This window comes from Amborella trichopoda, chromosome 5, assembly GCF_054954075.1.
Source record: "Amborella trichopoda isolate Santa Cruz 75 chromosome 5, AtrichopodaSantaCruz75HAP2 v2.0, whole genome shotgun sequence".
Lineage (NCBI taxonomy): Eukaryota > Viridiplantae > Streptophyta > Magnoliopsida > Amborellales > Amborellaceae > Amborella > Amborella trichopoda.
This window is the reverse complement of record NC_142340.1, coordinates 22,082,009-22,152,500: the sequence shown is the minus strand read 5'-3', so window position 1 is coordinate 22,152,500 and position 70,492 is coordinate 22,082,009. Positions and strand designations below refer to the sequence as shown.

At 34.3% G+C, this 70,492-nt stretch overlaps 3 protein-coding genes, 1 long non-coding RNA gene and 1 pseudogene across 6 annotated transcripts; 2 read left to right on the top strand and 3 right to left on the bottom strand.

The window, feature by feature from the left end:
- Positions 1–10,781: 10,781 nt before the first annotated feature.
- LOC18444716 (sister chromatid cohesion 1 protein 3) lies at positions 10,782–21,041 on the bottom strand. Its single transcript, XM_088866359.1, has 17 exons — positions 20,887–21,041; positions 19,973–20,063; positions 17,998–18,088; positions 16,839–17,094; positions 16,570–16,616; positions 16,405–16,454; positions 15,815–15,879; positions 15,181–15,485; positions 14,710–14,754; positions 14,224–14,323; positions 13,873–14,009; positions 13,172–13,686; positions 12,425–12,456; positions 11,962–12,007; positions 11,744–11,876; positions 11,287–11,517; positions 10,782–11,113 (listed from the first exon to the last, which is right to left on the bottom strand). Exons 2-14 carry the CDS (start codon positions 20,036–20,038, stop codon positions 11,998–12,000), a joined length of 1,719 nt encoding a protein of 572 aa, XP_088722485.1. The 5' UTR covers positions 20,039–20,063; positions 20,887–21,041; the 3' UTR covers positions 10,782–11,113; positions 11,287–11,517; positions 11,744–11,876; positions 11,962–11,997.
- Positions 21,042–24,955: 3,914 nt separating this feature from the next.
- Positions 24,956–27,445, bottom strand: PSRP2 (RNA-binding (RRM/RBD/RNP motifs) family protein). The gene is given in 4 exon segments (XM_011628969.3): positions 24,956–25,228; positions 25,401–25,668; positions 25,670–25,686; positions 27,236–27,445. Coding segments are annotated over 4 exon segments (504 nt in total). The 5' UTR covers positions 27,410–27,445; the 3' UTR covers positions 24,956–25,183.
- A 4,063-nt stretch (positions 27,446–31,508) lies between these two features.
- Positions 31,509–57,874, top strand: LOC105421483 (DNA topoisomerase 6 subunit B-like; annotated as a pseudogene). The gene is made up of 18 exons (XR_016055216.1): positions 31,509–31,584; positions 31,710–31,969; positions 32,084–32,308; positions 33,007–33,104; positions 34,039–34,144; positions 34,993–35,124; positions 48,511–48,562; positions 48,613–48,650; positions 49,458–49,564; positions 49,743–49,845; positions 50,293–50,406; positions 50,467–50,709; positions 50,948–51,063; positions 51,139–51,224; positions 51,493–51,568; positions 56,039–56,128; positions 56,192–56,332; positions 56,438–57,874. The product of XR_016055216.1 is annotated as a DNA topoisomerase 6 subunit B-like (transcript).
- On the top strand, positions 38,248–42,209 carry LOC110008156 (uncharacterized). Of its 2 annotated transcripts, XM_020673838.2 has the most exons (4): positions 38,277–38,670; positions 40,988–41,030; positions 41,412–41,499; positions 41,572–42,209. In XM_020673838.2, the coding sequence occupies exons 1-4, from the start codon at positions 38,653–38,655 to the stop codon at positions 41,777–41,779; spliced, it is 357 nt and encodes a 118-aa protein (XP_020529497.1). In that variant the 5' UTR covers positions 38,277–38,652; the 3' UTR covers positions 41,780–42,209. The 2 variants fall into 2 exon arrangements, 1 of the variants encoding a protein (XP_020529497.1); XR_016055257.1 differs by adding an exon at positions 38,787–38,833 and having other exon boundaries at positions 38,248–38,670; positions 40,988–42,209.
- On the bottom strand, positions 42,554–44,983 carry LOC148782018 (uncharacterized). Its single transcript, XR_016056317.1, has 2 exons — positions 44,754–44,983; positions 42,554–43,687 (listed from the first exon to the last, which is right to left on the bottom strand). It is a non-coding gene; the product is annotated as an uncharacterized LOC148782018 (long non-coding RNA).
- Positions 57,875–70,492: the final 12,618 nt, after the last annotated feature.

Below are 70,492 nucleotides of genomic sequence, written 5' to 3'. Positions count from 1 at the left end.
GAGCCAAATGGCTCAGATTGAATTAGGCCGATCTGACTATCACAGATGTCCGGTAGTGTTTGAATTTTATTTTTTTAAAAAAAAATTCAAACCACTTAAAATTTTAGTTGTATGTTCTTCTCATCAAGGCGCACTTAATAAAAATAAAAATAAAAATTATTTGTAAAAACTAAAATGACCAAAATAACCCCTGAAGCATTTTATGGGTATTTTGGTCAATTTATTTTATGTAAACTATTTTTTTGATATTTTTTGAAGATTTAATTATTTTTTATGAAACATACGCCTAAAATTTCAAGTGATTTGGATTTGTAGAAAAAAAACTAAAATTCAAACACTACTGGACATCCGCGGTCGTCAGATTGGTCCAGATTCAATTTGGAACGTTGGGTTTATATGTTCATATGAGCTAGTGGGCTAATCCTATCTTTTCCCTATATATATATATATATATATATATATATATATATATATATATATATATATATATATATATATATTTGCACCATCCATTTAAATGGACGAGACGAGTCACTTTAAAAATAATAAATAAATGGGAAGCTGTAGAAGTAGAGTTCCCTTTTAGCCCAACATATTAACTTTTCCCTTCCTCTGCACCCGTTTGAAATTATTTGTTAAAATGGTTGGACACTCTGATGACCCTGAGGGGACGGATCACCAATCTGGGCAATATGGATCGTCTATTTGGATCGGGATTATCCACCCAAGGATCCAATTTTTACCATCTATTTAAACGGTAAATACAAGATATTTTATAAAATAGAAAAAAGGGATTTTCCTTTCTAGTTTTTATAATTTTAGACTATCCCCTGCCCTTAAAATCACTTTTAGAATGGTTGGACATTCTAACCAGCCTAAAGAGACGGATCACCAATTTCGCCAATCGCTGATTCAAATTGGAGTTAGTGGGTGGATCAATCCACTCTACCAATCCATTTCTTAAAATCTCAGCAAAATGAAGGTACAACACAAGGAATCAAATCCCCAATGCTTGGGCCACTATAGCCAACGCAACAATTTCAACTAACTAATTATGTATGGAAAAAAGTTTATTTAAGGTTGCAACCTTATATAATTAAAGATGCACTTCAAAAATCCATCGGAAAAGATTATTTTAACGTTGAAAAATCCTCTAATTGATCATCTCAACATCGAGATGAATGAATATGAAAAAAAGATTAAAAAAAAAAAATTTTGAGTCCCAAAAATAGTGTATCTTGCAACACATTATCTAAACCGTCCATTTTCAAGATTTTCATATGTTTATTAATCTACTTGGTTTTAATCATTTTTAGAGTTTAAAATTTTATAATTAGATATGAAATTAGATTTTGAGATAATATTAAGAATATTTTACACAAAATTATAAAATCTAGAAGTGTGCCTTAATTGGATTGTTTAAGGTTGCATAAAAACCACACCCCGTATGTATATGTTTTAATTCTAGTGGGAGCATGAACATCAGATTAAGTCCTCTGATACAACAGGGCATGCTCATGCTTAGCAAGAAGCATGTACTAAAAGTATTTCTCAAAGAAGTGCAAAAGATATTTCTAGTATACATGTGGTGTGCATCACAAGAGAATGAAGAGTATAGAATGCTTAAATCAAGAGATTATGTGCTCCTGCATTGGGGTATAACCCTTATTAAAAAGTATCTTTTAGGACCCCAAATTTCAGAGATGGAGCCTAGCAACCAAGCTTAGAAGGATCACAATATTATTTAAGTTTTATATGCATGAAAAAATAACATCAGATTTATGAACTGTCCAATTTTTTGGACAGTTAGATGTAAGTGTTTAGACATTCAAATTTAAATTAATTTATTGTTTCTTAAATACTCATCTGGTGATTTTAAAGTGGATACCAAAATTTTAAATTGGAAAAATGCTCCATTGGTCTTTTCCCCGCGGGAATATGTGTACCTTGCGTTCTCATGGGAGCATGATATGATTGAAAGAAAGACCTATGTGATCTTTTATCGGGGAATACATTTTTTTTTTTTTTTTTCTTCACCCCCTTCATTTGGCAAAAGTTCACTTACATGTGGTCTTTATTATAATAAGATAAATTTCAAAATAAAATCAACATAACAATAAAACCAAGATCTTAACAACTTGATGCTATTGAAATAACTATGCACTATGCTTGAGAATGAAAGATAATATTGCAAGAAATAAAATGAAGATAGCTAGAGATTACCTCAACCGGGCTTATTACACCCCACACCGAGTCACCACCATCCGATGGCACGAGATCAACAGTCTAGCTTTAATCTTGAACAGGGAAAGCAAATTTCGGTGAAGCCACACCAATGGAACATGAACCCTTTTGATCACAAACTCAAACCGTAAATGAATTCTCGTAGCAGCCTAGTTTGAAAGAGATGGATTCTCTTTTTGTTAAACCCTAAAACCCTTAGCCATAAATCTATATTTGAGAGATAGGAGAGAAGAACTCCATAACCTAAACTCTTAGGTTCTTTTACAATGTAGGAGAGAGAGTTCAAACACGAGAGAGAGAAACTTTCTTAAGAGAGACAAATAGAAAAATAAGGTGTAGAGATTTTGGATAGAGACAATCTCTTTTTATAGGCTTTGAATAAGATTAGGGTTTCTTATGGGTTTTTTTTTTTTTTACTTACCTCTTCTTGTGAGATTAAACATAAACCGTCGATCAAGGGTGATTTATGGGGTGAGAGATCTGAGTCATCCATTCCATAGATTGGCCATCAACATTATGAAAATTTCATGAACCATTATCCCCATTTCCTAAACCATTTTCTCATCAATAAAAATTAAATAAATTAAATCTAATCAAAATATTGTGCATACCATAAAATAGCACAAGTCTACTCAATCTTTCTACAAAATCTTTTAAAGATATATCAAGTCAATATCTTCTAACCATATAGTCACATGCCATAGCACCAAAAAATAGGAAAGAGCATAAGGTTGGTGTGTGCCATCCCAAGGGAGGCACTCATGGGGCTCACCGTCTAAAAATATGGCGGGCCCGTGTACACAATAGGCCTCCATGATATTTTTATATATTTAAAATTAATAAAAGGATTTTAGAATATTATTTGAAAATTTAAACAATTGTAAAATCAATATCTTTAATTTTATAAATCCAAAAATTATAAATAAAATATCCAAGGGTTCATAAAAATTCAAATAAGAATCTTAAAATAATTTCCATCATAAAACAAAAAAAATTAAATTAACTTGATGGGGAAAAGATCTATATGGTTTAGTAATCAACAATCATGAGGCACTCCACCTTCAATTGTAGACTACAGACCACATTTGCTTTATCAGACCGACCCAGTGTTTCCCATGACCCACAGTCCAAGCAGTGGCTCATTAGCCGATGAGTCAAGGGAATGCAATCCTAATCTAAAGATTTCAGGTCCTACCCTAGAGACGAGTCAAGGTCACCTAGACCTGATGCAACCATAGCTCCTATGATGCATATTGGTATATCTCGCACATGCATACGTTTCACCCTAAAAGGTGGAATACTGGCTTTTCCGAACAATCTATCAATATGCATGTCGTGTGATGGTACATAGATGAGGTTTTAGCCCATGTTTCTATAGGCCACCATCACTCACAAGGGTCATACAGTCTCTCGGCTCACTCATCCGGGCATGTTCTCTGACCTCATCAAGGGCTAACCCATAAACCCTCATCGGTTTGTTCTTCATGCCCAAGTAACATAGGTTTTTTCCAACCGACTGGCCTAGATCATTAAGCACAGAACGGTATCAGCAATCCATCGTTTGCTTAGTATGGTCTACGAGGGACCACACTTCCACTGAGTTCATATTCTACTATATCATTTCATTTTACAAGCACTCATAAGGCCTTTAAAGGCCACATAAACCCAGCATCTCCCACTTGGCCTTTGAATGTCTTACATTATCTCTTTCTCACTTTCTTTTATTCCCATCTCTTTCTCCCAATTACAATCTCTCTCAAGCATTTTTACTTATTCTCTCAATACATTAATTATGGTTTTCACCATCAATCCTTTCACAAAAGGATTTATAGAGGCAACACGTTTTTCTCTTTGCTGCTCGGATCTCATCCCAAAAATGGTCATAGCTCATCTTTCACATCGCAGCGTGAATCATGGACTTGTTTTCACAAAAGACCATCACGTACCCTCATCTCATGGGGTCGTATATTTATAGGCTCAAAAGAGTGCTTCAAATAAGCTACTCCATTTTTGTAGCCATACAACCAGCACCAAACATTTGGGTTCCATGGGTGAACAACATTATAGCTTGTTGTTCTATTTAGAATGTCAAATACTAGCAGGTGCTCTCACTGGAATAGTTATTTTATCTAGATCTCGATCTTTCTCAATCTCACATCATTCCTCAAGTGATAAAAACATGGTTTTATATGCTTAGAGTTCTTATGGAATCGTGGTTCCTTTGACACGCATATCATCACCGTGCTGACACAAAAATTTCTTACTGCCTCACAATGCACGAGGTGAAAGTTAAGTCAATTAAGAAATTCTTAATCTATACGGCCTTCTCGATCACCAAATAGCACGCCACGTATTCTGCCTTTATGGTGGGCAATTTCGTCACATCATGTTTCTTTGATTTCCAAAAAACTGTACCCCCTCCAAGCATAAACATATATCCAGATGTAGACTTCGTATCATCTGGATCTGTGAAATAGCTTGCACCTGTATATCTAAATATCCAAGCAGCTAAAAAAAACATGGGACTGTAGCAGCTCCCACTCAATTATTACATATATAATACATACATTCTCAACATTCTTATGCACATATCATGAGGTAGCATATCAAGTCTCATGCAATATGTAATTCAATACCCGTTGGTTTCACAATATGCAAAAACCTTCATGAACCACAAAGGTTCAACCACACTAGACATCTTGGTAGTAAATTCATACAAACCAAGTTATCTAATCAACACAATATGTGTTAGAGAAGCCCAGCATGATGGCATTCCTACAATATTCCGTATAGTTCAAAGTCTTAGGTAATCGAAGATTCTAAATAACTATAAACATAGGTCAAGGCATATAAGTATTTAAAAAAAAAATAATGCATGATAGTCTTTCTCCCACTTTTATAAATACCTTCAAAACATAATGTTTTTCTTTTTAATAAAAAAAAAATTGACTTGGTATATATATATGCATTCATAAGCAATAGTTATATAATAGTATGACAGTTTAAAATGATTTTCATAAAAACTTAATGGACCTTGCAATATTATGTGGTTTTCTCAAAACCATATCCATAGACTTAAGTTTTTCTCAAATCATCCAATTTAATTATAAAATACATGGTTAGTCTTCATAAATCAATTTACGTCAGTCACCTTTAATTTCTTACCAACTCAAGTTCATGGCCATAAAAACAAATCATATATACCATCTTATAATTTTATCCAAAATAACGCACAACTAAATAATGTCTATTAAAGCCTTGACAAAATACTTCATTTTTTACAATTATGGAGAATTTATCAAGAGATCATTAGCACATGCAACACATCATATTATAGATATTATTGAGAGGATGGTCACCAAGACCAAGTTCCATCAGAACACTTCCTTTGTGCTTACATATTTGAATGAGCTACACCCATCTCTTGTGTTTCATCCTTAGGGCTCAAAGCCCTTGATCAAATCACATCTCCATGTGTATCACTACCTTAAGTAGTTCATATTCAAGCACAAGGAAGCACAAAAACACAAGGTATTCAAAACTCGCACTTTCAAATTTGTTAGCACTTATCACTTAATTTCCATACACTCCATACATATTCATAAAATAATTAACCAAAATATAATCAAAGCACATTAAACAAATGTATTGAATCCTCTTTTCATATATGACCTTTCCCTATATGACCTTACCATGTAATATAGGATAAATTTCATACCTCAAAATCATGTAGTGTGGTACCTAAACTTTCTTGATTCATCGTTGTTACTTGTTTGGTAAGCTTTTGTGATAATGGAAGTGCACGCAACTGATGGAGTATATATTGGTCATTGGTTTCACATGTCACGAAATGTTCATCTCTTTGACACTTTGATTCTCCTGTTTTACATCGTGAAGAAAATATCTTCTTCATCCTATTATTTCAAATATCACAGTTTTGATTCTCTCACTGATATTTAGCGTTTCTATGCTACCACCAAGTCTCTATATATATCCCTTCATTTTGAAAAAACCAAGATGTTTTTATAGGTATTGTGTTTCTTCTTCTTTCTGCTATTCCCAGATCGAATACTCTTTACATTGAGTGTCATATCTTGTCAACTTTGTATTACCTCTCTTTGAAATTTTATTATAATAAACCATACTCATAGCACACTATATAAAACCTTTTTAAATGAGCCTTTAAAAAAGATCTTCATAATTAGGAATCCAAATATGTGTCTTAACAGGCCACACCTTTTTAATTTACTGTAGAATAGAACTTGAGCATCCCATGATAAAAATATGATATCTCTCAACTCATAAAGAGTTAATCTTCGAATCCTTTTGAGTATTGAAATAGACTAAAAAAAAATATAAAATAGTGCTCAGTTTCATCCCTAAATCATACCATTTAGTGAATATTCATTTTAGTGACATTTAAGTCACAATGCAATTTTTTCAGTTGAAAATCATGTTGAGCACCTCTTAATAAAAAATTTGTTTATCTCAATCCTCAAAGAATTTCTTCTTGAAATCTTTTGTGTTGAAAACTAGACTCAAAAACAAATCATAATATCATAGTTTGAATCCCAAATAATACTTTTCTTCAGAGAAATAAGTGATATTCACGTCATAAAATAAATCATACTATAGAATTCCAGGATGAACACTATCTAGTAAAATAGTCTTTTTTCTCTACCATCATGGAGTTTCCCTTTCAAATCACTTTTGTTTGAAATTAGAGACATAATAGTAACACATATATTTTCACAAGCCTTATATCACTCTGTTAAGTAGGCTTGATAGACAGAGCTATTCATGTCTTCAATGAATAATATACCAAATTACAGAAAATTCAGGATAACCTCTTTTCAATCCAAAATTTGTATTCCTCTCTTTCCGTAGATATTTCTCTTTCAAATAAATTTTATTAGAAAATAGACTCAAAATGAAAGTCTAAAAATTTAGTGTGGACCATAAAACATTATGTTAATTATAGAAATAAAATATTAACTTCCAAGTCATGAAAATAACTTTCCTTGCAAAAAACAGCACTTGCGCATCCTTCAATAAATTAATCGTATCTTTCAAACCACAAGGATTTTCTTGATAAAACCTCCTTTTGTTTGAAAGTACACTCAATTTCAGCTAGAAATAAAATCATATGATTGGTGAGAAAATCACGGAACTCAATGGACAGTTCCTAAATTTTGTATGGTCAGAATTGACACCCTTCATTATTGAGTCCATAACTCTCAATTCCTATAGGATTTCCCAATGAAATTTTGCAAGTAAATCCTACTTTTAAATACACAAAATATCATTGAAGTATATAATGAAAAAATACCTCATATTCTTCATATCTTTACTCCAAAATAGCCCAGAATACTCCTTATGCAGAATGCCTTTTCAGTGTTGGAATATTTCAATAATTCTTAACCGTGGGTGTATTTCTTGACCACAAAGGTCATTAGCTTTCTTATATCTCTTCCCAAGCTTGATCTAAACTCAATAAAGAAAAAAGATAACTAATGACATCAAGTATCAATAGCTCTGATACCAATAAAAGAAAGACCTATATGATCTTTTACCAGGGAATACATTTTTTTTTTTTTTTTTTTTTTCTTCACGTCTTTCTTTTGGCAAAGATCACTTACATGTGGTCTTTATTATAATAAGATAAGTTTCAAAATAAAATCAACATAACAATAAAACCAAGATTTTAACAACTTGATGCTATTAAAACAACTATGTACTATGCTTGAGAATAAAAGATAAGATTGCAAGAAACAAAAAGAAAAGTGCTGTAGATTACCTCAACCGAACTTATTACACCCCACACCGAGTCACCAACATCCGATGGTGCAGGATCAACAGTCTAGCTTCAATCTCGAACTGAAAAAGTAAATTTCGACAAAGCCATACCAATAGAACATAAACCCCTTTGATCACAAACGCAAACCCTAAATGAATTCTCTTAGCAACCTAGTTTGAGAGAGATAGATTCTCTTTTTGCTAAACCCTAAAACCCTTAACCATAAATCCATATTTGAGAGATAGGAGAGAAGAACTTCGTAACCTAAACTCTTAGGTTCTTTCATAATGTGGGAGAGAGAGATAAAATATGAGAGAGAAACTTTCTTAAGAGAGACAAATAGAAAGATAAGGTGTAAAGATTTTGGGTAGAGACAATCCATTTTTATAGACTTTGAATAAGATTAGGGTTTCTTAGGGTTTTCTTTGGCTTGCCTTTTCTTGTGAGATTGAATATAGATCGTCGATCAAGGGTGACTTATAGGGTGAGAAATCTGAGTCATCCATTCCATAGATGAGCCATCAACATTATGGAAGGTGCATGAACCAATATGTTCCTTTCCTAAATCATTTTCTCATCAATAGAAATTAAATAAATTAAATCTAATCAAAATATTGTGCATACCATAAAATAGCACAAGTCTACTCAATCTTTTCACAAAATCTTTCAAAAATAAATCAAATCACTATGTAGTAAATATCTTCCAACCATATGGGTATATGTCATATCACCAAAAAAATAGAAAAGAGAATAAGGGTGGAGAGTGCCACCTAACGGAGGCACTCATGGGTCCCACCTTCTAAAAATATGGCGTGCCTATATATACAATAGACCCCCATGATATTTTTATATATTTAAAATTAAAAAAATAACTTTAGTATATTATTTGAATATTTAAACAATTGTAAAATCAATATATTTAATTTTATAAATTCAAAAAGTATAAATAAAATATTTAGGGGTTCATAAAAATTCAACTAATAATCTTAAAATAATTTTCATCATAAACAAAAACAATTAAATTAATTTGATGGGAAAAAGATCCATATGGTTTAAGAATCAACAATCATAGTGCACTTCACCTTCAACTGTGGACTACATACCACATTTGCTTTATCAGACTGACCCAGTGTTTCCCATGACCACAGTCCAAACAAGGGCTCATTAGAAGGTCACCAAAGTCCAGTCGGTGAGTCAAGGGATCGCAATCCTAGTATGTGGATTTCAGATCCTTCCCTAGAGACGAGTCAAGGTCGCCTAGACTTGATGTAATCATAGCTCCTATGGTGCATAGGGGTATCTCCCGCATATACATACGCTTCACCCTAAAATGTGGATTTCTGGCTTTTCCGAACGATCTATCGATATGCATACCGTGTGATGGTACATGGATGAGGTTTTGACCCCTGTCTCTACCTCGGCTCACTCATCCGAGCATGTTCTCCGACCTCATCAAAGGCTAACCCATAAACCCTCATCGATTTGTTCTTCATGCCCAAGTAACATAGATTTTTCCCAACCGACTGGTCTAGATTGTTAAACACAGATCGGTATCAACAAACCATCGTTTGATTAGTATGGTCTACGAGAGACCACACTCCTACTAAACTCATATTCCACTATATCATTTCATTTTACAAGCACTCATAACCCAACAATGATCACCCTTATGGCTCTCCATAATAATGCTAGTGCTCATAGTTTAAAATGCCTCTTGCTTATCCAAAATAATATTGTACCAAGAGAGGAGATGATCTACCAAATAAGTCTAAAGATGGTGCCATTGGATATTATTATATCGAACCCAAATAATTTGTTTTCCAAATTATTTTGAATCGAGTTAGGAAATGTCGGATGTGCATTGTTTCTCACAATTTAAGGAGTACCAATGTAATTCAGAAGAGTTCTTGATCGGCTTTCCTTTTTTCTTTTTTCTTTTTTTGTTGTTCAACCTTGTTTCCTAATAAAAGTGTTTTGACCTGTTTACGACTTTTTCGTTTTTTTAAAAAATTGTTGGTTGTGCGTTAGCAATTTTTGAAACCATTAATAGTTTTCAAAAGGGCTAGGAATGGAAAGAAGATTAGCAATTTTTGAAATTTAGTAGTTATCAAAAGGGATTAGCGTAGGTAGGACTGGAAACCAAAACCAATAGGTGAATCACAAGTGGTGCTGCAACCTTGTCCTGAACCCCATTCTATTTCATGTTAAAAATAATAAAACTATTGTTAAATCCTAAACCCTAAACCCTTTACATAGAATTGGTTAATCGGAAGAATTATAAACGCTTACCATGTAATTAATTTAACAATGTAAATAAAACTATGGTTAAATTAATTACCTGGCAAATTTTATAATTCTTCCGATTAACCAATTAAATGTATGGGGTTTAGGGTTTAGGTTTACGTTCTCTCTCTCTACATCGAGTTTGTTCACCGCGATTGGGTAGTTGCCTCAACAAAACTGAACAAGCATATGTATCTAAGAAGCCACCAAACGTGCTTCCACTCTATATCCATTCAGTTGTGCAGACACCTAAAAAGGGCCACTGAGACAAGAAGTTATATCCAAGAAACGGCATTTTAACATTAATAGATTGACCATAACAAGTGTTACAATCAAATGAATAGCCCCGGCTGACCGGCTTCATGTGGGAAAGGATATTTCCTCTCTTTCTTTTTCTCTCACATACTGTTAAGAACCAGAGTAGAGAAACATAATAGCTCAAATGTGACACCCAATGTAGCAACTCTTGGCTCCATGCTTTCTTAAATGAAAATTATCTCAGCACCAAAAAGTACAAAAGAAATAGAATGTTATTTCCTAGCAGTGGAACATCTTACAAGATTTCATGAGAGAGAGAGACAGAGAATTTACATTAAATAGATAAATCATAGATAGATAGCCAATTTTGAAAAAGAGAGTAATTTACACCATCTAGCACAACCTAGCAACCTTTCTTTAAACATAATAACTCTTGGCATGGAAATGCTTGGCAGTCAAGCTGTTAGTTGAGCCAATTTACCACCTACCAAAAGCACACCTCAAGTTTGGGCACCAGTTGCTAGAGTTTAGCTGCATTCCATGTTTAAATATTAATATTCTAGAATAACAATGAAGAAAATAATTTATTCATATTTTAGAATAACAATGAAGGGAAATAAACAACTTCGAGTTTCAACATGATTAAATCTATGAGGTGAACTGCTGAAAGAGAAATGCTGAAAAAAGCCGAGTCACAATTTCACCTGATATTGGAGGGTCATTATGCATAATTAAGAAGGCAAAGGATTCAAAACTTTCCCTTTGCCAGTCTAGGAGCCATTGAAAGGTCAATATCACCATAAGGATGTTCTTGTTGCACTTCAATAAAAGCATTGCTCTTCAAAACCTGCAATTTTCGAAAGGTTGGGAATCTGTGCTTTGATCCAAAATCTTGCACACTAAGGCCGGCCCGAACTTACCAAGAACACCACTAGCTGAAGTAGAAAAGAAATTGCATTTATGCATGTAGAAAGAGCAATTTGATGTAAACTAACAATACCTTTAACCTTCCTATTTTATAAGACTTAAGGCTGTATAAGGTCAAATAACCATATAGATACACACGTACAATGAAATTGTTAGAGATATTCATGTACAATGAAATGGAATAGGTTGCAAGTTTACTTGAGAAGAACTCAAAACAAAGCATATGAAGATTACCAAAGTTTCAAAGAACAGTTTGGCACACTCATTTCTTGTTCTTCCTTCAAGAATTCTGTTCAAGCTTAGATTTCTTAAAGGTCTTTTTGAACTCTCGGATTGAAACGCTTTCTGTAGATACTGTGCAACTGCCCTGTGCCAATACCAAGCAGCTATCAGGTTTACATAAAAAATAGGAAACATCCCAAAACAAAACTTGTTCAAAAGGACATACTTACCTGGTCCTCACAGACCAGGTATGCACACCATCTTCTCTAGGTCCCTCTATAAGAGAACAAAGCCACAAATCAAGTTAGATTAATAAATCCGAATTTAAAATATAGCCCCCATGCCCTCCCAAACTTATTGGAATACACACCGAGATTTAATGCTAAACTAAATGGCGCTCATCACATGAAATGTGATTTCTCAATATACTTTTGTCCAAGTGAGTATGGAAAATCATAGTGCATTGGGGTCATAACCATCCAGTGAAATGCATGTCAGGTGGGACTCACCACCTGCGATCATGTACTCATTTTGTGGTAGGACACAGTCCGTCTCCATTGCCAAACACTCCATAGGAGGTCATGATGCTACTGGACTATGGTGAGCCAAAGTCCATTGGACAATGATAAATTTCCCCTTCAGAATAAGTCATTCATCTGAAATCACTTTCAGAGGCAGTGCATTTGCATTTACCTGATTGACCAGCATCTGCCTTCAAAAAGGTCCTACAAAAGAGTAGTATAATTTATGGTCCAGCAGATCTCAAGAACATTATTCCATAAGAGCAATAGAACTCACAGTGAGCAGGAAAAAACAGTTGCCTTACCCTTCACATAGGCATGCTCTTTGTTATCAATTTTGCAGACTTCTTTTCAGTTTTCTATTCCAATTCAACGCCCCAAGTACCAAAGACAGAAAAACAAACACACACACATGCACATGCACATACACATACACACCAGCCCACACAAACACACATAGAGCCAGGAACTTTAAGGGCACGCACAACAATGTGTGATGGCATGTATGGAAAAACACTCTAAAGGGTATTAAAAAATGGCAGTTTCTCTCCTGCCTTTTAACAACAATCCATTTATGAAAACTATGCCCAACGTTAGAAATGTTAGTAGTTAAAGTAATAAAGTGGAAAGGAGTCTTTTTGTTTGAGGGTTCATGTACGAGGAGCAGTCAAATTGAAATTTCACTTCTGTTACGGAAGAGAGGTGGTTTCATTGTAGAAGGGTTTTCGCTCCTTAAGAGTATGATGCTCTAAAAAATAAAACCCACTAAAATGGCCTGAATATGTATGTTAAAAGTTTCATAATGAAATCTTCTGACCATTAGCACTAGTCATATTATGGTAGTTATATTTCTTTTATTTAACAAATCATGACAGAAAAGTGGTCAGCAGACTTCCATTTCCAATGGATCAAACCTCACCTCTGGTGTCTCAATAACACGTAGCTGCTCCTCTTGATCAGCAGCTGATGCTTCAAGCAGGTCAGCAGATGGAGGTTCCCACTCCATATTCTCAGTTTCCAGAGTCATTCCACTAGGTAACGTTGATCCCACAGTGTGAGGAATTTCATAAGTGGAGTCGCCTATTCTTGGAGAAGGATATGGCAGTTGGGGAAAGCTATCAATTTCTTCACTGGGAGTAGATGGTGTGCGAGCACAAGATGGAGCTCTTATGCCTTCTTGTGGGTCCTCAATAGGAACCTGTCCAGTTTCTTCATTTGGCACAACCCTAGTTGATCGACCAGCAGGCAATGGAGCTCTTGTGATTTCTTGTTGATCCTCCACAAAAGCCTGCTCAATTTCTTCATTTGGAATAGATGAAGGGCCATCAGGAGATTGAACTCTTTTGGGACCTTGTGGATCCTCCACAGAAGGCCCTGCAACCTTGGGAGCAAGCAACATTTTTTTTAATGCTTCTTGGAGAGGCATGCACAAGTCTGAAATAAACATTTCATATAGCATCAATCGATTGGTCTCTCCATTGATTTATTGGTTTTAATATGCATTTAAGAATCAAACTTTTTGTTTAATTAGTAACTTCAACTAACCATTGGTTAGGGCAGTTCTTATTATTGAGAACATGATAAAAGAGAAATAATGTATAAAGTGCCAAAGAAGCATGCCAGGTATTGAGGGCTCAAGGAAAATCTGATCAATGTGAGAGCTCCTGTAGGCCTCCCGAACATCTAGAGTTGAGACTGGGCATTTCTTACGTTTACGCACAAGTTTGCTTGCATCTTGCAGTTGCATTTTCATGTCCCTGCAAAATCCAAGGAGAGCGTCATATCATAAATCCAATAGGGTAAAATAGAAAATGAGAACTTTGTTATTTATATTGCAAACAGAAAAGCAAATAATGAAGTAGAATTAGTACACAGACACCTAAAATATGCTGCATATGTCTCACAAAGTGGACAATGCTTAGTTGATTAGAGAAAGAAAAAACAGAGATCAGGTTCCTATCCATAACTTACTCATTAGACAATACAATGACTTCATCAAACTGCTTCCTCTTCCTTGATCTCTGATTTATGTTCTGAACAGGAGGACTTGAAGCCATCTTAATTGTGCCCTCTGAATCGTAAAAAGCAACTTAAATCAATATACAATATGGCAGCAACTCTTACATGAGCATCATAATTTGTGAAAGAGAAAATAAATGCAAATTCTATACAGGATAAACATGATTTTGATGTTCACAATATTGAATTTACAAATTAAAAGAAAAAAAAATCATCAACAATAGAACAATAATATATTTTAAAAAATTTAAAAAGTTAATTTCAAGAAAAAATAATTACCATATTGCCCCTGAATCATAAAAAGCAACTTCAATGGAGAGAAGATGCATGAAGACTCTTACACAAGTTGTTAAGATAATCAAATATAAATTTCAGAAGAAAAATATGGTTTTCTTGCTCACAATAATAAATTACCCCCAAAAAGGATAGTGAGCCAACCTGAAGGAGGGCCTGGAAGAATCTCTGGTGTACGTATCTTTGCTCCTATATCATAAAAAGTAACTTTAATATATAGAAGACCTACTAATGACTATCACACAGGAATCATAAGTTCCTCCAAAAGAGACCCCAATGTAAACCAAATAGATATGGCTTTGAAGTTAAAGATATAAAACTTAAAGAAACCCAAAAAATACAAAAACAAAAAAAATTAGTAACAGAAAACCTGCAAAGAGGTATTAGACCCCACAGGCCACACCCCCTTCCCCCCACCCCCACCCCCAAAAAAACAAAAAAAAGTAAAGAAAAACAACCAACTTCACTCACAAGATGATACACTGATGACTCGTTACATGGGCATCAGAAGTTGTTCAAAACCAGATGTAAATTCCTTTGAGCAAAACAAGGTTTTGATGTTGAAAATATAGAATTTGCATGAAATTCCAAAGCAAAAAATGGATAGTAGCCAACCTGAAAATGTAGCCAAACCAGAACCAGGATGAAATCGCCCTGCTTCAAGAATAGGAGCTTCAACTATGTCTGGCACATATGACTCATCTATGATATGATCAACAGGTTCATTTTGTGGTACAGAAAATCCAGCAAGGTCATTCATTACAGGGTTGGAGGGCAATGGTTGGACCACATCACGCTGAAGTTCTGGGGTTTCGTGGAAAAACTGATCTTCCAAAATTCTATTATTAGTAACTTCAAGACTTTGTTGAGGATCAATTCCAGCCATGCCCACACTAGTATTTATTGAAGGAGGCAGAACACTGTCATGAAAAAAACCATATTAATATTTTTACAGATAAATGTGACTTGGAGATTCAGTCTGTGAAATGATATTATTTCTTTTGTGAGTGACTATACCATACATTCATTAAGTGATGATACATAATTCATTGATGGACCATCCACCATCAGTCAAATTAGAGATTAATCATAGTTAGGTACATCACGAAATGCAGCCAGGTATATGTAATATCTACCATCCTTTATCAAGAACAAGAGGGTCACTGCCCCTTTAGAGAACCATATGCTAGACTTTAGAAAAAAAACAAATTGAAAAGAATAAAAGGATCGCAGGAATGGGTAGACATACACTTCTTCAATTATCCTCATCCCGAAGTATTGGAACCCAAATTGGGAACTCATACCTCCAAAATCCTGAAAATTCGCGCATTTAGATCCATGAAAATAATAGGATGTGCATGCTTCATGCAAGTACCAAACACATTCATGACATTATAAGAATACTTTAATGTGGATATCTTCACAAACTATGGTGCACAGTGTGCGTCAAAATGGTTGTTGTATCCATGTTGGACACTTAAAAAACATATGGATTTCACAATAAACTGATGTTGTGGCCATGTCCATATCCGAATTCAGGCATCATTACATAGTTCACAAGTAACAATAAGGACATCATCACATTATTCTAGGTAAATTCTTTTTTACAATGGGTCAGTACGTCATCATTCAAAGGACTTGGTATCAAGTTATATCGATTGTACATTCCCAATCATAGGTGATTGAAGATAACTATGGAACCATATGAAATTAATTTGCAACCAACCACCAATGAGAATGTATGCTTGATATAGCCATGGAGTATTATATAGCAGATTAGATTTGAAATAAGTCATAAAAGAAACAGAGATGGATTGCTAGTTCAATAATTTGAAATACCTCATTCACAAAAAATTTTGTGTATGGACTTCCTTCACCAGGAACCTGATCTGCATAGGGCCAAGAAAAAAAAATTTATATGATGATAAACATAGTCTTGCAGAGAAAACCATGAATTGACAAACCAATCTGCATAGTCCAAGCCAAAAAAAATAAAAAAAAAACCTGATATAGTAATCTGATCTTGAGGTTTGAGATGATTATCTGGTGCCCTGACAAATGACAACACATAAATAAACTAATGTTCCCGAATAAATACATAACATATGAAAAAACACAATTACAAGCTTCTGTGAAAGAATAAATATGCAAAGTCTGGAAAGAACTCCATCAATAACATTTATAAACTTAAAGCCCAACATTCGTGTTGGTGTGGATATTTCAAGTGGTGAACAATTTTCTTCTCATGAATTCTAGGTAGAAGGAAATCTCACTCAGCTGTGTGATAATCCATATCCAAAGCATCAAGTTGAAATGTGTCAGGCAAAGTGACAGAGTTGAATGCTGCACACGATGCATCTGCAGGAAGGTCAACATGTATCGTGGCAATGGCACTTCGTAATTTAGATAAGGCCTCATTGCAGTCATGGTAAAGATAGTCAACTTTCTTTGAATATATGCAAACAACACCCAGTAGGAGGTGCCCTGATATCCTTAGTGCAATGGGGACTTCAGAGAACATGATTGAATCTGAAAAAGCAAAAAAAATAATTACAAAAAAAAAGGCAAAAGAGAGAAAAAAGTCAAAAAAAAAAAAAAAAAAAAAAAGGATAAACGAAATAGAATTAAGTAGGGAAAAAGGAAGAATATTTAAAGTGTGATAAAATGGGAAAAACTAAGGCCTGATGCTGAACACAACAAGGCAACATTAACAAACTCATCAAAAATAAATAAAAACACCAACATATACAAGCCAATGTCAAAAAGAAAGGGGTAAAGCCATCCAATTATTAGACAAAGGATTAGTGAATTTTACCTGGAATGCATGTTAATTCTGTGAAAAAGAATAAGATAGAAACCATCAATAGAACACCTCTAAATGGTATCCTATCCCAATTTTTTCATGTAATACGAGAGTGATTCTGATACCCATAACCCTCACAGGATTCCGACCAAAAACCAACCAAAATTTGTTAAACATTCTTTCTTTTCATTATAGGGGTTAGAAATTGCATGTGGAATTTTTAGCATAAATTTCCACCATACTTCTGATACATGGCCTATACATATCCCAAATTTCAGATTGTTTGTCTATGTATTTTTGTTTGTCCTACCTGTATTCAAACTAATTATTAAACCAATTGCCAAAATTTAACCCATTCTTTTTTATGGACTGGCCAGATTTCAACTGAAATTCTGGTATCAAACAAGTCTCCAGGATGCATGACTAAAAACAAGTAGCATCACACATTTTTCTGACAATCTAGTCATGCAAAAATTAATGGATGCACACATTTCAGATACCATATTCATCAAGCAACAATTTCAACTCAAAAAGCAAATACACAACATCAGATGCTTCATCATGAAATCATTCAAATTAGTTAATTCATCAAAAACCATGAGATAAGCAAGAATCAGAAGAGTATATACCAACAGATGAAGGGATGTTGGTCTCTGCAACTAGAGACTTGCGAAGCTTGTGCTGGAGATGCGCAGCCATCCATACAGTTCCAAGAGGGCCCTTTCGAGTGAGAATGTAATGAGAATAAAACATCGTTTTAGGGTTTCAATACAAGGGAAACTGAAGAGAAAAGGTTTGATAATAACTTCAAAAGGGAGATGCAAAGATAATGTTTCTGTATAAAGTTAAAGAGAGAGCTAGCGTATGGAGGATGAATTTTCCAACCATGGTTTTAAGTTTAACAAGGGGCTAAGGGTTTTTTAATGGAAGTTGTGGAGCTGGAGAGAGAGAGAGAGGAGTTTTTAAAGGAAGAGCAAAGGTGGAGAGAGAGAGAAACGTTTTTGGGCCTGTTTGATATCTGGAAGCAAGTTCATGAATTGTAAATTGGAAGTTCCTCCTTGCTGGGAAGATAGAAGTTACTGTAAAAAGTTCCTGATTTCTGTGTTTGATAACCTCCTGGGAAGTTAAAGAAATTCCTGATTTCTGCGTTTGAAAACCTCATGGAATGTTAAGTAAGTTCTAAGTACCTGGATTGCCAACCAGAATACCCTGAAGTAAGTCATGATTTTAAAGTATCGAACAATGAGCATGTCCAAACCTATAGTTTTTCATGAAGTAACACAAGAATATATACAATTTACAAGGGATTTGGGCTCATTGTTTGGTGGTGGGGGCTTTGAGGGCTGCAACAAAATGTCCAATGTTCAAATTTCATTGCTGACCTAACAAAATAGTCTTAATATCATACAATCTACTGATGAAAATATAAATTGATATTATGTGATTTTCCTTAGAGCAAGATGATGCATCATGATCAATCAATATGGTGCCCAGAACACAACCCTATTATGGGCTTTTATGGCTTTCACAGCCATCCATCACCGGTATGTAGAGACCATAAAGAGCCTAAAGTCATTACTCATATTATCTCCAGAAGCTTCCGATCACTTGATCATGTGCATAAACATACATATTTTTGCAAATACTTACATTTGTCTCTATAATCATACAACAAGTACATGGTAAACATCAGTGAGCAAATACCTCTACGTGAAAAAAGTAATTGGACATACCTATCAAGTGTATTTTTCAACAGATAAGATCGTTCATGACAGCTTGACTATGGTATATCAATCTCAATGTTCAGGACCTCCATGCCAGCATTTCCTGTAACGCTCCCATAAAACTCTAATACCAAATAATGTTGACCAATAGTGATGGACTAATATACTGAATTAACAATTGTTTCTAATAAATTGAATTCTTAGTTTGACAGAATTCAGGTTTACAGACTCAGGAAACAGTCAAGCACTACTGTTATTCCATCACCAGAATCTTGCAATGCTCTTCCACAAATATAATTTTCTATTTTAAATGCCCAAAGAAAGTAATCTAGGATAAGTATTGGTCCATTAACATATAAATAATCATGATCAAGTCTAAAGATACTATGGTCAAAATTATCAAAATGCCAACGATATATGTAACCAATTTCCCTTCATACAAATGGATAGTAACCAATTCCTTTTGGGCATTTTGATCTAACGATCTTGCATTATATTCTTCTACTCAGTAAAGCTACTGCAAGGGTAATAGGTTCAGATACAAATATAACCAACAGCACAGAGTTCAACTTTTGAAATCTAGGAATTTCATAACAAAGGCCTTCTGTAGAAACATATAAAGAATGCAAGGTCTATGTAACTAAGTGCCCCTCATCATGAGATAGATCATAATGCATCTTACAAACCAGAGATGATCAGTTCCTAGTTAAAGGTGGAAATCACAAGTTTAATTTATATAAAATGAAAAAAAATGAAAATCGCAACTCATTCAGACGGAAATTACAAGGAGTTTCTGGAGCAGCAGGTATGTCTAGCGAAATTCAATAAAAAACCGCTACTCAATGGCAATATGCAATCAACAGATAACAAATATTCATACTTCCATATTGAGATTACCCTGGGGCTTTAGCTTCTCTTTGGAAGTTATTGTTAGACCACGCCTCATTAAGCAAGTCTTCTTCCACAATGATCTACAACACAAGCTACTATGATCTTACATTCGCATACCATCGCAAGAAAAGAAGAACTTGATAGCAAAAACACAAGGGTAAAGAGGACCTTGTATACAATGAGAGAACAATCAAGCCCTAAGATGTACTGAAAACGGTTTTTATACTGATTAACAATAACAAGATTGTGAACTTTGCTGATGCTTTTTAGGAGATGAAGTTCAGGGGATGTTTTCCCATTGAGAAGACAAAAAGGTCATGGAGGCCAATTCGGCTCTCAGTCAATTGGCTCCCTAATTATTTATCCTTGAAATAGCAGTTGAAACTTTCGTCATACGAATAATTAACAATATTTAATAAGAAAAGTAACAACATTATAACATAAAGAAGAAAGAAAGTACCCAATAGAACTTCTATATATCCAATGATGTAAATGACTTGAAAGGGTTAAATGGAAGCTGTTTTAGAGATGAATTTAACCAATCATTTTGCATACTCTTGTTTTATGTGAACTACACATCAATTCTGCCATGAAAAGCAAGACCAAATGGCTCCAGTGAATCAAAGAAGGAAATAATGAAAGGAATAACTAAGATTTCATCTACAAATCAAAAATCTAAAGAAAGGCAACACCCAAAAAGGAGCCAATTCCACTAAACAATCATCCAAATAACTCCAAGCCAATCAAAATAGCTAAACCAGATTCATTGCTTAACCCAAATAACAACCCGAATCAATCCAATGAAACAGTAAAAACCACAACAAAAGAAACATAATAATACCCTAAAATGGAGTTAAATTCATAACCCCAACTCTATTAAGCTTGTGAGGCCAAGACATTTACCTGGTTGGCAAGATTTCCAGTTCCTGTTGGTATTCACAAGGCAATCCTGTGAACAAACATCGGTTCAAAGCAACTTGGTTCTTGCCCCCAAGTTCTGAATTCACTGCTAACCTCCTGGAAGAGAAAGCAGTGCCTTCTAACAATAGCAATTTTGATACCACAATAATGGTCCAAGTTGCATCCTTAAGAAGGAATAGCTACCTGAGTAATGAATAGCTACTTTGAGTAAGGAATAATGTGCATTCCTAAGAAGGGACAGCAACTAGTCATAAACAATCAATCCATTAATCTAAATTCTAAAGTTTCATTGATTACTACAGTGTCAATCACATTCAATCAATAATATCAACGTTCAGATACTGTTCTAGGTTTGTAGCGCATTTGATCAGAGATCTTGCATGAATAAACAGTAAATGAAAAATTAAAAAAGCTTAAAGCAAAGATTTACAAAGCTACCGATGCTACATGAAAAATCAAAGCATCACAGAGAGAGCATTAAAATCAGACCACGACAGAGAAACAAGGAGACATAAGAAAGAGAAACCAAAACCGATAAGAAACCAAAACAAGTAAAAAATAAACCAAAAACCCAAAAATCCATTATTTACAGATAATTTATCCAAAAAAAAATATTGATCTAAAAAATCTTCTGCAACAACCCAGATGATAAAAATTAAAAGCATTACTGAAATAGCGGGCTTCAGACTATTTCAGAAGAGAGCTAGAAGAGTGAGGACCAGAGTTGATAGCTTCAGATGGGGACTACAACACAAATTGGGGAAAAGGGATTTGCAGAGACAGCGCAGGGTACGATTGAAGCAACTTTCTGTTATCAAACACGCCCTTTGCATAAGACAAAAAAAAATAGAAGGCGGGAAACGAATTCCTTCACCGAGACGCCTCAAGGGCGGGACCGTGATGATTTTCGTCTTATTTTTTGAGCGTGTATGGCATGCGCCCGCGGAAGCGCATTATACAGTTACTTCTTTACCCAGACAGATATAACGACTGCTGATCCAATATGTGTTATCATTAATCCAAATATCGAAGGGTCATAGTATACTTCTTTTTACTCAAATTGAATTGAAAATTCCTAAATTTTTCTTTTTGGTGTTAGCAAGTTGGCCTAAGTTTGTGAGTGAAATTATTCACAGTGAAAAGTTCATAATATTAGGCAGAATATTTGGAGATATTCATTCAAAAGAAACGCCAACACTTTTACAACTTTATTTGAAAGAAATTTATTTTAGAGTTTCCATTGAATATTTTTAATCGTCAAAATTGACTGCATTTGCAAATGTTCATTTATAAGAAATGTTAGCACTTTCACGATTCGATAGGGTTATTCATTTTTTCAACCAAAAGAGTACAAGCGTAGGTCTCATATCTCTCTTGAGGATATTAGTTTATCGAATTTCCTTATTAATTTTGTTGTTCAGGCAAGTTTTTTAAATCTAATGATACAAATTGGGATCGTCCAATTTGGATCGAGTTATGTGGGTGGGAGATGGAATCCCTTATTCACCCATCTTTCTATTTTTCCTTCTTTTTCATGTCATTAATATGTCGGACTCTTTATTGTTTTGGGTAATTTAGTTTTTTATTTTTTGGTAATTGATAACAAGCCCCTACTCATTTTTAAGTAGGTAGTGGCTTTTAATGCGTTAGGTGAGAATAAAAGCTAAGTTGAAACTTTAGCTAGAACTCAAGTGGTGCTGGCAACACGATACCAAACTCAATTATCGATAAATTAATCTAAACCACTATAGAACCCAAGTCAACTAGCTAATCTGGTTTTTAAGGCACTAGTTATGCCACAATTGTTACTACAGGAAAGGTCCAAAGTACAAGGTCGGATGCATTTGGAGTGTAAAAGTTACATCAGGAGCGAATTGCGCTATTGCTATTCTTCTACTATTGCAATCCGAGATGCACAGGCGTTGAATCCAATATGTACGTATAGAATCCGAGATGCACAGTAGAGTCGGAGAGAGAGAGAGAGAGAAAAGAGTTTTTAAATGAAGCAGCAGAGGTGGAGAGAGAGAAAAACGTTTTGAAGAAAGAAAAAAAGTAGGGGTTTTTAAATGAGCGCCACGAGAGCGGAAAGTGATGATGATTTAGGTATTATTTTTTGAGCTTGTATAGCGTACTTTCGCGGGAGCGCATTATACATATATTCTTTCACCCAAACGGATGTAACGACTACTAATCTAATACGTGTTATCACTAATCCAAATATTGAAGGTTCATAGTATACTTCTTTTTTCTCAAATTGAATTGAAGATTCCCAAATTTTTCTCTTTGGTGTTAGCAAGTAAGTCTAAGTTTGTGCGTGAAATTATTGACATTGAAAAGTTCATAATATTAGGCAGAATATTTAGATACATTCGTTCAAAAGGAACACCAACACTTTTACAACTTTATTTGAAAGAAATTTATTTCAGAGTTTCCATTGAATATTTTTAATCGTCAAAACTGACTGCATTTGCAGTTCATTTTTAAGGAATGCTAGCACTTTCACGATGCCATAAAGTTAATTCATTTTTTCAACCAAGAGGACAAGTGTAGGTCTCATATCTCTCTTGAGGAGATTAGTTTATTGAATTTCCTTATTAATTTTGTTGTTCCGACAAGTTTTTAAAACTTGATGATAGACATTGAAATCGCCCAATTTGGATCCAGTTGTGTGGGTGGAGATCGAATCCTGATTCCACCATCTTTCTATTTTTTCATGTTATTAATTTGTCCGACTCTTTATTGTTTTGGGGGAAATTATCGTAAATATACATTAATTTAAGCTTAATTGAAAAAAAACTCTAAAATTTTGTTTACCTCGTCTACATCATTTTTCCTCATTTTCGGCTTTTTTTAGACCTAAATGACCTTCACGATAGTCTTACTACTGTAATACATATCATTTTATACGGTATTTAAAATACCGTAGTAATTTCAAGTAATATTACGGTACTTTAAATACAGTGAACTCTGGCCATGACCGTGAAGCCAATTACGGTACTCTAAGTACCGTAAAAACTAAAACCCGTTATACAGTATTTTAAGTACTGTAAAAACTAACTCATCTTATACGACACTTAAAATGTCGTAAATCTTTTTTTCATTCTGTTCATATTTATCTCTTTCATCTCTAATTCTTTTTATGTTTATCTCTTCTTTCTCTCTCTAATTCCTTTTAATATTTATCTCTTCTTTCTCTCTCTAATTATTTTCATCTCTTCTTTCTCTCTTTACAATCTCATCATCATTTCATTAGATAGATCATATCCTCTGTTTGGCATAGCCGAAGTCAGTGTTTGATTACTCTGGCTAAAGAAACGATGATGAGATTGTAGAGAGAAAAAAAAGAAAAAAAGGAATTAGAGAGATAAAGAAAAGATAAATATTAAAAAGAATTAGAGAGAGAAAGAATAAATAAACAAAAAAATTAGAGATGAAAGAGATAAACAAAATGAAAAAAGGGTTTACGGTACTTTAAATGCCGTCTAAGGGTTAGAGTAAGTTTACGGTACTTAAAGTACCGTATAAAATGCCCTCAATATTACGGTACTAAAAGTACTGTATAAAATTCCCTAAGAATTACAGTACTTTATTGTGTAACATGTACTAACTATTACGGTAATACAACTACTGTGAAGGACATTTTGGTAAAAAAAAAACCGAAAATGAGAAAAAAAGGTGCAACCGAGATAAACAAAAGTTTGGGGTTTTTTTTAAAAAAATTAAAGTATAATTACGATAATTTCGCTTGTTTTGGGTAATTCAATTTTTTATTTTTGGATAATTGATAATAACAACCCATTTTTAGGTAGTTAGTGGTTTTTAATCCGTTAGGTGCGCGCTGAGACTTTAGTTAGGGCCTAGGTGGTGCTAGCACCGCGACCCCGAACTCGATTACCGATGAATTAATCCAGACTATTACAGAAGTCCAAGTCAACCAACTGATCCGGTTTTTACGACTAACTCTAACCAAAAGAGATGATCCAGTTAGAAGACTCTGCTATAGCCGTGTGTAGAGAGAGAAGAAATGTGTGTGAGAGAGAGAATCCTTCTAAACAAACCAAAAGCTTAACCTAACAAAGCCACAGGCTAAACAAACTATATATAGGTGGCGTTGTGACTGGAAAAATTCTGCTCAAGAGCTAAAACACTTTGCTCTAAAAGCTATGCTACAGAACTGTGGAGAGAGAGAGAGCTCTTTTGAAGGTTGGTTACCCCTTCATACTTCAAAACAAAAAGCACCTCATCTCAAGATCCAAAGCATGTCCAAACTGATCTTTGCTCAAGACTTAGGCTTTGTCACTCGAATCCGCCGCCCTTCCAAAAGCTATCAACCCAAAAAGAAAATATCAAATTAAACAAGAGTATAATCCTAACACAACAATATTCAACCAAAACCAAGACCCTAAACCACCGTTCATGAACTCAATTTCGAGGAAAAACAACAATAACAGTTATCAAATATCACTTCAAGAAGCTACAAGGTTAGGAGAACTCACAGCATTGTTGAATGATGATATGGCAGCCTCTACGTCTTCTTCCAATGAAAAGGAAACAAATCCAAACCCACTAGATTTAGAAGTACCAGGAACTCTTCTTACCTTGGCACTGAGAACTTTTCCTTTTTCAGAAAAGAATTTGCTGAGCATATCAGTAGTTACAGTCTTGGCGAGGTTTCCTACATAGACTTTGTGTGGCCTATCAACGAAGTTGGACTCCTCGGCTTGGAGTTTCGATTTATCAACAACTTGTAGGGGTTTCTCCGTATCTTCCGCCCCCAATTTCCTTTTCATGGAAGGAAAAACACAGTTTAGTTTAAAAGACCCAATAGAAAAACATCATGTTACTTGGGAAGTATAATTTACAAGACAGTGGTTGCATAAAAAATGAGTCAAGTGATCTCTCTCTCTCTCACACACAAAAGAAAAAAAAAAAAATTGCAGCACAAATTAAATTTGTCTTTGGAAATGGATCCACATACTATACATGTGTGTATAATATATGCAATACAGACGCGCCATCCATTTTTGACATCATCTACGAACAACTGAGATGAACCATTGTTCGGCTTATAGACCATAATAGAGTTAAAAGTAAAATACCGGGTCATCTCCACCATCCCTGATGAGGGAAAAAAGTGGATGGCCAATCTGTTTCTAACATAAAATAAATGCAACATGTCTAATCATTGTTTTAAAATGTAGCTCCATCATGCGATTTGAGCTAGGAGGCACATTGCAAAAGAGTGCATATGCGCTTTGGTGGGACATACCCGCATATGCGCCACATCTCACCTCATAGCGCATCGCACCGCATATGCGCCCAAACAATGTGACCCCCCAAAAAGGGATCTTTAGGTATTTTTGGCCCCTTCAATGGGGGAAAGGGTTTTTGGGTTCTAAACCGTCACTTTCATGCTTTTTTCCATTTAATAGGAAAAGAAAAAAAATGGCGAAATTTTTTTTGTGAGAAAATCTTTCGATTTTGTCTTGGTGGATCTTTGCTTATTAATTAGGATTAGCTTGGGTGTAGATTTGAGGAAGTTTCTTCTATGATCTATCAAGAGATAGTGGATACAAAATATCTGACAAGTGATACTTTTGGAGTTAATGAATCAATTAAAGGACACAGTTTTTATGTGACCAACCCGCATATTGTAGAAATGTGGGTTTGACAATAAATATATTTTTTAAATTTAATTTATTTTAATTTTTAGAGAATATATAATCTAAAAATTGAAAACTAGAAATAATAATCATATTAAGAAAAAATTTGCATTGTTAGTTACACTTTTTTTTAGATGGACCACCTATTTGCATCCATCTTTAAGATGGATGCTTTATACCTCAGGACCGCATATTGTAGAAATGCGCTCATGCCCGCATGAAACAATTTTCCTAATTAAATACCTATTATCACATAAATGACATTCATATTTTTTTTCATGCATTAACCTATTTTTTGAGATTTTTTATAATTCTTTTATATTTAGTGACCGCATCAGGGTGATGCGCCCCCATCTAGACCATATCGCCGCATTGGGCCCCCCCAAGCGCATCAGGACCACAAACAATGTGTCTAATATATTTTTTAGTTTTCCTTTTGAAAAAGTCCTGCACGGTTGCGTCTAGTTTTCAAAATAGATGAGCATTAATAATGTGCAAAAACTGCGACCTAAGATTACTGATCTCAAAATCATTGCGATGATAATCCCCCGAGATGAAACCAGGAAATATTTTTTTTTCTTTTTTGATGCAGATGAGGAACTTTAAATTATGAGGAAGCTCTAGTCAGGAATCTGAACAATAAATCAAACTGGAATACAGGCCCTTACCACGCCATTCAGCTTCTCAATAGCAGCATTAGCATCCTCTATTGTGCTCATTGTCACAAAAGCTAACAGGCGACTTCTTCCTGAGTATTTATCATACATTACCTGTACACAACAAATGGAAAACATATTTGATTCAATGTCCCCAATCTCATCTATGCATGAATCGTGTCGCATCTCTCTCTCTCTCCACAAAAAACATAATCAGTAATGATGAATGTAATTACAAAATACAGAAATAGAGATAATCACTACAATAGCCCACGAGAACATTCTAAAGACAGGATGATGCTCAAGTATCAGTTAACACATCCTTTATTTATAGCATGCCAAAATGTACCAATAATTCATGGATCTATAAAAAAAACTTATTGTTACAAACCATCATCAACAGATGTCCTATCTATACTGACAAATAACAAAACAAAATCATACAGAGGTATGTTTAGCTAGTTACCACGTTATATATTTGACAATGGTGAGTGATTCCAGTTATTTTGGCATTTAAAACAGAAAACAAAATACAAGTCTAGAGAAAAACTACTTTAATACCACGTCAAAAAACTTAAATAGAAATTCAGGACAAACAAATTAATAATAAAAATATTATAAAAGAAGACCAGTGCTATAAAGTTTGAAGATTACATAAATTATTATTACACTCAATCACTGAATAAAAGGACAAGGCACCATCTGAATGAAGACCCCTAGGGCTAACAAGTGCTATATCATACTAAAAAATGTTGGACAAGATGATACCCGTCAACATTGGACCTAAGATATTGCATAGTTCTTACATAATGGGAGCTAAGGAATTCTTAAACTTAACATTGTGACTTAAGATAGGGCCCATTGCGTAAATAAATTGAATGAACCTTGAAACATACTTCTCAAGTTCTCATGGTGCCAAATAACAGAAAGCATCGATAAAATTTAGTAGTCAACATATTATCTTTGGCTAGATATAGAATTCCACAACGTTAAACAACATCAATAAGTACCACTTTTGTTTCTTCATGAAAGTGTGGCATTTGAATTCTCGTCCCCAAATTTTGCCATCATGTTACCCATTCAAAGAGGAGAAGAATCAGAGTTCAAACCACTTTTCTCTTGCAGTTCACGATGCTGGAGAACTTGTGTTGGCTTTTGTAAATGTGGGACACAAATTTGTATATTGGAGTCCTCCCCGATGCCTCGATACTAGAACATATTTACTGGTGGATACTGCCAAGTAGCTCTGTAGACCTTTCCAATGAAGGTTAAAAAACATCCAGCTACTAATTCTTCATGTTATCACTAAGGTCATTAGTTCCTTAGATGGCCCTTTTTGTGACTGTATTTCTCAATTTTCTCAACTAAATCTCAATTGATGGACACAAGATATATGGATCCAATTCAAAGTCTATAAATCAGCTAAACACTACATTAAAAAACAAATAAAACCAAATCAAACACGGTTACACCACATCATTTGATAACACCATACTTCCAATCAGTGTTATGAGAATTAGTCAAGTCCACTCGGACTTGGCTGAGTTGGGGCAAGTTCCATAGCAACCTGCCCCACTCTTATAAATGAGGTAAAAGTTAGAAGAAAAAAACAATTGCATAAAAAATTAGGAAAAATGAGAAAAAAAAAGAGAGGAAAACAGTGCCATATTAGTTACAATTAAGTTTCTGGGTGATTTCAATATTTTTTTAAGATGATTTGGAAACCTTTTTTTTTTTTTTTTTCGTTTCAAATTTTTTCTAAATATTCAAGTCCTAAATCAAAAATTTCAATAATCGGTCTTTTATAGATTTTTTTCATCTTATCTTTTGTGATTTTTATTCCTCTTTTATTTCTTATTTTTAACTTTTAAAAATTTTACTTTTTTTTGTTTTTACTTTTTGTCAACTTCCAGGGTTGCACACAACTCGAGCGGATTCGGCTCAGTTACTCGCCTCAGCCATGGGCCGAGTGGGTCGAGGTCATATCCAAATCATTGCTTCCAATAATGCAGTGGAACAATCATTTAACATTACCGATACAGTTCCGCTGATTGCAGTTGTTTGCAAGGAATACTATTGTAATAGTTACTATACTTAATGATGCAAATTATTTTTACAAAAATAAAAAAAATAAATCAGCACTTTAATTTGCAGAAGGATATCTAAAGAGCAAAAATTAACAAGGGTTGTAAAACCCAAGAGAAAAAAAAAGAGAACAAAATCAGCTGCCGAGGAAGGGTGGTACGACCCAAGAGGAAAAGAAAGGGAGTAATTGTTATTTAATAATTTATTTTAAATTTATAATGGGTGGCTGTGGTTAAATAAGATGGATGGCAACGATTTCGTAGGAACTTTTTAAGGTTACGAGTTATTTAGATATGGGTGCGGTTTGTATATAGCCTAGGCTCTAAACAATCAAATTAAAGCCTACGTTCAAAAAGTATCGAAAAATATGGTTTCATCATAGCCTTAAAATATAATTTTATATTTATTTATAAAGTTCAAAGCTTCAAAAATAGTGTCGATCAACCGATCTATGAAAACTTGAAAATCTTGAAAATTGACTGTCCAAAAATGCCTTACAAAATACACTATTTCCAAAACTTGAAATCCATTTTTTTCTCATGTCCATGCTTTTTGATGTCGAGATGATCAATTTGAAGATATTTGAACATCATAACTACCTCTTCTAGTGAAATTTTATTTGAACATCAAAACTACCTCGTGAAATTTTTGAGATAGGCTCAAATTTGATTGTTTAGAGCTTGGGCTCTATATAAACTTTTCCCTTTAAATATTGAAGAGTTTAGGAGAGTTAGATTGTTTTTTTTTTTTTTTTTCCGGAGAACGAATAAACTCTGGGAAGTGGTTTTATGATTGTTCCTTCATTATCTTTAAGACAAGCTGGTTCTTTGGAGATCTCTCTACGAATTAATTTGCTGCTTTTGCTTTCTAGGTGCTAATTTTGTGAAGAATCAACCCTAATTTGTATCACTTAATTTCATCAATATATTTCTCGATGCATTCCAGAAAACGTCACCAAATTTTCCCCAAAAGATTCCAAGTGTTATTGAAAGTAAATGAAATCCTTAACTTGAAGAACAAATAAAAGTAAAAAATGGCTTCAAGCCTCGAAAATAATTAGTAGCAGAAATTGGTAATGAGAGAAATTTAACTTTTCAGCGCGTCATAGTATGAATGAACAGTATATCTGATAGTTAACCTTCATCGAAAAAAATGATAAGCAGTATATGCGAAACTCACTCGGATCAAATAAAATACACGTTCATTAATAAAAGGGAAAATGTACGCTGAGAGCGAGAAATGGATAGAGGGGAACATATCTCTGAACTATCCAGAGAGAGAGAGCGGAGAGAAAGAGCGATAGAGAGACAAATGTAGAGAGAGATACCTCTGCCTTCTCCACTGAACCATGCTCACTGAAAATCTTAGAGAGCTTGGCATTGTTTACATCTCTTGGAATGTTGCCAACGTACAGCCTTTTCAGCGTCTCGGGTGACCTCTCTTCAGTGGAAACAGACGCTTCTTCAGCTTGAGCCCTAATCTTCAGAGCATTTCTAGGGTTTTTGATGCAAATAGATTCGTAACCTCTATTAAAGCTCACAAATGAAACTCTTTTGTTCGAGTTACGGGCTTCTAAGCTGAAATTGGAGAACACTGAACCAGTGGCCGTACAAATCGCTCGATTTCCGCTTAAAAAAGGGCAAGTGGCCGCCATTTCCTTGTTTCAGAGAGAAATTCGCATGAGAAAAGAAAGCGATGGAAGCTTTCTTTATGTGCAGAGAAAAGTGAAGCAGGAGAGAGTGAGAGAGGATAAAGAAAGCTACATATTAACCAGGTCGATTTGGGCCCACGAATAATTCATTTGGGTCAGTATTATAGTATTATTATTGTGTTATCACCGTTTCTCTACTGCAATGGACGGCGGATTTGTGAGGTACTCCTTATATTTGGTGGAACCCACTCTACAATCATCACACTTAAACTTAACGGTGATGGTCCCTTCGGCCGTACTGTGCTCCAACCATCACATGTTGCAATTTGCATGCCTTGAATTTCTTGGAGGCTTACTTCTTATAAACTGAAGAAATTAAAGTTAAGTAATCAGGATTCATCAAATAAATATGGGATTGTCTAGAAAGAGATCATTTATCTTTTGTGCATGGAGGTCATACACCGTATTTCGTCTACACTCTTTTTACATTCTAGATTTTAGGCTTTCATTTCATCTCAACTTTCTCTCTCAGTTCTGATTGATCTTCTAATGGAGTCTGATGGTAGTCCAGAGCTGCAGAAGAGCACCAAAAATCGAAGGGAACGAGCTCTCAAAACCCTAAAAGGTCAGTACTGAAATATAGTTAGCTTATTATTCCTCTATTTTTCTGAAAATTATGATGGTGTGATTGAATTGGATCATTTATGCACTGGTTTTAAGTCGATTCTATGCTTTTATTGTTTGTTGCAGAATCTCCAGCTGAGGATAGAGCGGAACGCCTTACAATTAGCCAAGTCATGGCCCTCTCGCTGGTGGTATTGGCCATATTTGACCGTTGTTTCTTACGAGCACAAGGCACTATCATCTTGTGCTGGGTCATCATGTGGAACACAGGCAGAAAACCGCTCGGGAGGCAGCTTTCCAACAGGAGAGTCGTTCGTAGACTCCTCCTGGACTGTGACCATGTGGCAGGTTTTTGGCATCTGGAAAGCCTTCTTGAGGCTTTCCAGGTGAATCTGTCTGTTTCGGATCAGGGCCTCGATGTGCTTCTTTAACTGGATGCAACACATGCATGCATTCGACGGTTGTTCGAGAGCCCCACGCTCAACGCATGAGTGACCCAGAGAATCAGTCACCGCACCGACCAACTGGCGATTCCACTGGGGACACGCCACCCTATAAACGGGGTTCCCACTCTTCTTCTCTCTACTGGGAACCCTCCATTGGGGACACGCCCTCCTTCTAAAATCTCGATAGGTTCCCACTCTTCTTCTCTCCTTCAAATCGAGGACTTTTTCATCCCCATATCCAGTGACTCACTTGTCCAAAACATTGCCGAATTTAACAATGTAAGCTTTCTTTTACTTGAAAAAAGATGCCATAAGCTTTCTATGTGCTTTTCTCAGCTGCTTGTTACCTTGATCACGTTGGCCTGATTTTTCTCTTTACCAAGTTGCAATAATTTTTTTAAGTTTGTGACCTTTTGGCTGTTACTTTTTTTCCTTCTCAAATTTGGATTACTGATTAGTAGCATTAGATGGAAATTGCAGGGCCGAACTGAACAATTTTATTTGGAGCTACCCAGTAATGCCATAAATAGCTTTTAACTTTGATTGTAATTCTTTATGATGAATTGTGATGATACTTCTCCTCTACCTTATGCAAGCCATGCGTGAATATCAAAGGTTGGGAAACAAGACAAGTGAGGATTTTTTTGGCAATTCTTCCAACTGTGCTATTCTTATTGGTGAACTTGGACTGGAAATTAAATTTTATCTACTTAGTTCTATTCTGCATTCCAGATTCTGAATATCATTGTGTATATTTTTTTGATAAATATCATTTTCATCTTGATAAAGCGGCCAATATGTAAAAGCCATGTTTCATGAGAAGTAGAGTTTTCCAAGTTTTTATTTTAAATTGAAAAAATATAATTGAGGTTTATCACAATAGGAGATTCATATTATGAATCAACCAACCCTTCTATTTAAAATAGGAGTGTTATCCAAATTAAGGACTTATAAATTTCTTATGGTATGGATTGCAGCCAAGGAAATCTTTATATACAACAGTTACAAAACTTGTAGAAAATTCTCTTGACTCAGCAGAGTCCATATCTGAGCTTCCATGGATTGAAATTACAATGTGGGTACACTAGAATTTCTATCGTTATTTTGGACATAACATTTTTTATGGGATTTTCCTTAGACTCTAAGCTTCGATGGATTGAAATTACAATGTGAGTACACTAAAATTTCTATCTTTATTTTGGACATAACACTTTTGTTGGGATTTTTCCTAAACAATCAGAAGAATTTAGTCCATTTAAAATTTTTCTGATTAATGTGTCATCAAGAAAATTGATTACTATCCTTTCTTGAATTCCCCTTTCCCCTCCAAAATCGCCTATGGTGATTTTATCACAGAAATGGTTTTTATAGCTTATGTTGGGTGCTTTGTATTGTTTATTATCTAAATAATATTTTATGTTTTTGCTGTAAAGTTTCCCTTGTCATGTTTGAATCAGTTGAAAAAGTTTATAGTTCGTACTTGTACTATTCCTTTCTGGATGAACAGTTTTTGGAGCATCAAGGTTAGTCTGTTGATATTTGGGGGAATGAAATGCATTGGCTGTAAATTTAAAGATATAGGTACCTCTGATATTGTTTTGTGGGGGATGATATGCATTGCTATAAATTTAAAGATATAAGTACCTCTCCACGGCCGTGACCCACATGAATTTTGCCAACGGGGATCATCTTTTCTATACAAAAACATGGGTGGATGCAATTTGGTTTTATCGCTTATTTGTTGTTTTTTGTTGATTTTCTTGCACAAACAAGAAAGGCTTCTTCATGTATCTGACATCCTGGTATATTTTCTCCCTTTTGTGGCCAATTTGAGAGCTAATGCATGAGGGTACTTATAAAAAGAAACACTGATGCACAAGGATTTCATTATATTTCGTGCTTATTTTTTTTTGTCATAATATTACATTGTTTCGTTTTATTTTATACTCTAATCTATTCATAGGGCTAGGAACTCTCAGATTATGAGCTTGTTGGGCTTGATATTGCAATGAAGAGATCAGTAAAACCAAGTTTAATTCCATGATTGGGCTTATTGACCATAAATGTGTCGATGAAGAGCTGTATGATGATTTCAAAACTGTTAAGGCCCGAGAGGTACATTTCTGTCTCTTGTCTGTATCTTAATGCTTGATAGGATGAGTTGATCATTTTTCTGAATTTAGTACCGACTGCTGATTGAGGAACCCAATTGGACTTTTCTCATCTTGACTTGACTTAATTTATTTCGTTCTATACACTCTAATGTTTTGCATGCATGACCTATTGAAGGTTTGCTTTGTGCTTTGTAATATTTATGCTAGAATATAGGATAAATGATTTATGTTAGAATATGGGATACATGATTTGGTTATATAGTTTTCCTTTGCATTTATCTGATGGAACTGACTCTGGGGTTGTGGTTGAATACAAACGTCTGGTTTTATTTTTCCATTTTATTAGAGGCCACTCATAAACATGTTTTAACATATCATTCGTGTTTGTTTGAGCATGAAACATTTTTTATCTTGATTGTGGGATCTCTTGCAATGAGCTATTATTCACATTGGGAAGCTATTCTATACTTAATTATTAATTATTTGGTTGTTTTACTTGTTTTTTCTAGATTCATGAGAAACAAGGTTGTGTTTCCAATTTCGTCTCAGATATAGCCATGACTTGCAATGGTGCAGTGAAAGCAATTTTATGCCCCATCTATTGGTTCAAAACATTATTTGGAAAATGTCTACTAACTTGTGCTGTCTAGGAAGGCAAAGCAATTTTATGCCCCATCTATTGGTTCAAAACATTATTTGGAAAATGTCTACTAACTTGTGCTGTCTAGGAAGGCTTAATTCAATTAATTTTCCAGATAGCAATATGCAACTGCCTTCTTAAAATGACATGACATGCATTTTATGAGAAAACAGTGATAGCTTCATGCTCCATTTTTATGTTTTTTCTAGAAACATCTTGCGAAGGAAGCTCGAGATCAGGAGATTCAAGCAAAGAATATTGCTCATGGAAAGATGATAAAAGAAACTTCAAAGAGCACCAAAAGTCGGGGCAATGCTTCATTTTTCAGGGTGACTCGTAAAGTATGCAATACATATCTTTTTTTCTTTTGATGCCATGGTGAGAAAAGATTCTTTTGTATTATTTTCTTGAATTTACAATATGCAGATGTGCATGCATAGTTTTATCTGTAAGGCATACGATCTGCTGATCAAGTGTTGGACTGTTTGTTTTGGCTACTTGTTTAGCTACATTTTAATTTAGATGATCATGCTGGAGAAGCAATGCAGTTTCTCAATATTGTCAAATAAATATGTATGATCTTGAATGGTCAGTTTCCACTTTTGCTGATCTCTTCAATATATATCTTGACCCATGAAAATTGGGGCCATCAACAATACATGGGCTAGCAATTTTGATGTTCTTGCCATTTACTTTTATACAAAATCATGCATACATGCTTAAGTGCATGTGTGTGTATATATATATATTGTCACGCCCCAAGAATTTACAATACTGATATTCTTGAGATGTGATGGTCAAAACATAAATACATCTCTTGATAAGATAAATTTACAGTGACGAATTCTTACAAAGTAACAAAAGAAAGTTTAAGCACAATTACAATATCTTTCAAAGTTGATCTTGATGAGCACTCAAAATGAAACCGTAGTAATACTGAATAAAATGTTTGATGAGTTTGGCTACTCAGTAGGTGATCATCATAATCTTAAAAATAACCATGGTTGAAAGATATCAATATTTTTAAAAAGGGGATCTATTAACAGAAATGCATTAACAGTTTCACTTTCAAAAATGCATAATTACGTATAATCTGAATAATTGAAATGCATATAACATTTTAACGGCAGTGTATAATTCAAACGATTTCACAAAATACCCTACTGGCGTCCCAAGTAGGTCACCTATATACCCCATCAGCATCCTGATGGATCCACTTAATCCCTATCGGCGTCCCAGATAGGTCCACTTAATCCCTGCAGATCTACTTATACCTCACCGGCGTACCGAATGAGTCCACTTAATCCCTATCGGCGTACCGGATAGGTCCACTTATACTTCACCGGCGAACCGAATGAGTCCATTTGCATACTTAAAGTTTTTTTAAATCTCTTTAAACATTCGAAAGCAACAATATCATGTACTCAACATATCACTGGAATTATTAATGTGAATTTCACTGAAATCATTAATAACAGTCACTTTCAATAACATTTCAAAAATAACCAGTCAAAATATTTCAGGCTCAAATTTAGAAAGGTAGCAGTTCGTAAAGACATTCTAGCATAATTGCCAATCTCATATGTATAGAAAAACTCTTATAAAAACTCAAAAATATGGAATTATCACAATTATGGGATGTCAATTCCCAAATATTTTTCCCAGACAATGCTATAATCAAATGCAAAAATATCAGTTTTTAGATAATAAGGTAGTCATTTGCATATGAATTTTACAATGTCTAAATATTCAAAAACAGTAGAAAGAAATCTCACAATTTTAGTAAAAGCAGAACTATTACATTTATTTCTAATAATTTTATTTCTAAAATTTTCTAACAATAGACAAGAAAAATAAATAAATAAATTTATTTCTAAGAATTTACAGCATTTAAAATTTCTAATATCATAATTTTATTAAAAAGATTATTTTTCAAAATAATGAGGTCGCTTGCACATAAAATTTATCGCGCCTAAAAGTCATGATAATAAGCAGAAATAATTATTTCATTTCATTTTTAAAAAGAACGGATTATTTTTCAAGATAATGAAGTCACTTACCTAAAATATTTGAGAGGGAGCTTCCGATAAAATTTTGGCTAGAGAGAGAAAAAGCTCACTACGTTTCGACTAGAGAGAGAAAGATCTCAAAAAGTTTCTAGAGTGGGAGTCCTCGTCTCTCCTATTTAAATTCTTAAGACACCTTATTATTTTATCTTATTAAGTTACACCTCATACATGAGGTGTAATAATTATATTACACCTGAACGTTTAAAGCCCACGTCCACACTAAGGACGTGGCAAAGAAGCAAAAACTTAAACCAAAAGCTTTTGAAAGTAGTGATGGTCCTTAAGGACCATCATGATCATATGGACCATCACTTATTAAAAGTTTCTTTTCTTCTTTTTTTTTTTTTGAAAGTTTAGGATTGTTATATATATATATATATATATATATATATATATATATATATATATATATATATATATATATATATATAATTAAGTGCATGTGTGTGTGTGTTTTTGTTTGTGTGTGCATGCGTGTATATATATATATATATAGGAAAACACTACAATATATATATAAAACCTAAAAAAACTCCTATAGGCGAAAGACTACAGTGTTTCGCCACCGCCACAGACTTGGTATGTTCGTAACGGTTTATTGAACAGACTCGCAGCGGACGATGTACCCTCCGTTGCAGTTCCGCATGAATTTTTTATCGCCATGGACCTAGTATGTCGATGACGGTATATGTTGTACCGTCACGGACATACTAGGTTCGTGGCGGTAAAAAAACGCACTCCGCCCAATTTTTCCGAACAGTAATAAGCCTATGGGTGAAAAACATTGTTCATTTTTCGCCTATGCCACAGACTTGCTATGTCTTCGGCGGTTTATTGAACAGACCCGTAATGGACGACGTCATTCGTTGCGGTTCCTCATGAACTTTTTGACCGTCATGGGCCTAGAATGTCCGTGACAATACCCGCCACGGACGTGGCAGTCGAAAAACGTACACCGTCCTATTTTTTTGGACGGTGATTGGTATATGGGCAAAATGACTATAGCATTTCGCCATAGGCGTTGCTTATATATATATATATATATATATATATATATATATATATATATATATATATATATATATATATATATATTCCGCCACAGACGTGGCGATAAAAAAATACATGCCATCAGATTTTTTCGAATGATGATTGACATATAGGCAAAATCACTATAGCATTTCGCTCATAAGCATTGCGTGTATATATATATATATATACATATTCCGCCACAGACGTGGCGATAAAAAAATACATGCCATCAGATTTTTTTGGACGATGATTGACATATGGGCGAAATCACTATAGCATTCGCTCATAAGCATTGCGTGTATATATATATATATATATATATATATATATATATATATATATATGAAAAAATCTTTCGAACGCCTGTACGCGAAAAGCATCAGTTATCTCGCTGCACCCTACTGTCCATTCAAATTAATTCAAAATAACGGTTGGGATCTGCTCCAAAACCCAGCGCGCGAAAGGTTGCGATAGGCTCAGAAGCTTCAAACCTATCAAAATTTCACCTTCTACCCTCGTCTGCTTTGCTAACCTACCTTCTCTCTCGTTCGCCTTGTCTACCGCTCTGCGAAGGTCCCCTCTCTCCCGTGTGAAGGTTCCCTCTCTCTCGTGGCCCTCTCATCTCTCTATGCTGCTGCCCTCACTCTCTCTGCGCTGCTGCCCTCACTCTCTCTGCGCTGCTGCCCTCACGCCGTCTCATCGCTCGCCCCCTTCTCTTAAGGCCTTTCTCTCTCACTAGCTGCTTTAAAGAGAGAAGAAACCTTCTTCATGGAGGAAACCCAACAGGTTTTAGTTCTTTCTCTATTACGATTTTGCATATCATTTTTACTTTCGCCATTGATAAATGGAACGCGAGTTCTCCATCTCTCAGCCTGCATTAATTCAGTTTGTATCATTTTTAGGCTTGGTATGGATTTTCTTCTGTACTCTTTTACCCAATTTTTTTCTGGTTAGTTCTCTCTCTATTACGATTTTGCACATCATTTTTCCTTTTGCCATTGATATATGGAACGTGAGCTTTCTATCTCTCAGCCTGAATTTATTCAATTTGTATCATTTTTAAACTTGGTATGGATTTTTTGTTGGGCCCTTTTACCCAATTTTTTTTTGAATTCAATCACAAAAACAGAGGTACAATGGTGCAATTGAATTTTATTACTTTCATTTATCATTGATTCTGAAAGAAAACTGAATTAGATTGTTATAAATGGGTTTCACTGCATAATTTTTATTATTTGGATCTATAACTTGAAGAAGTTGCAATGAATACAGCTGAATGCCCTAATAGAAAAAATATTTCCCGACTTTCAATTGAAATTTTGATACAATTATTTGGTTTTATGCCATGCTTTTATTCTTTAAATAAATTTGGGTTCAATATTCATTTCCCTGTTCTGTGTTTTTTTTTGTTGGGAATTTGAAGTTGGTGATGACCAGGTAAAATGTGTCCATTGATAATTCAATACCTTTAAAAATGTTGGTGATCTCCAAATTTATTTCACAGGCTGCCAAAACTATGCTGTGATCATGGTCATCCTAATGATTTAGTTCTGATCATGTACCCTAGCATTTTAAAATTGTCTCAACGCAAACTGGTTATAATTTACACTACCAAATAATTTAAGGATAAATAAGAGATTACATGAACATCCCAATACCAATGAAGCAAGAGAAAATATGTATGAAAGAATTAGAAAAACAAATTACATCCTCTGCATATGTTGAAGAGTTTATATTCGATATTGTCCTGCAAAGTTCATCATTCTTCAAGGTGTTTTTGATTTCATCAGAACTAACTGCAAACGAAAATAAGAGATCATTACAATTTCAGAGCATCAAAATAATTACTGAACTTGTGTGACCCAATAGGGGGGAAGCCACAAATTTCTAGGCAGCTATATCATTTATTCAAATTCTAGCATGAACAAGCTGTAGATTCATAGACCTAACACTACGTATGATAAAATTCCATTAAAACAAAAGAATGGATAAAAAAATGCACCTATTGACTCTAACTAATCCTTTTGAAGCACCTAACTTTCTTCATTTGCTTGGATTGATCTTTCAGATAGTAAATGTGTTTCTGCATTGTGCATTGTTCTCTACAAATGCATTAGTATAAGGGAACATAAGATTCAAGTGTTGTGAAACTTGACACAATCTAGTTAGCATGCTAGCTGATATTGTTGGCAACCTTTGACCTATGTTGTGAGGGATATACTTCAACTACATATCCCAACATTATTGCACACATGAATGTTAACCATGAAGTATCTGTAAAAGAAGAAATGTGTTAAGATGAATATTTTAAAACAATATCTGCTGTCAAAGAATTAAAAGTTTAATGTTATCAATTTACATTTGAGGAATCGGCTTGCCGGACAAAGTTAAGCAAAGATGAAGGACTATAACACACCATACAGAGAAAATAAACCAATATGATGCAAGTGAACTTATGCAGCAAGTTTTAGGAAACAATTAGTTCCAGTTTATCCATGCTTTGTCTGTTGTCTGGAAAATTGAGGATTCAAGAAATTCCAATTTCAACTCAACGAACTACGTTTCTGGGTTGTTCTGCTGCATCACCTATCTATTGGACCTTGAGTATCAAATCGTGCACTCAAATTCAATTGTTACTAATAAAAAATGAAAAAAAAAGGATATATCAGATGCCTTGAACATGTAACAACACGAACCATCACTTGCTGAAAATTCAAGAATTTTTCTTTTTTTTATAGTACTTTTTAGTTGTAATTTCTTTGTGACTTGTGTTGAGTAAAGTCTACTTTTTTTAAGTTGACAACTCTTGGCATGGAATAAGCCTTAAAAGAAAGAACTATGGGCACCTTTTGTGCTTTCTTTTCTTTCCTTCTTAACTCTTCCATTCTCTAGCGATTGAATTATATGCAAATACTTTGCTATTTCAAATATATGGCTGGTATTTCAACTGAGTGGTGGATTTTAGTATCATCGCTTTTTATGCTTTTCTCTGGTTGAACAGTGTATGAGTTCTTTGGTATGCTGGTTTTAGGAACTAATGCCTATGGAACCATCAGTATTCAAGTCATTTTCTCTTGATCATTTAACCTGAATCTTTGTGCAGTCTTCTCAAGCGGTAGTGAATCAGCTTGTACCACCTAGCAGAGGTTTGTAGTTCTGAGCCTTTAATACTTTGATACTTTAGACCGAAGCTTTCAGGAATTAAAACTCAGATAAATAGTATGTTATGAAAGGAAAACCCACAAAATTGTTTCTAATTTATAATCACTGTGAAGACGAATTCTTTTCTAGACAATGTTATATGGCGCTTAACTGATCCAAAGAAAAAAGGTACTCCAAGCTGCATCCATGGTGTGTTCCCATTGCAGGATGGTTGTTTATCAACGTCCCTAGTTGAATGTCCCTATGGGCCCCTTGACTTCGAGTATCATGTACAATAGTCCAATAGCAGTGATGTGCTTTCCCTTTTACTATATTTACTAAAATGACATATTCCTCATCCTCGACATGCATTACTTAAATTGCAGCCTACAACCTGGAGTTTTATACAGATGTGCAGGATTTGTCTTATTTACAATACCACCTTGATCGAGATCCATGCTCTGCCAAGTACAGGTTTGGTGCTTCCACATCAGGCCTTATTTCTCACTTTGCTTGAGCCAAAACTACCTCACTCTTCCTTTGCAGGAAACTCACCAAAGAGCTATGCGAAGTTATTGAAGATTATGGTCTGGTCAATTTCACCAACATTGGATATTCAGGTATCTCAGAGAATGTGCTTGCTGCTTCCAATGATGGCACAAGCACAGAGGACGGTGAGCAAGCAAGAAGGGTAGTCTTGATGTTCTTAGAGCGGCTTTCCCACCCTTATGGTCTAAAAAAATCAGCAAAGTAGCAACGAAATAATGAGATGGTGTATGGAGAACAAGCTGCCATGGAAGTACTGATACAACACTTTGAGCCTCATTTGCAAAATTGGGGAGAGTTTGTTAGGCTTCAGAAGATCACCAAGACAACCCTAAAGATGAGAGCTTGGCTGAGAAAGCAGCTGCTCAGAGTTTGCTGTAGAGAGTATCTCAGTCACTTAAAACTAGCTCGTCTGGAGAGAGACTCAAGGACATGATTCTAGAGAGAGGGATTACTGAATTCGATGTCGAGAGGTGTTTGACCTCCTTGTGTCTTTTTTCCTATTTCATGAGGTATTTGACCTCCAGTGGTTTGTAAATGATTGTAATTGGTCGTTGTTTAATTAATGGTAATCTAGTGAATTGTAAATGATTGTAATTGGTAGTTGTTGAATTAATGGTAATCTTTTGTGAATGAAATTCTCTGGTTTCTAGTATTATTCAGTTTATGGTTTTTTGTTTTTTTTTGAGACACACACATAAAGATAGAGAGAGAGAGATAGAGAGACAAAGAGATCTAGTCATCAACTACAATGAAGCACATATAATCTCTTGTGAATGAAATTCTCTGGGTTTTTTTTTTTTTGTATGCCCTCTGGTGCGGTAAAAGGTGAGAATGTATCAAACGTTCGACATAAAAACTAAAATAAAGTGAGAAATGTGGCGATATAAATGCATTTCATTATCCAAGTAAACCTACATTGCACACGTTAATGAATTACATGGAAAAGATATAAATGTCACACATATGTTACCAAAAAGTCACCAAATAGGTTCTTTAGATGCCCCATAAAGAGGTCATTTATATGCCCCTATAGAGTGGTCCTTTACATGCTCACAAAATTACATGAATATTGAATATTCACATAACCCCCAGAGTCAACTACAAAAAAGGGTATTTACAAGTCTCCAAAATTCAAAAAATTAGTCAAGTCCTTTACATTCGCCATAATTAGTCAAAAAATTAGTCAACTAGGTTCGAGGTCCTTAGTAGCTCTACATCCCACGTGCCTTCATGGGATAGTTACGTTTGTCATGTCCACTCTTATTGCAAACTTTACACTTCCTTCCAGTGGGTGGCCCGTCCTTTGACTGTTAAGCTTTTGGCCCTTCCTCCCAGGAAGGCTTTATCCTTTAGTCCTTGGTCATCCAACTGCTCGTGCATATGGTGGATCGAGTATAAGGGGGGAGGCATTAACTGATTTAATACTGCCACATACTTCATCTTCAACGGCATTACAATGGGTGGAGGCTGATAGTGTATGAGTATTCGACAAAGACTCTCTTGTTGCATTGATCTCCTCAGCTAACTTGGAGAAACCCAACTTCACTTTTTCAAATAGATCATCATTATCTAATGTTGGCTCTACAATTGTTCTCACAATATCATAAAGCTCATGACGTCGAATGAGACTCGAAAATTTAGATATAGTCGAACAACTAGCACCACATTTGTCTTTGACACCCTTCTTTGCATCCATTGTCCAACAGCTCAAAAAATGTAGTTAGATGGTCATTCCCTTTCATATAGAAAACCCTATCAATTTTACGTACTTATTATAACAATCATAAACTTCATCTTCGCCAGTAAATGCCATTCCTATCGTCGGTTCGATACTTGCACCTCTTGTTAGGGCTGCCTCAGCATCTATAAGTAATGGATCTCCTTCTCCATTTATTACAACTAGGTCCTCATCAGATGGAAAATCATGGCAAGCTTCATCCACTATAGCCTGAGCACCACACTCATTCCCATTTTTTGAATTAGTAATGTTGAGGGGAGGCATCCATGACGCAAGGATAGTATACTTGTCCAACCTCTTTTGTTAGCGCTGGCGTAACAATGGGCTGTGTCGGGATCTGATCCTTTGATCGGGAGCTACTCATCTCGCATGAACCTATTTGCACCATTAATAACAAGTAAGCAACATAAAACCCCAAGATTTCATTTCAAACTTCAATTCTGGAACTCAGAGCTGAAGCTGAAATTAGATTTCAGTCTATAAAGAATTTGAGTTAAACAAAAAATCAAAGGGCAACTACAGAATCTCTTCATATTCTTGACTGAACTTCAGCCAAATCCTAGATTCAATTGCAGGAAAATTCACCATTGTCATAAAAAGGATGAGAAAACCAAGTTCATATCTTGGTTGAATTATGGCCATTACGGCCAAATCACTTCTATCAGTCTCACTAGCCAATTGGACATGAACCCACTTCCCCCAAAAGAGAACAAATAAAATAAGTGGAGGTAACTGAAGAAATTAAATGAATATGACCAAAAATTTCATTTCTCAAATTCAAATTCCCAACAAAAAAAATCACAGAACAGGGAAATGAATATTGAACCCAAATTTATTTAAAAAATAAAAGAAAAGTTTGCATTGTGAAATAGAGAATAAAAGCATGACATAAAACCAAATAATTGTATTAAAATTTCAATTGAAAGTCATGCATTATTTTTTCTATCAGGGCATTCAACTGTATTCATTGCAACTTCTTCAAGTTATAGATCCAAATAATAAAAATTGTGCAGTGAAACCCATTTATAACCATCAAATTCAGTTTTCTTTCAGAATCAATGATAAAAGAAAGTAATAAAATCCAATTGAACCATTGTTCCTCTGTTTTTGTGATTGAATTCAGAAAAAAATTAGGTAAAAAGGCACAACAAAAACTCCATACCAAGCTTAAAAATGATATAAAGTGAATCAATGCAGGCTGAGAGATGGAGAGCTCACGTTCCATATATCAATGACGAAAGGAAAAATGATATGCAAAATCGTAATAGAGAGAGAACTAACAGAAAAAAATTGAGTAAAAGGGCACAGAAAAAAATCCATACCAAGCCTAAAAATGATACAAACTGAATTAATGCAGCCTGAGACATGGAGAGCTCTCGTTACATATATCAATGGCGAAAGAAAAAATGATATGCAAAATTGTAATAAAGAGAACTAAGACCTGTTGGGTTTCCTCCATGAAGAAGGTTTCTTCTCTCTCTAAAGTAGCTGGTGAGAGAGAAAGGCCTTGAGAGAAGGGGGCGAGCGATGAGACGGCGTGAAGGCAGCAGCGTAGAGAGAGTGAGGGCAGCAGCGTAGAGAGATGAGAGGGCCACGGGAGAGAGGGGACCTTCACAGAGCAGTAGTAGAGAGGGCGAACGAGAGTGAAGGGAGGTCAGCAGAGCAGAGGGTAGAAGGTGAAATTTTGATAGGTTCGAAGCTTTTGAGTCCATCACAGCCTTTCCCGCGCTGTTTGGGGTAGATCTCAACCGTTATTTTGAAGTAATTTTAACGGATGGTGGATAGTGGTGTGGCGAGATATATGTTGTTTTTCGCCGATAGGAAAACTTTTCTTTTATATATATATATATATATATATATAATAGTTGGCTCATATATTCATATGAGCTAGTGGGCTATTTATTTCAAGTGATTTGGATTTATAAAAAAATAAATAAAATTAAAGCGTTACTGGATAATCGTGATCGTCAGATCAGCCTATATACAATCTAGACCGTTGCACTCATATGTTTATATGAGCTAGTGGACTAACCCCAGCTTTATATATATATATATATATATATATATATATATATATATATATATATATATATATATATATATATATATATATATATATAGTTATGTTAGGGTGTTCATTTTATAGAGTAATTTATCATTGAACTCAACAAATTTTGAATACTTATATACCTTTGTTTTGTATATGGAGATTTTTTTTAATGAGGGTATTTTTTATCACTTATATATGAAGATTTTTTTTAAAGAGGGCATTTTTTATCATTAGGAAAGATATGACATCATTTAAATAGGTGTGATATAACTCACATGAGCCCACTAGTGTGCTCCCCGGTAGGTGTGATATAACTCACATGAGCCCACTAGTGTGCTCCCCGGTGATGCCACATTCCTCACAAAAATTACCCTTATGAAAGGGTTTATTGAATATAATGATAAATTATTCTACCCCACACATCATCATCATTGGGTACCTTAACCCCTCCCAAATGCATATAGGTCGCACGTCAGAGGCAACTGCCATCAGCCTCCCCACAAAGTCACGAACAACCCAATTGCAAACTAAAGGTCCTGGCTTTTATATGGCCATTTGAACCTCCCATTGTGAGATGTGGACAATTCCTGCATCTTTTCAACTTGAATGGTAGGGATCTTCGTTGAGTCACGCTTCTTATTTTTGGGCTCCAAAAGTGCTAAATTTACCCCTCTATTTGAATTAAATTGGAGGTTTGCCAAAGTTGTCAAGAGTTTAATACATGACTTATTTTGATAGTCCATAACCACATAATATGCTGCAAAATAGATTTCTCTCTCTAGCTTGCTTTTCTAGTCCAAGGTACTTTTTCTTTTCTTTTTTTTCCTTTTTGTGTTATTGTTTTTACAACGATAAACGGAGTGGAGAAACTAGGAGAATGAACATGCCATTTTTTTATTTTATGAATTTTAATATCTTTATTTCCCAATTTTCAGGGTAAATTTTTTTTGTGAATTTTTTTTAATTTCATAATATTAAAATTTATAAGGGGTTTTATTTTTTTAATCATATTATAAAAAATAAATTAATGAGCATGTCAATTAATTTAATAATATTAATGAACGTGTCAATTAATTTATAAATCTTAGAATGTCATGTTTCCAAATTAGTATGTCGTATTCAATGAACCTCATCAATAGATTTTTTTAATTAAATTAATTTATCAGAGTCCCAAATTAAAAAAACTGTCGTATAAAGTTTATTGCTATTTATTAGTAAAATGATTTTTTTGGTAGATTTTATTTCCATATGTATTTTTATTTTTATTTTTTTTTGTAACTATTGCATGTTGTCGATAAGCAATTTTTTTTTTTTTTTTGGAATTTTGATGTCTTTATTTTCATTTTTTTGGATAAAGTTTTTTAGAATTTTTTAATATCATAACATTAGAATTTATTGGGGGTTTTATTTTTATTTTTAATCATATGATATAGAAGCATTTTCTAATAAATTTTTAATCATGTTCACTATAATATTATAATTAATAATTGTACATTGATAATCTTGTATTTTATTTATTACTTTATTTACATTATAAATTATATAATGTATTGTTTTTCTTATAGTTGTAAATACATTTTTAACTTAGATGATATTATAAGACATTTTAAATTTGTTCTTTTGTATAGTAAAATAATTATAAAATATAAACTAACAATTTCAATTTCATTATATAATATTATAGTTAGTTAGGTTGTGATAATTTTGGATGAGTAAAGCAAATTAATAACTATTTAATACTTTGATATGATTCTAATTTCATTTTATATGGGAAATTATTATTTTTTATAATATTATATTATAAATAATAATTATACAGATATCTAGACAAAAAAAAAATCAGTATTCCCTTATTTTTACAAAGTAATGAAAATACATAATGCATTACTCTTAATTACATTTGGAAACTAAAATAACACTATTTTTAGATATTTATACTTCACCCATAATAATTCTATGCTTCACCCATAATAATTCTATGCTTCACCTTTTGTGTGATGTTAATTGAATAGTTAACAGTAGTTCATACAGGGAAAGAACATCTCCATATTCATATATTGATGTAAAAAAAAGAAAGTTCTTAATGGAGTACCCCCATTTCTTATTGGATTACTAAAAAACAATATTTATAATGAGTTTTAATAATTTTTTGATTTTTTTAAGGTTGAATCAGACCGATTCGGCCTATTCCCGATTCAAATCACCGGTTTACTGATCCAGATTGGTTTTTGGGGTGCCCGATCTGGGGCACCAATCCGCTTTTTAAACTACTTTTATATATATATATATATATATATAGAGAGAGATAGATATGTACAAGCATGCATATTGAGGTACACATGGACATGTTAAAGTTTGTTTTTACTAAGAGATGAAGTTTAAATATATGTGCTAATAGTAGGTTTTATGTATGAAAATGTTTTCAGTTTATGTAGTATTTTATGCGTTTATACATAAAAAGTCAGATGCGTCTACTAGTTGGCCTACATCCCTGTTGTATGTATCTATCAACTTGCACACAAATATGGACATTTGCATTTAAGCTTTATAAACTCATGTGTAATGATGTCAAAACTCAAAATGAATGGTAACGGGCCTCCTGTGCTCTTCTACCTAACATGGAATCAAGATCCATGGAATGCCTCCCAAGCTAGTGCTCTCCCTAAACAACTCGGCCCATCACTCGCTTTACTCTCTACTCTTTCACAACTTTCATTTATTTGAACTCAGGTATTATCCTAATTGTCCATCACTATCTAAGTGTTAGGCTAATAGAGATGACTTACATTTGGAAAGGATTTGTCCCCTGTTTTAATTTTAGCATTTTGTTTTGGGTTTGCTTGGTGCCTGGTGTTCTATCTTTTTAATTTCCTCTTTGTTATTTGGATAAAAAATGTCGAGTCATACTTGCTCTTTCAAGTTGGGTTAATTAATAATGTAAGTTTAATCCTGTAGAAAAGAAACAAAATGTGCATCAGTTGAACATAAAGGGAATATGTATCAGTGTGAACTGTTGAAAAGAAAGAAAAAGTAATAATGCAATCCTATTGAAAAGATGGAAATATGTATTTGTTCATCAATTAAATATTTGGATTATATAGAATCTCGTGGTTGTATGAATTATTCACATTGGTGAACTATTGTGCAGGACAATGGAAAAGGCATGCCACATGAGGACATGCCAAATATGTTTGGAAGGGGTTCGTTGTCATCATAATGTTTCCTTCATATACCTTCATTATGGGAAAAGAATTGCATCACATGGTTGTTGGACTTGGGGCAAAAATGGTAGGCCTGAAATTTACTTTTTATGAATTTTTCTTTTGTATGTCTGATCTTTGGTAAAAGTTCACATATTTTCCATGAAAAGCTATTGTTATAAGACCACCAGCTCTCGTGCAATCATTGAGCATCTGCTTTGGTTATACTATTGACTTCCTAAGGAGTATATATTATTACGAGTTGGTCTTTTTTAATCGTTGCATTATTATCAAGAATATTCATTTATCAAGGAGGAAATGTAATATATGTGTGTCAACTTAGTTTACACTTTATGCAGATGATGCCTCCTCCACTGGTTACACTTGTGGGGGTATCTTCTCCCAACGATGTAAAGAGATGGGGGCATGATGAATTGAGTCTCAGATTTACTTCACAGAAAATTGAAATTTGTATTCCAAAAGTAAAAAAATGCTGAATATCTTCAAAGAAAAGCCTGGTGCTAAACTTTCCATGGTCAACCTTTGGAATGCTTAAATTATACCTTTCTGGTTATTTGTAGGTGAGGGGGTTTAGGATTGGCTTTGGTACCATACATGAATACAATGTTCTGGGTCTTTGCGTGTTCCTCCATCTCATTTTGTGGTTTCTTTGGGACAATGCATCATTGAATTTCTTATATTTGGGTGAGTTATCGCGTAACTCTAGAAAAGGTCATGTCAATCTGTGACAGGTCAAATACTGTGTTAGGCATCTCCCTGGCTGCAGATTTGTGAGAATTATATAAAAACAAGTTTAATGTAGAAGCAATATCTATGCTAAGGTGATGTCATTTAGTTCTCATATTTGACATTTGACTAATATGGTCTTATGCAGGAATTTATTTGGTCCAAGATGAGTACAGGGCTTCCTATTGAAATTTTGTCATCATTGAGAGGCCAGAATTATATGTCATTCTGTCGGTTGGATATTGATATTCATAGGTGTGCCTTTGACTACACATCAATTTTTTCTCTATTTTCTGATAAAAAACCTACTAGAAGAAACAGTAGCATTGTTAACTCTTTATTAATGTGCAAATGGGTTCTCTCTTTGAAGTCTCCTCATTCATAGAAAGTTGATGTACAGATTGTAACTTACTGACTTCTCTTAACCATTCAGGAATATTCTTCATGTTCATATACATGAGAAGCGGGAGAACCAGGAACAATGGCATGGAGCAGAAATTCCGGTCATTATAGAAGGGAACTGGACCACATATAGAGTAAGTGGTATATGGACTGAAACTTAAAATTTTTTCACTACTATTCAGTTCATATTAGAAGCAAACCTGACTACTTATAAGTTATCATTTGGACTGATACTTAAATTTTCTGTGACTTCTTTGGGTCTTTCCCTGACTTGTGGCATTGTGCTTTCACTTCTTTACCATGATTGAGAATTTCTAAGAAGCCTAGCATGTTGTGTTGATCTATGAAATTATTGGTAACTCTTGACTATTGGTGGGGGATAAAAATGACTTCATTTTGTAATGAAATAGACCATCAGGATCCAAATGAAGAAAAATGACAATCTAGATTTTATATGGAAAACTCATTAGGTTGCTATTTTTTTGTGATTAAAAATGTTTTACTTTTGAAACTTCTACGAGTACCACGTAGATCTTCATATAATATTTTTTATTCTTTTTTTTTTTCTTCTTATGTTGCAGTCAAAGATTCGACATTATATTCATCAGATGGTTGTAATACTCCCTATGCACAGTTTCTTTTTAAATTCATTTCAAATGCAGCAGAGTGAGTTTTCTTGCGTTTTTTAGATTTGCGACGGTTTTCATTCTATTCTGAGTTCATACTGATTTGTCATTCTTAACCATACATGGGATCCGTCCAATCCAAGGCCATTTTCTTATGCTTATAATTATACTGCAGTAAAACTGTCACTATACATTTTGCTCGAAGAACAGATGTAATGCCTCCAGTTCCTGTAGAAACAAAGCACCACCCATCTGCTGTGGATATACTACTTATCAAACGCCTTATTGCAGAGACTTCCAAGCAAAATCTGTTGCAATTCCTCCATCACGAATTTGTGAACATTCGTAAATCTTATGCAGAGCGTCTAATTGGTAATGATTATTACCCTGTGTTTCATTTTCATTTTACCATTTCTTGATGATTAAATAAAGTTTCCAATGAAATTCCGTTGCATAGTGCTTTTATTTCTTATGGACCAATATCTCTCTAAAATGAATATTATTAAAAAGAGTCACCCTCTTCAAAACGTCAGGTTGCTTAGAATGCTCACTTGAGAATTACTCATCATTCTAAAGCTTTCAGATTCTTTTTCTAGTTGCTACTTTACAGGAAAAATGGGTTCGGATTTCAACCCTAAAATGGCTGTGAAATCCCTCTCATCTCAGCAAGTAGTTCGTATTAATCAATTGTTCCGCCAGGCTAAATTTGCTGATCCTAGTGGTGATGTGAGGACTCCTTGTTATGGCTACTGTAACTATCTTGAATTTAATGGACTGGCATAGGACTAATAGTAATCACAGTGTCTTAGTCCAGCAGGAGAGTACAACCTTCGTCTGGGGATCATCAAGGAGTTGCTCCCTGACATGGTTACAACCTATGCTGGAAGGTTGTGGTCTTTATGCTTGATCTTGATTTCCTCTAGCCTCTGAGAATCCAATTGAACATTTTAGATTTTTGAAAAAGTTTGTGATAAGTTTGAAGATACTCTACGATTGTTTTCTAACTTTTGATGGTTCTTACCATTCTCTACATTTTTATAACTTGGCCCCTTTTTACAATAATAAAACATGGTTTATTTTGTATGGTACTTGTTTTACTACATTGCATTATCGGTGTTTGTTGCCATGTGGTTGATTTTCATGTCCCTTCCTAAGCGGCCCTCAAGTGTTTGAAGGTCATCCATTTATTGTTGAAGCAGGAGTAAGCCTGGGTGGGAAAGATGTTAAGCAAGTAGGTTCTTTGTGGCACAATATGAGTTATTTGTTGCATAATATGATTTATGTTACTGCCAATGATTTGCATGTAAAGCTCTGGTACCTTTCGTTTTGGTATTTTTATTTTTGGAAATGGTTAGCTGGGTTTGTTAGATGAAAATGTATATTCTTTTTAGAGATGTCTGATGCACTCTTCTAGGTAGGCCTTCATGTTTGCAATGTTTGTTGGGTGGTCATCACGTTTTCCTCACAAGTGAAAATATATATTTTGAGTTTTCCACACACAAACATGCACACATGTATCACATTTTATCCAGTATTTCAGTCTTAGATATAAGAAATTACTTTAACTCCATCATGGCTGATCCCAATCTGGTCATGCCGGTCCCAAGCAGGGGTAAAGGAGGAGTGTTGTATTAGGTATGGCAGCCAACGTAAAACTTTACCACATTTTTCATGAATCCTGAACCTATGAATGGCATAACAAGATTCGTATAGTCAACCCCAAATAGTTGGGATAAGGCTCGGATGATGATGACGATGATGCTAATATAGAAAATTACTTTAATATTTTCATCTATAGAGGTAAAAATATATCTGAGAAACTTGTTATCTTGCTTTCCAAATTCACTAGACAATTTCTTTAGTCTTCTAGAATGCCCACAAATCCATCCCCTCGTGAAACCAACAAATGATTCAGGCAAAATACAAGACATGCCAAACCAGTCAAGAGGATGCTCTGAGTTTTCTAAGCGGAATATCCTATGGATGATTAGATGATCAATTGTTTCATTATCCATCAGATGCAACAAACATGGGTGGGAGAACAAGGCTGCTATATAAATATGGTTGATATATCTAGGATTAAGTCTATAGTAGAACACAAGGTAGCTTTGGAGCCCTTGAAACCAAAAAGCATAAGGAAATTTTATGATCGCCACACCACCAATAGGTGCTCGATTAAAGGACTTGACGGTCCCAAGTCTTCATGTCAGCCTCCGCAATTAGGTGGAAAGTGGAAACTACGTTAGTAGATGGCATAACTCCTCTACATTGCCATCATTCAAATCCTTTCTAAACTGCAGCAATACCCTACTCCCCTCTTTCTCAAAATAGTCCCTGACTTTATCCCCTGCCTCAACTTGTTGCGCCACAATGTTTTCATATTAGAAATTTCTGCCAATATTGTATGAACAAGTTGGATGGGAACTAAAGAATGATGCCTGTGGATTGAACATTTGCCATTGGCCAACCACACCAAAGCTAATAGGGCATTGATACTTTGATCTCTCTCTTTCTTTGTGTGCGTATGTGTGTGTACATGCGTGCGTGTGTGTAAGCACACAACATAAATACATGAGTCTTTCTCCCTCTCTCACACACACGTACATACATGTACACATTTCTAAGTTTATTTATATGTAAAATATGTCAACATTTTATAGGTCAATATCCTTTTCTAAAAACTTTAAATCGTGGGTAAACTGGTGGACCACCCCATGTAGTTGTACTTGCACCCTTACTATTCCAGGCTCTTATGGATTTAAAACAACATTGTGAAATACAAATACTTACATATTTAAGTCTTATATGTAAATATATTAACATTTTTTTAAGACATAATCATCTTCGAAGACTATAAATTTGGCAGTCAACATTTCGCGAAGAAAAAAAAGAAAGATTATAAAACTTGGCTAAAACTGGTTTCTGGAGGTCTGTCCTTCGAAGCCGAGATTTCTTTATACAATATGTGCATTTCAAGGGTGAAATTTTGGACAGGCATTTGGTGTGGCCATACACCTCTCAGGGAACAGTATCCCAATGTCTTTCTTATTGCCCGTGATGATCTTACCTTCGGCGGCCGACAATTTTAGTGTCTCTGAAAATATTCATTCGTGGTCACCTAATTTTCGGACATCTCTTTTCAACCATGAGCTTGAAGACTTTAGCTCCTTGGCCAGCAGAATTCAATTGTATTCCTCTTGCTATCTGGAGTCAATAGGATTATCTGACCCCTACTCCCTCAGGTTTGGTCTCCTCCTCCTATCACACTTTCACCTCCCCCTCCTCCTTTGGCCACAACTGTTATATAGCCTCAAAAGCTTGGAACCCCCTTACACCTCCTAGGATCCAGGTGCTTTGTTGGAATGCACTGCACGGGAGATTATTAACAGTTGATCAACTTCAAAGGAGCGGGGTGCAAACCCCCAATAGATGTGTACTTTGTATGGAGGATGAAGAATCAAACAGTCATCTTCTTCTACACTGCGACTTCTCTAGAGCAGTATGGAGAGGCATCCTGAAACTGTTTGATTGGGCATGGGTCATCTTGAGATCTGTGCCCCAACTTTTTTAAGCTAACCTCCTCATTCCTTGGCCTAAGGCTGGAAGGCTCCTGTGGAAAGGTTCGATCTCATCCACTATCTCGGTACTGTGGATTGAAAGAAACCACAAAAATTTTAGGGGAGTAAGATCCATGGCTGCGCAGTTGGCGGAGAAAGTCAAGAATTTAGTGGCTTTCTGGGCAGCCAATCACACACTATTCAAGAACTCATCATTCACTGATTTTCACAGTAACTGGTAGAATTTGTTGTGCCTTGCTTACCCAAGAATCTCAAGGACCTCTATGTGGAGACCACTGGATAGGGGAGCCTTTAAGCTCAATTTTGATGGTTACTCCCTTGCCAATTCAGGGCCCTCAGGCATCGGGGGTCTCTTCTATGCCAGTGATGGGGTGCACTGTGTTGTTATTTTTCTGTCCTATTGGAGTTGCAGACTCCACTCTTGTTGAGGCTCTTGCCCTATTGGATCACCTTCGCACATGTAAAATCTTTTGGATTCACAACCTAATAATAGAGGGAGACACCAAGAATATTATCTCTTGGGCTTCTAATCACTCATCTTGACCGCGGCGTCTTGATGATATCTTCGAAGAAATTTTGCATTTAACCTGTGCCTTGATGATTACTTGGCACCACGTGTATAGAGAAGCCAACTCAAATGCTGATCGGTTGGCTAAGGATGGGACCAGCTCTAACTCCCCTTTGGGGACTAAGAGCCACCAATCCTTCTACGCCCCTCTGAGTGCTTTTTTCCCTTTACAAATTTTGTTTATTTCGTCCCTAATTGGGATTGTATGAAGTGACCCTGTGGGGTCACCATACCTCTTGTAATTTTGGTTCTTATATAGTACAATGAACTTTACTAAAAATAAAATAAAATACTTTGCTAAAACTAGTGGACCACCCAAGGATTTCAAATGTGGGATTCGGACTTGATGCAGTTGGGAGTTCGAAGCGGGACATGGTCCTGAGGCGGCCACATCATATGCGATGTCAAGAAATTAAAAAAATTCAAAAATTTATAAAAAAAATATAAGAATGTGTGGAAAACACTAATTTTTTAATTTATGCGATAGTAGAAATCCAAATTTTAATTTACTATTTTTCTCTAATATGAGTCACATGATAGCCTAGTAGTCTAATAAAGAGTAACATAGTTTGTTTTGTTACATGTAATATCAAGTAATCCATTTCATCCTAATAGTAACAATAATAATTTCACATAACATCCAAAGACCAAAATACTTTACAATGACAAGTTGAAGACACAACCTCACAACCACAACCTAAACATAACTTTCAAACTCGAAAGGCCACAAGTTCATAACGTATAAAATATAAAAAATAATAAATATACTGAAGTTCAATAAGTCAATTTGACAAGTCTCAACTCTCAAGTTCTAATAAGATAAGTTTCAACTCCCAACTAACTCTCAAATCCCAATTCCAAAATTTCAAGAAATTTTGATTTCTAGGGTTTAATATCCTACGCCTTGAATCCTTTGTTACTTGTTGCATCTTCAGCATAAAACCTTCAAAATGAGTCCCAAAACAATATCAAACAATCCACCAAACATTCAAGAACAAGCCCCCATTATTTTTCAAAATATTTGGAAGCATAAAAATCTTTTTGTTTCTTTTTATTTATTTATTTATTTATTTTTTTCTCCTTAAAACCATAGATGTTGGGTTCTAAGGGTTTTTGAGGGGGTTATTTCCCTTTACGGGGAGGAAATAACAATTTTTCCCCTACCTGTTGGGCAAAATTTTCGGCCACAAGCAGGCCGCATATGCGGACGATAGCCTTGATGTGATGCGGCTGCCTTGCAAATTCCGGCATATGCTGGTGGTGGTGATGCACCCAGGGCTGCGTTAGGCGGCCACATTTGATAACAATTAGACCGCCTAGTATAAGGTTGGGCTGGACCCTGAATGCTTTAAGGCTCTATAGGATCAAATAACGAAGTAAAATATCTCCCTTTGGTGAAACTTCTTGAGGTTCTATTTATCAGTATCTTTTTCTGTTTTTGTACACTGCAAGCCAACCAATTCACTTTTTGGTTTCTATGCAAAGTCAAGGTTTGGAAATAATATCTGCATTGTCAGACCAGCTGATTTAGTTTGTAGTTTTTATGCAAATTCAGGGTTTGAACATATTTCGTTTTGCTAATCGTATTCCACTTCTTTTCGAGCAAGGAGCTGATGTTGTCACCAGGACTGCTGCATGGATGAATATTAATGAAACTCTCGTTTCATGAACTAATAATTCTTAATTCACTAAACCACTTTTCTTGAACAGCTGGAGTTGCTACAAGATAAACCAAAACCAAGATAAGATGGGTGTCTTTGTTAGCATTGTTGGTACAAAAATACCCTTCAAGGGAACTGGAAAGGAATACATTGGTGTTGATATAAATGAAATTGTTTCCGCTGTAAAGGTAAAACTGTTGTGATATATATGGTTGCCTATTTACATATTCCCAAACAATCGATGGGTCATGGAATTGACTTTCTGCTTGACTATTAATTGTGTTGTAATCCAGACTTCCATTCAACAATGTTGTAACCGGTTGAAGACAAAGATAGTGAAGAAACTTCAAGCTCGTGAACGACTGGAAAGGAAGCGAAATTTGACCAGATAAGTCCTCTCCTCTCTCAGTATACTGCCCCATTGAAATCTCTGCTGAGAATGAGTAATCGTAATGGAGATTCCTACTGATTACTTTACCAGCTTGATGAAAGATTTTTAAATTAATGGAAAACACTAAAGCACACTTAAGTTTTATGGAATATTCCCTTATTTTCAATCATGGCTATACAAACTTTCAGCATTTGAAACGGTTTTATGATCATAATATTCCCTTTATTGCAATCTTGCTTCAGCCCCTCGTTGCATCTGTTCTCGCTACTTTAGCGTCATTTGAACCCTTGTAGACATTTTGTGTATGTTATCATGTTTTACATTTCCTTTTCCTCTGTAGGACCTTTTTGTGATCACTGTGTCAATTGATCTTGTTCTTTTTCGCCCATTGATTATTTTCTATGACATTTTTGGCCTCTTTTAGCTACATTTCCGATGCTTCTAGGTCAATATAAGAAAGAGAATGTGAAAGAGAATGTCCAAAATATAATGAGAAGCCTCTCGCTCTTTTTTTCCCTTTTAACAGTTTTACATACAAGACTATATAGACTTAAATTTAAAGAAAGCTGAAAATGATTATATATATTTCCTCTGTAGGACCTTTTTGTGATCACTGTGTCAATTGATCTTGTTCTTTTTCGCCCATTGATTATTTTCTATGACATTTTTGGCCTCTTTTAGCTACATTTCCGATGCTTCTAGGTCAATATAAGAAAGAGAATGTGAAAGAGAATGTCCAAAATATAATGAGAAGCTTCTCGCTCTTTTTTTCCCTTTTAACGGTTTTACATACAAGACTATATAGACTTAAATTTAAAGAAAGCTGAAAATGATTATATATATATATATATATATATATATATATAGATATCATTAAATATAATAATCACTTTTGGATTCTCCATAAAACTACCTTGCTTCTTGCGCAAGAATTGTCATCATTTAAAACAAAACTGCCTACAAGTACAAGGGGCTGATTCTGTTTAGATTTATGACAACATAATTTGTGGACATTTTGAGAAAGAAAAATTGAAAATGGGTGGTGCCTCTCATATTTTAAAAAATAAATGAACTTAAATTTGAAACATCTTTTCATAATACCCGTATGGTTTAATCCAGGTTGATTATGAGATGGCACTAGAAGAAGACATTCATATATCAGCATAGGAAGGAACCCCCAAGTTCTTGGACTTCCATCACCCTGTTTGTGTCTTTAATCTCTTTATATAGACTTTTGAAATATGATATATTAGAAGTATATTGATTGTTCCCCAATAATTAAAGAATTTTTTCTGTAAATATTGCATATTTGATTCCATCCATACATCTTTTTTCTTCACTATGAGTTCCAATATTGATAAGAATTCTAATTTTTACTATTCATATGTTATGGTGGCTTGCGTAGGCTTCTGGAAGTAGGACTTGCGTACATCAACAGTAATACGATGAAATTAGCCAAAAGGCTTTTGAACGAAAGACTTAGGGCTTGCGTACTTCAGTAATAATACGACGAAATAAACCAAAAGGCTTTTGAACGAAAGACTAATAAAGGTTGGGCTTGCGTACTTCAGTAGCAATACGACCAAATAAGCCAAAAGGCTTTTGAACGGGACTAATAAAGGGCACGTCGTACCGACCAAAAAACGCTAGTTGATGGTCTGCCCTCGCTAGTTGTTGGGCTGCCCCCTAGCATAGCCTGAGGTAGCGTGTCAAAGCTCTCACTGAAGAGTTTGCTATTCGGAAGCCTCTAATTTTTTATTTTTTTTTTAAATGACTTGAGGCTCATTCTCTAGGTTTTTTTTTTTTTTTGTCCTTAGTGGTTTAGATCTTTTATTGATGAGATGTGCACATTGCTTTCATTCTTTTGTCGTGTCAAATTTGCAGGATGGATGGACGATCCAGATCCTCTTGTACGAGAGATCTGGGTGGTCTCCCTTAATAGTGGAACTTTGTTAGGTTTATGTGGTCTTTAAAAGCTTTATGAATGTGTATTGAAGTACTTTTATTATAGTGAAACATAAACTTAGTGAGAGTGTGGTACTTCGAGAACCATACTAAGCGAATGATATTTGCTTATACAGGACTGTGCTTATCGATCTAAGCTAGTTGGATAGAAAACCCAAGGTACCTGGGCATAAAGAATTAACCGAGGAGGGTTTTGAGTTAGCCCTTGATGAGGTCGGAGCTTATGCCTAGATGAGTAAGCCGAGGGACTGTGTGACCCTTGTGTGTGATGGTAGGCCTACTGAGACGGGGGCCAAAACCTTATTCATGTTTCATCACACAGTATGCATATCGATAGATCGTTCGGGAAAGCCAGTTATCCACCTTTGGGTGAAGCGTATGCATATGCAAGAGATACCACTATGCACTATAGAGTTGTGGTCGCATCAGGTCATGGCGATCTTGACTTATTTCTAGGGGAGGACCTGTAATCCACAGATTCAGATTGCGACCCCTTGATTCATCAACTTGACTTTGGTAACCCGCTAATGAGCCCCTACTTGGACTGTGGGTCATAGAAAATACTGGGTCGGTTTGATGAAGCTAATGTGGTATGTAGTCCACAGTTGAAGGTGAAATACTCTATTATTACAAATTGAATTCCTAAAACCTTATGGATCATTTTCCCATCATATTAATTTAATTGTGTTCATTTTATTATTGAAATGATTTTAGTTTTATTATTTGAATTTTTATGAATCTCTCAATATTTTAATTATGATTTTTGGACTTATAAAAATACAGTTATTGATTTTACAAAGTTGTAAAAATTCAAATATATATTAATTCATTTTATTTATTTTTAAATCTTTTTTTTATAAAATTCTATGGGGGGCCTAAAGTGCACATAGGCCCACCATGTGGCATGTGGGTGGGGCCCCACATGTGCCACAAAGGGGTGCCACGCCCCACCACTTAGATTCTCTTGTTGCTTTGTGTTCAAGTTTGTTAAATATAGTAACTTTGATTTATGACATGTGGTCAAATCTTGGAAGGGAAATATTGACTTTATCTTATTTGGTAGTATTTATTTGCTTGATAATTATTGACATATCCTTATGAAATATGTGACATGGATCATGCAATTTTATAAAATGCGTGATATTTATTTTATTTAAATATATTGATGGAAAAATGGTTTAAAGAAAGGAGGATAGTGGTCCAAGCACATTCCATAATGTTGATGGCCTATCTATAGAATGGATGGCTCAGATCTCCCACCCCACAAGTCAACTTGATCAACGGTCTAGATTCAATCTCAAGAAAGAGGCGAATTATGGGAAAACCCTAAAAAATCTTAAACCTAAATATCCACTATAAATAGGGGTGCTCTTCCCTAATCTCTACATACAACCTCTCTCTTTCTCTCCCATAACTCTCTCTCTCTCTTAAAGGGGCACGCCTCACTCTCTCTCCTCCATATTTCTCTCTCTAATTTTCTCTCTCTCCAAAACCTTTGGTAGTACTCTCTATCCTCTCTAGACCTAAGTTAATTTTAAGGGTTTGGTAATTTTCTCTCTTCAAAACCTTAGGTAGTACTCTCTATCATCTCTAGACTTAAGTTAATTTTAAGGGTTGGGAAAATTAGAGGGAATCTTAGTTAATTTTGGGGGTTAAGGTTTAGTAGAGATTTTAAGGGGTGGTTACCTAGTTTGGCCGAAATCAGTTATCCAGGGTCGAGATTGAAGCTAGACCACAGATCCCGCGCCATTGGATGTGTTGACTCGGTGTGGGGTGTAAAAAGCCCAGTTGAGGTAATCTCCGGCATCTTTTCTTTTATTTGCTTGTTCTTTTATTTTATATTCTCAAGTACAGTATTAGGTTGTATGAATGACATCAAGTAGTTGAGATTTATTTTATTGATGTATTATTTATTTTTGAAATTTCTATTATTTGTAATAAGACCATTTGTTAGTGATCTTGTTGCCAAAATTATAAGGGTGATTATTATTAAAAAAAAAAAAATTTGTATGTCCCGAGCAAAAGATCACATAGATCTTTTTTTCAACCCTGTTAATAGCAAAGTTGGGTGGGTGGTTAGGGTTTACTTGACCTTGTGAGTCGAAATTGAGAGGGACAAATGTTTCCCACTGAGCGGGGTGTTGAGGCATACCTGCATTGTTGTATCGGTATAGTGGAAATTCATAACTGGCTTGAGTTTTTTTTTTTTAAATAATAAATAACTTGAGTATTTTTAATTATGAAATGACATGTTTTATAAAGAGAAAAACATAAGTTTTATAAAGGAAAAAATATATAATGAGACCATTTATCCTTGTTACAGAGTAGTTATAATTAATCTCAATCATAAATAATCTTTATAAAGAGATTTTCTTGATGAAAGAGATTAAGAGTATGCTATGTTGCACGACCAGAACAAATCTATCAATAAGTGTGTGACCGTCTGATATCAGGAATGAACGGTAACGTAGAGAGATGGATCTAGGAGAGGATGACATGATATGATTAATAGGCCCAGTCCCTTTCGATCGTCATCCATCAGTTGATTGGATGACCATTGACCATTAACCATAGATTTTTTATGCTCATGTGGAGCATGGTATAAGACAGCTTTTTCCCTCCACCCGTTTAGGAGAGTAAATATAGCCCAACTTGGTCCCCTCACGTATGGGCGCTTCTTGTCACTCTTGCTTATCAACGAAATGTAAAGAAAATAATAATAATAATAATAATTTTCTTCACTTATAAATAATTCCCTCATAAATAATTACCTTGTACGTTGGAGCCGTTGGATTGTCCAAATGGACCTTACGAATCGCATTTTATGTGATCTATATGGTCATGATAGCTCCATTTAAAGGTTATTACCATTTAGATCGGTTAGGGAAGGAGTGAATTCCACCAAATTTGTCAATAAATTTTTGGAAAAAGTTAATATAAGGGTGATGCCCTAAACAATCAAATAAGGCTCACCTCAAAAATTCACTATAAGAGGTTGTTTTGATGCTCAAAAATCATCAAATTGATCATTTCGACTTCAAGATATATGGATATGAGAAAAAATAAATTTGAAAATTTGAAAATAGTACATCTTCTGGACCATCAATTTTAAAAATTTTCAAGTATTCATAGATTTGCTCGATCTATATTATTTTTAAAGCTTTAAATTTGATAATTAGTGATGAAAATAAATTTTTAGGGGGGTAGTGATTTCATACAACGGTTGTATAGTAATATGATGCAACAACCTTCAAAAACTATGCTAGGACCGTTGTTTGGTCCAAATTTTAACATATACATTCTTTTCATTTTAATGAACAATCATAAAAAAAGAAAAATTTGAAAATACAATCTAGAAAGTAATTTTTTAGCCCAATTAACATAGTCCATCCATTTTGGTGAGATGCTTAGATCCGGGTCTTAGAAGGACTTTTTCTTTTCAAAATTTTTTAGATGGCTTTATTATTATTAGATGAACAATGTTAAAAAATAAAAAAATGATTTTGAGTTTGTAAATGCTAAGCTCTTAAATTCACCAAATGAATGGTTCAGATTTGTTGTTGGAGGGAACTCATTTTGACCATATCTAAGGTTCAAATTAAACATTTTTTTTTTGGATTGATTATGAGAGTGTGTGTGTAAAATTTTGGATCATACAAATACCACAAACATGGTTTTCTAGAAGTGTGGTTGCATTATACCATGATACAACCATTGCATTAGATCATTGCTCCTTAAAAATGGGAAATTATTTCATGTAACTTTGTATCACCCCAAAAATTGGATATAACCTCTCTTCATCTCAATAGTCAATTTCCAAAAAACAAAAATTGAATTTGCATCATAGATATGGTAAAAATGGCTCCCTTCCAACAATGAATCTAGACTATACATTTGGTCAATTTAAAGATCTATGCCTTTAAGAACTCAAAACCATTTTTTTTCTTTTTCAACATTCTTCTCTAATGATAACAAGTAATTATTTTTTGTTTAAAAATTTATTTTAATTGATAATTTAATCATTAAATAAGAGCAAATTAAAAACTTTTACAAAAGTAAAATGATATTTTTGAAATTAGTATTGTAGAACTTTATTTGTTGAGTATTAATGTCATTTAGTAAGAATTTCAACTTTACCGCTTACAAAAATGATAAAAGTACTTATTGTCTTTTAGTATTTACTTGATAAACAAGATATCACAAAAGATAACTTTTATTAAAAAAATACACCTCATATTTAGTAAATCCACCATTCACAACTCACTCCAACATTAATCTTTGTAATTAAAAAGTTGTGAATTGTAGATTATATATATATATATATATATATATATATATATATATATATATATATATATATATATATATATATATATATATATATATATATATATATAAACACTTTCCAACATCTATATGTGAAGTAAATACTATTTTCGCTCCCAAAATGGATATAGTATGTCTGTCACAGTCAATTATTCCCAACGATCCAAAAAATTGAGACGTTGGCGAGCCTATAGACAAAAATACTGTTCATTTTCGCCTATAGGCATTGCGTATGGCTTTATATATATAGGTAGCGATCTAATGCAATGGTTGTATCATAATATAATGCAACCACACTTTTGAAAAACCATGTTTATGGTATTTGTATGAATCAAAATTTTACACACACACTCTCTTCATCTCAATAATCAATCCCCCCAAAAAAAAGTTTAATTTGGACCCTAGACATGGTCATAATGAGTCATCTCCAATAACAAATCTAGACTATTTAATTTGTGAATTTCAAGATCTTAGCCTTTACAAACTCAAAATCATTTTTTTTTTCTTTTTGTACCATTGTTCATCTAATGCTAACAAAGCCATATAAAAAACTTGGAAAAGAAAAAATCTTTCTAAGTCCTAGATCTAAGCATCTTACCAAAATGGACGACCCATGTTAATTGGATTAAAAAAATACTTTCTAGATAGTGTTTTCAAAATTTTCTTTTTTTAATTGTTAATTAGAATAAAAATAATGTATATTCTAAAACTTGGATCAAACAAATGGCCTTAACATAGTTTTTTAAGGTTGTTACATTATGTTACAATACAATCATTGCATGAAATCACCGTCCATATATACCTATAGGCGAAAATGAATAGTGATTTCGTCTATCCTCATAACCGTCCAAAGTTTATTGTACGGTTCGAATTGTCCAGCAGTGTTTTATTTTTTATTTATTTTTTTACAAATTAGAATGATCTAAAATTTGGAGCGCGTGTTCATAAAAACATAAGCGAATCTATAAAAAATATAAAAAAAATATTTTACATGAAAAAAAAGGAAAAAATGCCTCCAAAATCTTTCGATGGTATTTTAGTCAATTTATTTTTAGCGAATTATTTTTTTATATTTTTATTAGGTGCGTCTCACTAAGATGTACACAAGCTTCAAAATTTAGGTCATTCTGATTTGTAGAAAAAAAAAAAGAAAAATGAAACACTACCGGACAATCGTGACCATGCGATAAACTTTGGACGTTGATGAGGGTAGACCTATAGGCGTTGGGACGACTTTTTCATATATATATATATATATATATATATATATATATATATATATATATATATATATATATATATATATATATATATATATATATATATATATATATATATATATATATATAAAGAGAAAGAGAGAGAGCGAGTGTGTGTGTCTAAGGTCAACCCGCTTGTTGACAGCTACAGTAAACGCCTAATGACCTAGATTGAATCTGAGCTGATTTGACAGTCACAATTGTATTTCGTATTTACATTTCAATTACTTTTCTACAAATCTAAATCACTTGAAATTTCCAGCATCTATTCTTAAAAAATAAATGAATCTAACAAAAATATTAAAAAAATATTTTATAATAAATAAAATGTGTGGTTTTTATAAGGTTGCAACCTTAAACAATTCAATTAAGGCGCACTACCAAAATTTATCATAATATATAATTTTGGTGCCCAAATATTGTTAAAATCAAGTAAATTTATAAACATATGAAAATCTAAAAACATATAATTTTGGTGCCCAAATATGGACAGTCTACATAATTTATTGGAAGATGCACTATTTCTCAAACTCAAAATCTTTCATCGTTTTTTTCTAATATATTCATACATCTTGAGGCCAAGATGATCAATTAGATGGTTTATCAGTATTAAAACAACCTTTTTCGATGGATTTGTGAAGCGCATCTTTAATTCTACATGTTAAGGTTGCAACCTTATATAAACCTTTTCCAAAATAAATAGACCAAACTACATTTAAATATAATTATTTTTTAAATATTTTTATTAGGTGTACCTTGATGAGAAGAGTGGACGTCCCAAATTTTATGTGATTTAGATTAGTATAAAAAATATGAAAACTAAAATATGAAATACAGTCGTGACAATCATCTGTCCAGACTATTAGCTTATGCTAATCCATCAGCCCATGGGCATATATATATATATATATATATATATATATATATATATATATATATATATATATATATATATATATATATATATATATATATATATATATATATATATATAAGGATATTCTAAACTTCACAGCTTTTCAAATTACAAAAGTTCAAGATAGAGAGAGTTGTGAAGGGTGGATTAAAAAAGTTACTCTTGCGGGCAATTTTGTAAATATTATTACTTAAAAAAGTTACTTTTGTGGGTAAGTTTGTAAATATTATTACGGACAAAAGGTACTTTTGTCATCTCCATAAGGGATAAAATTAAAATTTTAACTAAAAGACAAGGTCACTCTATAAATAAAGTTTCAGGACACTAACTTCCAAAATGCTATTGTACTTTTGTGAAAATTTCAAATTTTCCATTGCTTAATGATAAAATTACTTATTTAAATGTTTTATTTTTTATAAAAAAATAATGATTGTTTTGATAAATACATTAGCTCATATGAGCCCAACGGCTCAGATTGGGTTCGCTCACTAGCTCATATGAGCCCAACGGCTCAGATTGAATGGGCCAATTTGACGATCACAGATGTTTGGTAGTACTTGAATTAATTTTATTTTTCTGCAAATCCAAATCACTTGAAATTTTAGGTATGTATTTTTCTCATCAAGAGGTACCTAATAAAAATATAAAACAAAATTATTTGAAAAAACAAAGATAAAAATACCCCTCGAAACATTTTGGGGGTATTTTGGTAAATATTTTTCATGTAAAATATCTTTTTGATATTTTTTAAAGTTTCATCTATTTTTTATGAACACACACCTAAAATTTCAAATGATTTAGATTTGTAGAAAAATAAATAAAATTCAAATACTACCAGACTTCAGTGATTATTAGATCAGCCCAGATTTAATCTGGGCTATTGAGCTCATATGAGCTAGTGGACCAACCCTAGCTTTTTTCGATATATATATATATATATATATATATATATATATATATATATATATATATACAAACTTCTTCAATACAACAAAAGATTCAAGCATTACAACAACATATAGAAACTTCAATATGTAGTGAGCATCCCAATGCTTTTTGGGAAAGAAAAAAACAATAGCATCAGTCTACCATATGAACAACGCTTTGATGAAAAACAAATACCTACAAAAGCTAGACCAATACAAATGAATACTATCTTATTAGATATGTGCCGAAAAGAGATTGATGATCTCCAACAGAAAAAACTAATAAGACCAAGCTCCTCACCTTGAAGCTGTGCAGCCTTTTATGTCAATAAAAATGCTGAAAAGGAACGAGGAGTTCCTAGACTTGTTATTAATTATAAACCTTTAAATAAAGTCTTGAAATGGATAAGATATCCAATTCCCAATAAAAAAGATTTACTAGATAGAGTTGCTTAAGCATGTATCTTTTCCAAATTTGATATGAAATCTGGATATTGGCAAAGACAAATCCAAGAACAAGATAAATATAAAACCGCATTTAATGTTCCATTTGGACAATACGAATGGAATGTTATGCCATTTGGTTTAAAAAATGCCCCATCAGAATTCCAGAAAATAATGAATGATGTTTTTAATGCTTACCATCATTTTATGATAGTATATATTGATGATGTGCTAATATTCTCAGAATCGATAGATCAACATATCAAACACATTAATACATTTATACATGCAGTCCGGAATGCTGGATTAGTTGTTTCAACCAAAAAGATAACATTATTCAAAACCAATATAAGATTTCTAGGACATATGATTCATCAAGGAACTATCATTCCCATAGATAGATCCATACAATTCGCTGATAAATTCCCTGATCAAATACTTGATAGAAAGGAACTTCAAAGGTTTCTAGGTTGTTTAAATTATGTTAGTGATTTCTATCCTAACCTTGCTTTAGATTCTAAACCTTTATATGATGGACTAAAAAAGAATCCTCCACCATGGACCAATATTCATACCAAGGCAGTACAGGTAATTAAAAGCAAGGTAAAGACACTAGACTGTCTCTCCCTACCTCATCCAACTGCTTTTAAAATCATAGAATGTGATGCTTCTTACAAAGGCCTAGGTGGTATTCTTAAACAAAAAATTGATTCTCAAGAACAATTACTTCGTTATACGTCCAAAGCCTGGAATACTACTCAATTAAATTATTCCATGGTTAAGAAAGAACTCTTATCAATTGTTCATTGTGTTTCAAAATTCCAAAGTGATATTTTAAACCAACATTTTCTCATACGAACTGACTGCAAAGCAGCCAAGGATATTCTGCAAAAAGATGTTCAAAATTTAGTTTCTAAACAAATATTTGCTCGATGGCAGGCTATATTATCCGCCTTTGATTTTTCTATCGAAAACCTTCCTTGGTCTTCCAATTCATTACCTGATTTTTTAACTCGTGAATTTTTGCAGGGGGGCAACACTGACTCTAACGACGAACAACCCTTATCACTTGCCTTGCAACTGTTCGAAGACAATAAGAATATTAATATTTCACCTTTACTTTTACCTATTAATATGGGTTCTCGAGGTACTCCTCGTAGAGACAAACAACCCATAACCAGTAAAATAATACCATATGAAGGGGAACAACCGCCTTTGGCAATTCGTTCGCCTTCTCAATCTCCTGTCCACCAAATTACTTATCCTGAAGCGACAGCTTCAAAACCCACATATTCTCCAGCACAAAGTAAATCTGCTACTTCATCCAATATACCCCGATCTAGCTACCATGAAAGAGCCTATCTCATGGATATTACTATCGATGAGAAATATATCAATACTGAGCCCATAAAACTTGCTCCTCCTTATTTGCTCAACCATCTTAACCCTTCCAATGGGGTTAAAACAAGAGAATACTTTGAAGCAATATTAACAGAAACAGGATCCATTTCTGTAGTCCATTATTTTCAACAAAACACTCGAACTATTGCATATTCTAAAGTCCAGATCAAAAATATACTTTCCTATGAAGAGTGGGGTTGTAATCCCGCGCATGGAAAGAAACTTCAAAATCCAGACTTTTCATACAAGTATTTTAAGTATGCCAAATATATAAAGGCATGGCACAAATTTTTTTATTATCAAAATCCTAATTATACTTATAGCTGGTATATCCAGTTCAGATTACATATTTTAGAACGCTTTCCCACTTGGTTCAAAAACTGGTTTTTTGTGTGCGGATCAACTGTTCAAATTTTACCACCTGCATTCAAAGTAGTGCAGGACAAATTCCAAGCCTATAACCAGAATGATAATACCATAGACAATCACCTCTATTTTATGGCCTTGTACCAAATACCCTGGATAATGAAATGGGAGTACACCATCTCCCCTGATACCACTGCTGATTATACCTATATACCTAGACTTGGAAAGACTATCTCCGTGAAATGGTGGGATGTCTTTAATATAGACCCATATTCACTCACTCCAAAAAGAATTCCTCCAAAACCCCTGGAAAAAACCCAAAGCCAGAATACAGCCAATACTTCTTTTGATTTTCCCACATACCTAAGAAATATGTTGCAAGCAAACCCTAATGCCTCGAAAGAGACGTTAGAAAACCAGATGAAAGAAATATTCGCTGAAGCAGGGAGAAAGCCAGTCTCCTCTGATGAAACAGTACAATCCTCTCCCTTAAATGTCAACCAATATCTCAATCTCCCAATAGAAGATCTGGAAGAAACTAATCCAGACGAAGATGAAGACGATCCACATGAGTTCAGTCAACGACCATAGAAGACCACCACCATACTGCCAAAGAAGACTTGTGGATAAAATCATCAACGACATAAAGATTCCCTTCCAATCTCATCACCGACAAACCACTGTATAAAGATCGTACAAAATGCTGCACCGACACAAAAGGACAAGAATAGAACTGTGGCACCGACACAACAGGACTGTGGCACCAACACAACAGGACAAAACAAGCACTGTGCCAGATGCTTTCACTGTAGCCATTAACAGAAAAAGACAAAAAATACTGTAGCAGATACTTTTTCTTTTGTCGTCTTTTATTTCTTTTTGTCACATCACTTACCTTTAAGTCTCATCATCTTTTACTTTACCTTTATGTCCTCTCTTCTTTGCTTCGAGCCTAAGGCACCTCCTCTATATAAGGCCGACCTCCTTCTTCTCCAACTCAGGTCGAAAAAATCTCTCTTTCTCTTCCTCTCAGCCCAGACCTTGAGGTCGAAATCTCCCTGTCTCTCTCTAAGGCTACTCTCTTCTCAAGCCTTTCTGGTTCTTCTCCTTCCTCGACCAAGGAGTCTCTGAGTTCATCTTCTCTCTCTGAGTTCATCTTCTCTCTCCGAGATACTCTTTCTCTTAATCCTTTTTCATCCAGACAAGACCAGATCATATCCAATATCAGCTACCATGACCTCGTAGCCAAAATATTCCAGGTTCAATAATCTCTCTTCCTCTGAATATGTGTGACTGCAATTTTCATTCTCTTCCCACATACTGCCCAGGAAACTGGAAGTTATTTTCCAGCTATTGTATATGCACCCAGTGAGTTTTTTATTTTTCATTCCACTTTTGCTTTCTGTTTATCTCTCTGCTTCTGAGTCTTCTGTTTGCTTCCATACTTTCTGCTTTTCTGTTTTACAGTTTCATGAAGTGTTTTTATGTAATTATATAAGTGTGCTTTAGTGTGCTTTTATCCTGTAAAAGTAAACAGTGTGCTACAAGTTTGAATAAAGTGTTGTTATGAATATTTGATTATGCAAATATTTCAGTATGCAGTTTAAAATATTATTCAGTGTAAAAATCAGAGAATTTACCTACGCCCAGTGGTTAGTAATAGATGTTTCTATAATTCCCTTTGTTTGCTTAATATTATTTATATTTAACTATTATAGGATTTTGCAAGAATTAATAAGATATAATAGCATCTTATTCGCTTATTTACTCTGAAACAAGTTAAAATCATATGCAAAAAATAGTTCAAAATATACAAATTCAAAGAATTAAGATTATAAGACAGTGTTGTAGATCCTGGCCGAGTTGATGTTCAAAATTTAGTTTCTAAACAAATATTTGCTCGATGGCAGGGTATATTATCCGCCTTTGATTTTTCTATCGAACACCTTCCCGGGTCTTCCAATTCATTACTTGGATTTTTAACCCGTGAATTTTTGCAGGGGGCAACACTGACTCTAACGACGAACAGCCCTTATCACTTGCCTTGCAACTGTTCGAGGACAAAATATTAATATTTCACCTTTACTTTCACCTATTAATATGGGTTCTCGAGGTACTCCTCGTAGAGACAAACAACCCATAACCAGTAAAATAATACCATATGAAGGGGAACAACCGCCTTTGGCAATTCGTTCGCCTTCTCAATCTCCTGTCCACCAAATTACCTATCCTGAAGCGACAGCTTCAAAACCCACATATTCTCCAGCACAAAGTAAATCTGCTACTTCATCCAATATACCCAGATCTGTCTACCATGAAAGAGCCTATCTCATGGATATTACCATCGATGAGAA

Bases quoted from the DNA above. Each gene is read 5' to 3' on its own strand.
- LOC18444716 (XM_088866359.1), bottom strand. From the start codon at position 20,038: ATGAGGCGTGGTCTAACAATAACTTCCAAAGAGAAGCTAAAGCCCCAG. The intron at 16,455-16,569 runs GTTTTTTTTTTA...GGCCCTATGCAG, and splicing joins AGATCAGATTACTATATCAG to ATCAGGTTCCTGGTGAAGGA. The intron at 14,324-14,709 runs GTTGGCTCACTA...TTTACGATTCAG, and splicing joins TCTTCCAGGCCCTCCTTCAG to AGGGCACAATTAAGATGGCT.
- LOC110008156 (XM_020673838.2), top strand. The intron at 41,031-41,411 runs GTTTGTAGTTCT...CTTAAATTGCAG, and splicing joins GCTTGTACCACCTAGCAGAG to CCTACAACCTGGAGTTTTAT. The intron at 41,500-41,571 runs GTTTGGTGCTTC...CTTCCTTTGCAG, and splicing joins CCATGCTCTGCCAAGTACAG to GAAACTCACCAAAGAGCTAT.